This window comes from Cibotium barometz, chromosome 60, assembly GCF_041138505.1.
Source record: "Cibotium barometz isolate CiBa-2024 chromosome 60, ASM4113850v1, whole genome shotgun sequence".
NCBI lineage: Eukaryota > Viridiplantae > Streptophyta > Polypodiopsida > Cyatheales > Cibotiaceae > Cibotium > Cibotium barometz.
The window spans coordinates 26,174,395-26,246,483 of NC_141105.1; the positions used below are offsets into that span (position 1 = coordinate 26,174,395).

General features: G+C 39.6%; 1 protein-coding gene across 1 annotated transcript; it reads left to right on the plus strand.

Annotated features, from left to right (window-relative positions):
- The first annotated feature begins 12,396 nt into the window (after positions 1-12,396).
- On the plus strand, positions 12,397-31,623 carry LOC147605176 (uncharacterized). Its single transcript, XM_086794153.1, has 4 exons — positions 12,397-13,141; positions 30,026-30,312; positions 30,564-30,794; positions 30,903-31,623. Exons 1-4 carry the CDS (start codon positions 12,658-12,660, stop codon positions 31,269-31,271), a joined length of 1,371 nt encoding a protein of 456 aa, XP_086650279.1. The 5' UTR covers positions 12,397-12,657; the 3' UTR covers positions 31,272-31,623.
- The last annotated feature ends 40,466 nt before the right edge of the window (positions 31,624-72,089 follow it).

Consider the following 72,089-nt stretch of genomic DNA (forward strand, 5'->3'; position numbering starts at 1 on the left):
AGACCATACTATAGAGATTATTCCAGGTAGCCAACCACCTCATAGAGCTCCTTATCGTACAAACCCTCTTCAACAAAAAGAAATAGAACGCCAAATTAGAGAATTATTAGACAAGAAACTTATTCGACCAAGTAGTTTTGCTTTTTGGTGCACCTGTTCTTCTTGTAGAAAAGAAAAGTAAGACTTACCGAAAGTGTATTGATTATAGAGCTCTAAATAAGGTCATAGTTAAGAATAGATATCCCATCTCTCGTGTTGATGATTTGCTAGACAAACTTAAAGGTGCATCTGTATTTAGTAAAATTGATTTGAAATCTAGATATCATCAAGTTAGAATGACTAATTCTAACATTTATAAAACTGCTTTTCGTACACAAATTGGTCATTATGAATTTTTGGTTATGCTTTTCGGTCTAACCAATGCAATTGCTACTTTTGCATGTATGATGAATCATATATTTCTTAACCATCAACATTGCATCATTGTTTTCTTTTATGATTTGCTTGTCTTTAGTAAGAATCATGTAGAACATGAAGAGCATCTTGCATTAGTGTTTAATCTTCTTCAAGAAAATCAACTTTATGCTAATCCAGACAAAAGTCTCTTTGTTCGAGATGAAATTGAGTACTTAGGCCACATTGTTTGAGGTGAAGGTATCAAAGTTGATCCAAAAAATATAAAAGTCATTGAGACTTGGCCTACTCCAACATGTGTTAAAGAAGTTAGATCTTTTCTTTGTTTGGCTGGTTTTTATAGGAAGTTTGTTCGTAATTTCTCATTGATAGCACTTTCTTTGACAATGTTGCTTAAGAAAGGCCTAGTTTTTTGATGGGGTTAAAACTAACAAAAGTCATTTGATAAACTAAAATATTTGTTGACTCATGCCCCTATCCTCCAACTTTCAGACTTTACTCGATTGTTCTTCCTCATAGTCACTGATGCTAGTGGCTTAGGAATCGGTATTGTCCTCATGCAAGATGGACATCCTTTAGCTTATGAGAGTAGAAAATTGACACCTTCTGAAATTTTGTATAGTACACATGACAAGGAGTTATTAGCTGTTGTCCATGCCTTACGCATGTGGAAACATTATCTTATGGGTTCTAAGTTTATGATTAAGACCGACCAACAAAGTATTAGATATCTTTTTAATCAACCTCTTATCTTAGACCGCCGCATTAAATGGACATCTTTTATTCAGAGCTTTCATCCTCTTATCCAATATCAACCTAGTAAAGAGAATGTAGTGGCTGATGCATTTAGTCGACGACCTTCTATTTCTAACATTTCAGTGCTTGACATTCATTCTTTGCATGATATGTGTGACTCATATGTTACAAATCCTGATTTTTCTAATTTTTGGCACAAGTTAGAAACTAATAATTGGTTGCCTCTTCATGATTATGCATATAATGATGGTTTCCTTTTCTTTCAAAAGAGTTTATGCATTACACTTCCTTATACATCTTTTATTCTTGGAGAGATGCATCGTCCCCCATATGTTGGTCATCGTGGCGTTCTCACCTTTCTTTGCACCATAGAAGAATATTTTTATTAGCCACAATTAAAACATGATGTTGCTTCTTTTGTATCAGAATGTGTCACATGTCAACAAGTTAAAAGACGCCAAAGAAAACAGTATGGGCAACTCATGCCTTTACCATTCCCGCGGCACCATGGGAAGAAATTTCTATGGACTTTATAACTGGTTTACCTACCACATCTTCTCAAAATGATATGATATGGACAATTGTTGATAGATTTTCATTGCATGTCGTAAAATGTTGAATGTTTCACATGCTACACAATTGTTTATCAAAATTGTCTTCACAAATCATGGTTTACCTAAAATCATTATTTCAAATCGTGATTCTCGTTTTTGGATGGAATTGTTTTCAAACTTAGGCACTAAGATTGATTTTAGTTCTACATGTATCATCCAGAAAGTAATGGACAAAGCGAGGCCACAAACAGCACTATTTTAGATCTTTTAAGGTCTTACACTATCTCATCTCCTACAAATTGAGATCAATATTTACATCTTTTGCAATTTGCATATAATAACACACCTCATATAACCACCCACTGGCAAAGCTCCTTTTGAGATTGTCTATGATAAGAAAATTTCAACTCCAATTACTAGACTCTCTCATGAAGTTCCAGTGGCCGATGATTTTGCCGTGACTCACAACCATATTTTGGCCGAAGCTCGTGAGTCTATTCTTAAGGCTCAACAAGCTTACACTAGATAAACTAACAAGCATAGAAGACCAAAAACTTTTGAAGAAAATGATTTAGTTTGGTTTCGTGTAGAAAACTACAGATTAAAGTCTATTGAGAAACATCCAGCCATTAAATTATCTCCACGATTTTATGGGCCTTTTAGAATTACTGCTAAGATCTGTTGAAATATACAAGTGAATAGGGTGTGTGCGGGAACAAGCCCTTGGTTAGAGGCTGTAAAAGAGGATGAGTAAATGTGAAAGAACCTATGAAAAGGTGAGAAGAATCTACTGGGAGAGAATAAAGGGTAGCATGAGAAGATTCAGGAAGTGTGGAGATATTCTAGGAGATATTCTAGGAGATATTCTGGGAAAAGTGAGAGGTGGAGAGAATCAACAAAAGAGGTGGAGTGAATCAAGGAGAAATCAGTGGGATTAGATGCTTGGATGTAAACTCTATAAATTGAGGCATTACCCTAATGAGAATTTGCTGGTTTTTTATTATCCATGCCTACATTGAGCTATATGCTAATTACTCAATTACGTCTTAATTATTTACTAATCACTTTGTTAATGATGTTGATTCTAGTGTTTGATCCACCATAGCTCATCACATTGCTCTAATTTCAACATGGTATCAGAGCCATGCCTAGAATCCATCATTTTGTGAGCCCATTATCTTGCTAATCATTTTGCTAATTAGGATTAGTAGAAAATTATAAATTTTTCCTCTTTTTTCAACTCTGTACCCCCAATTGGTGGAGGAGCTTTAGCTCCTTGCACACTTCAAATTAGGCCAAACCCTTCTAGCTCAAGGTAGGTAACTCACTAATGCTCTAGCCAGTTGAATCGACGCAGCAAACCGCTGGTGCATCTGGGAGAAATTACGATTTCAGTTAGCGCTGTTTTTTTGAGCAATTTGCAGATATTCACTTCATCAAATCAAATCATTCTAATTCCTCATAGCCCCGGGGGTTTTCAAGCATGCTCTACAAGCTGGTGAAGACAGAATTCAATTTGATCAAGTCTACAGTGAGATCCAAGCTCTTCATCAAATCTGCAGGTGACTTTGGTAAAACAGAGATTAAGCATTCAATATTTGGTCAAATCTTGTGTTTATTGGCTTAATCCTCTACTAGACTCATTGCTATTGATGGCTTTGAAAGCATTTGAGCTCATTTGAAGTCTAAGGCACTAGATCTAGACTCCCCGCATACTCTGTTTTCTGCACACAAAACAATGGATTAATTTGCTAATCAGTGCTAATCACTGTATTTTGGTGCAATTGAGGGTTCAAATTAACCATTAGGGATCTGATACAGATCCCTATAACTTCAGATTTCAATTCGGAGTTGGTTTGGTACTCCAACCATTCTGTACAAATTGGTTACCCTTGATTTAATATAATTTCTGGTAAAATTGTGCTGATAAAATTGTGATAATCATCATTTTGCATTTAACCCTTGGTTAATGCCTGTAAATCTCACTCAAATTCAAGATTATTCACAGCCAGAGTTGCATTTGGGAATGTGCATAAGAATGAATGCTATATGCATTATGTATTGGGCACATTGCATCAGTGTAAATATGGGATCAGACACTGCCCTTGTCCAGAATAAGGCAAGAGGTAAGACCTCCCGCATAAATTTGGGTTTGCATTGCATAATGACACAAGATAAACATCAAAAACCCAAAGGAACTGTCAGCAAAACATTTAAACATGCTGTTCACATGGAGCAAAAAGACCTGACAGACAAGCTCATGGCCCCAGCCATGGAAGAAGAAGATATCTCTTTCCAAGAAGAGGATCCACACCGAGAAGAAGATCTAAAGGAAGAATTGAAGGAAGACACGAGAAGAGAAGCTGCCACAAGAAGAGAAGCTGCCACAAGAAGACTGAAAGAAGAGAAATACATGGACGCGTGGAGAGAAGCTGCCATGACAAGAAGACTGAAGAAAAGAGATGTGAGGCTCCAAAGAGCGAGGAGCCATGTGAAAATCTCTGAGAGAGAGAGAGAGAGAGACCCCACAACCCAATGTAACCTACCCCAAAAAAGTAAAACCACCTCTGAGCCACCGATGATGTAGGCCACGTGGTAGATGTATGTGTGAGCACTTTAGTCAAGGTCGCAGGCAACTATAGTAAGCCTTGGACACATAGAGAGAGAGTGTGTCAAGGACTATGAGTTTAGGGACTTAAGGCACTGGTCGTCGCGGGCTATCAAGTAAGAGAAAAACTTGGTATAGGGTCCAGGTGTGCTAAGTTAACTTGAGGGGAGGTATAGACACTGGTCGCGGACTATCAACAAGTAAGGGGAGGCAAACTTGGTATAGGGTCTAGGTGTTCTAGGAGTATTCACTTGAGGAGAGGTGTTGAAATATACAAGTGAATAGGGTGTGTGTGGGAACAAGCCCTTGGTTAGAGGCTGTAAAAGACGATGAGTAAATGTGAAAGAACCTGTGAAAAGGTGAGAAGAATCTACTAGGAGAGAATAAAGGGTAGCATGAGAAGATTTAGGAAGTGTGGAGATACCCTTCAAAAATACACTACCTTCTACCCCCATTTATGATGACCAGCCTCTCCTAGAGGTTGATACAAAAATTTTAATTCCTGAAGCAATTCTTGATCGTGAGCAAACTACAACTCACAATGGCAATGGTTATGTCACATATTTGGTTAAGTACAAGAATCATCTTGTAGAAGAATCATCTTGTAGAAGAATCTTAGTGGATTCCAAACCATGCCCTTGCTACACACTTTGCCCTGATCGACTCCTTTCACACAATCTGCCCTGAATCTTACACTTGGTATTGAGACCGATGTTGTCATGTGAAGGTCATCGATTTGAGATATCACACGATTGGCAGTTTATTTTCGTATTTGATATTGGTATGTGTGAAGGTCACCGATTTACGGTATCACACGATTGGCAGTTTATTTTGGTATTTGATATTGATATATGTGAAGGTCACTAATTTGAGGTATCACACATGGTTATTTTCCGTGCAAAGGTCATTGAATTGAGGTATTGCACGAGGTTTTGGAATCAGAATTTTTGTGATGGATATTTTGAACTTGATATTTTCTTTCGTGCAAAGGTCACCAAATTGAGGTATTGTACCTAGTTGTTTAAATATGCAAAGGTACCGACTTTGAGGTATTGCATGTTTAGCAACTGAGGACAGTTGCTAAACATGGGAGGAATGTTGGAATCATTCGAATTATTTAGCATTTATGGATTTATTTGATGAATATTTATTTTATGTGCAAGTGAGACTGATCACCTCTAACTTGTCACATATTTTGAGCTTATATTGTGAATGTCAGTGCAGATCAGTGGTGGCAGGGTTGCTTTTCACCTGGGAGGAATGTTGGAATTATTCAAATTATTTGGCATTTATGGATTTATTTGATGGATATTTATTTTATGTGCAAGTGAGACTGATCATCTCTAACTTGTCACATATTTTGAGCTTATATTGTGAATGTCAGTGCAGATCAGTGGGGCAGGGTTAGTGTGCAGGATGTGCATGGATCCATTGGGCTTGCTTCGACGGAAATTTATTGACGCATGGCGCGTGGTGATTATTTATGATCGGCAATGGTTGTGATATTTTATGTGCACATTAGTGTGCAACATTTTGATATACATTAGTTCTATTTCATGAGTGAACCTTAGAGTGTTCACACTTTTGTATTTAGGCTTATGCAAGCCCAAAGTGGAGGTGTATATTTTTGGCAGCATGTATTTTTGGCTCTTGCTTTTTGTACAAGGAAATATATTTAAATACACCATGAAGAGGACATGAGAAACCCTCATGGTGGGGGAGATTTAACCCATTATTGTGTCGCATGCATAAGATTTCATCTATTTTAATTATATTTCTCAAGTTTATTTTTATGGAGGGCCTACCATGAGCTTCTAGCAAACACAAAAACATCTAAACAAGGCCTAAGGTATCCCACTGTGGGGGTGTTGGGATGGTGACCCATTCGTCCCTCTTCCCCCCATAACAAGTGGTTCCATGCTAACTAAAAAACCCAATTATTTCCTTTATAAGTTATACCAACTTTTTCTCCATTAAACCTAGCTACCATGATCAAGCAGGTTTAAGTTATGTTCACCCACCAAGTTGACTATTCATGAGTCAAGCTTCTATTATAATCTATCTTATGTCATAATGTCACTTGAATATCAATGCAACCCACAATAAATTGAGTCCCAAAACTATCTATCTTGTGTCACATGGTCACTTGAATCTCCATGACAAATCAAGTCCCAAAACCGCATGTCCTCTTATCGAAAAAATTATATCAACCATTTCTCACTATTGCTTTCTCAAGGATGTAACAAATCGGGATTGAGATTCTCCTAAATCAAGGCTTGTTATATGAAATTAGAGCCAAGTCCACCCTCACCTCCATTAAGGATCTCAGGAGATAGGTGTGGAGGTTAAACAATTTAACTAGTGAGCTCACTAATCGATCCAGTTAACTAGAAGTAATGTTCTTCCACCATTAGCAGAACATTTCACCCAAACTATAAATCTTGTTGCCTATGTAAAGCTGTCACCTAGATAAGAGCCAGTGCTAAGTTACGATACGGTGACAACACCATGAATCTACTTAATCCTACTCCTACTTGTTCACACTCTTCTTTCCTCTTCCTAATTTAAATGGTGTAACCAAACTTGGAGATTTTGATGTTTGTGCTCACCTTCCACTACAGGGTCTTAGGTGTAATAGTTTCAAGCTTTCTTATCTTTCATGAATAACAATCACGACTTGCACTCACCCTTGCACAGTGGCCTTGAAGTCTAATCCATTTCCATAATTTTCAACTGAGCCTAAGTCACCTCTTCCCATCTTCCTTCTTGTGGTGATGGTGTTGCCTTGCATCTAATTTTGTGGTGTTATGTTGCCTCTTCCCCATCTTCCTTCTTGTGGTGATGGTGTTTCTTGGCATCTAATCCTCTCCAAGTTCCTCAAGATTATCACAATGGGAGGGGTTCTCTCCCATTGCAGCTTCTCTTTTCCTCACACTCCCTTCTCTCACCTCTTTCTAATAACTCAATCCACTCTCATAGTTCAATCTCACAAGCTCTCTCACTCAATTTCCCTTGTTGATTCCATTCCCATTCACACTAGATTACAACTCAAGAAAAGAGGGTTTTTTCTTTCACTCAAGAAGCTCTTATGTATGAATTTTCGTCATGGCCATACATAAAGCTTAAAACTTGAGCTAAAGGCATACCCAGTCACTCAAATCCTACAACCAAGAGCTTAAATGGAATCTAATTCACTCATAGACACACTGGTGTAAGCAAATCATAGAGAAAGAATCACCTTAGAGAGTTGCAAGCATCATTAGTAAAAGGAGAAGCAAGAAACACCACAAAGTTTTAAATAATGCAGTGTGTGGTCCATTACAAAGTAGATAAATTGACTTATATACATGTGGACAAGATGAGTACAGGTGGTTCACACTTGTCAATTTCCACAACTCACTTTTACTATACCCCAACTCTCTATACATTATTGGGGCATACCCTAGTGCGGCGTCACGGGCTTTTATTTTGTTAAAATTGACGACAAACAAAGCCAAAATGACATTCCGTCAAGAAGTCCAATTTCACCACAAATTTTTGTAAAGACCTTCCCATATTCATAGAAAATCATGGCATCCCAAATATTTATTGATAAATTTATGGGATTTGGCTTTAGGTATGGTGTACCTCACTAACGGTAAAATTGATGGTGCTGTGACCAATGGCGATGAGCGCTATGATGCAATAGACTCTATAGAGAAGGAATTGAGAAGGTGGAATTGGGGATAACATCCTCAAGGAATTCTCTCTCTACTAGGTAGCCTCGTCGATCTTAATAAGGATTGTATACTTGTTTATACATAAATAAATCATAATTTAGCTTTAGCAATGACATGCCTCCTAATGGCAAAATTGATGGCATCGACCAATGGGGATGAGCACTCTTGATGATGCAACAGATTGTACAGAAGGAATCAAGTATAGGTGGAGTTGGTGATAGCATCCTCAAGTAATTCTCTCTCTACTAGGTAGCCTCCTCGTTGGCCTTTATCTAGCACTACCATGGGGCTTGGGCTTGGGGTTTCTCCATTGGTTGCACTCCCACTTCTTGGGTTACCCTTAAAACAAAACCAAGAGAAAGGTATTTGTTGTGAATCTTTTAAGCGCTACACCCAACCTTCGCCAAGGGTATCTTAGCACCTACATCCAACATTCGCCAAGGACATCTTAGCACCTAAGCAATCTTCTCCATTTGAATTTCTTGGAAAAAAAAAGATCAACCTTTGCCATTTGAAATTATTGGAAAAAAACCGTTTGACTACTACCAATTTTGTAAAGCTTACATTTGTTACACACTCTTGCCTTCTCACCAAGGCATAATCTCTCAAGAGGATGATAAGAAGACCAAATCTCCATACATGCCAAACCATCGAGGTTCAAAGAACTACAAGAAAAGGCTAGACCTTTGCATGCATTATGCTTCATTTCCAATGATTTTTTTGTATGCAAATAGATGTTGAATTTATTGATGCTCCCATGCTCCATGACAACCACACCCTCACTATCATTTTATTTTAAAAATTTATAAGATGTTCATGCATATTTTGATTGCATTGCCTAATAATTAGATTAACAATGCATATCAAATAAAACAAATATTTTAAAGGATTTATAAATTTGGCTGTGAAGGTAGTTATCACATCAAGTCATAGCACTCTCAAAAATCGATTATGCTCACTAGTACATATTTCATATATGTTTCATAATTCAAAAGTGTACAAGAGACAAAAATAAGACTTTCTACCCTAAAGAATTTGCATTGATAATAACATTTAGGTCCTATAAAGATTTTTTAATATTAGAAAGAAGGGAACTTCAAGAGCTTGTATTCATTGATAAGGAACTCAGATGGAGACACAATAAGAATCAAATTTACACACATATTATTCTTAATAGATAGGAGCAACCTTCTAAGGCACATAAATTATGAATGGAGCATCATCTTATACATGTGCGAAATTAATTGTTTGATATAATAAGAAGAGTTAAACCTTAGCTTTACTATAAAACATGCTTTCAAAAACAATTCCAAGAAATGTTGTTACAGAAACTTCCCTTCTTCATCTTTTCAATGCTTATTTGTCAACTTAGAAAAATTAAGTCAAGAAGCCTTTCTAGTGTAAGAAGTTGAGAGAGAGAGAGAGAGAGAGAAATGAAAGGAAAAGGCAAGTCGGAAGGGACTATGAATAAGTGTATGTGCAAAGGTGAGAGAGAGAAAACTAGGAGTGATTAGAGGAGAGAGAGTTTTGGTGAGAGAATGCATGTATGTATATATCTATACATGCAAGCATAGATATATCATACACATATGTATGCATGTATACATGCATACATATATGAGAGAGGAGAGAGAGTTTTGGAGAGAGAATGCATGTATATATATATCTATGCATGCAAGCATAGATACATCATACACGCATGTATGCATGTATACATCTACGTATGCATGCCATGTACAAATGTATGTATGTATACATCTATGTATGCATCTACGTATGCATGCCATGTAAAAATATATGTATGTATACATCTATGTCTACATACCATATACGTATGTATGTATGCATGCCATGTACAAATGTATGTATATATATATACATCTATATCTGCATGCCATGTACGTACGTATGTATGCATGCATGCATATATGTTGGAGATACTTTTGAAAATTGCTTGCTAGAAATTGCTCGCCTAAAAAATGTGTTCTAATAAGAGCCTCTTTGTTGTCCAAATTAAACCGTAGATGGGAAAAGAAATGGAGTGAAAATTCCAAGCTCAATGAGTCTCTTCTTTGTTCGTTCTACTTTTGTGGCAATTACACTAGCCCATTATCTAGTTGACTTTCCTAGCAGAATTGGGTGCTACTGTGACCCTCTCCTAAAAAAAGGCACACTTTCTTATCCTAGTTTAAGATTTTTTCCATGTACGTATGTGGCATGTGTAACGCATACATACATATATACATACAAACTAATCACATATATAATACAAAGAAAGAAATGGCAATGCCCCATAATGGAGGAAAGAACTTAGAACCCTATGTTCTATGCTCTAGTATTTAAAGAAATTATAGGGAGGAAGTCGAGATAATGCAGGTAATGCTAGGGATTTTGGAATCACATATATAATATAAAGAAGAAATGGCAATGCCCCATAAATGGAGGAAAGAAACTAGCACCCTATGTTCTGTGCTCTAGTATTTAAAGAAACCATAGAGAGAAAGTCGAGATAATGCATGTAATGCTAGGGATTTTGGAATCACATTTATAATATAAAGAAAGAAATGGCAATGCCCCATAATGGAGGAAAGAAGTTAGAACCCTATGTTCTATGCTCTAGTATTTAAAGAAAGCATAGAGTCTAGATAATGCTGGTAATGCTAGGGATTTTGGAATCATCCTTCAACAAGTATAACAATGTCATATATTAAATTTTCTTATGTGGAAATTTTGAAAATATTTTACCACGATATGATATCCAATACCGTACCTATGTAACCTCTTTAAAAGCTTGAATCATTTACACACAAATAGTAAATATATTTAATAGTGAATAAATCTTTATATATCATGTTTTTGGTTGCACATTTTAGCCGTGCATATCATTGTTGAATAGCAAATATATCCAGCAGTGACTAAATCTTTATATATATCATGCTTGTTTTTGGGCATTTTAGTCGTGCACATCATTATGAAAATTACATGTGAAGCCTTTAAAATTGTTGGGGGTTTTACCCCTTCTCGTCTAAAAAATAGTTGCATGCACACATACATACATATGGCTCCCATTTATGATATAAATAAAGAAATTACAAAGCTCCATAATGGAGTAAAGGAAATTGGAACCCTCAGTTCTAGGTTCTAATCTCTATCTCTATAAACAAAGAATAGAGAAAGTCAGCATAATGCACATGTAGTATGCATTGAATAGTACTAGGGATTTTGGAGTCATACTTTAATGAATATGTGTAGTCATGCTTTAATGACTACACATATTCACTAGACTACACATATCATTAATTAGGGCTTGATCAATTATTGGATACCTTAGTTTATTCTAAGGTATTTGATCTGTTCCCTTCTATCGTCACTTCCCTCCGTCGTTCAATCTCTCTCTCTCTCTCTCTCTCTCTCTCTCTCTCTCTTTGTCCATCTCTCTTTCCCTCCCTCCCTCCGTCTCTCCCTCCATCCCTAGCTCTCTCCATTGCCCTCCCTCCCTCTCTCTCTTTCCATCCATCGATCTGTCACCCTACCTCTCTCTCTCTCTCTCTCTCTCTCTCTCTCTCTCTCTCTCTCGGAGTCTCCCATGATATGATATTGTTAGAGCAAATCTATCCATTACAAATATGATTGTCATGATATAATAGACTTATAATATATATTTTCAAGGTCGAATGAATCTTTATATATCCTACTTGCTTTTTGGGCATTCTGGCTGCTGTGAAACATTTTCTAGGAAATGGATGGTTTTTACCGTTTTTGGGCAGTCTTGAAGGGCAAGGGTTCTGCACATGTAGCTCATAACTGTTGTAACTCGTTAACACAGTAAGGCCATGCTCCCAAGGTTTGAAGACCTATATTATTGGTTGAAAGTAGCATAGAGTTTTATTCAAGCCTTTTACACATCTGTGGTGGAACCGGTTTTTAAGGGGAGAAGGGCATGGAATCCCTAAGGGGAGATCTTTACCCAAATGCTTACCCATGTTTGTAGACAAGCAGTCTCCCTTGTCGATCTCCCCATCCACCCACTCATCGCTACACTATTATTCTCACTATTCTTGCCCTTGCCACAACAGTTTGTGGCCATCTCATTTTGCCACGTGGCAAGAGTGTACAAGGGAGACAGACTCGTGTAGTAACGAAAATCTCAAAATTCATGGAACATGACTGTAGTGGAATGGTTAAAGTGGAGGAAGTCCCAACCAGTGGTGCGGGTTCGATCTGTGCTCTCTACGGTGTTGCGCGTCCATGTAACCGGAGTTGGGTGTGTTATATAAAAACCAGTGTTTTCGCCAAAATAAAAATAAAAAAACAAAATTCACGGAACATATGTGAAGTCTTGACCTGTGAACATGCAACCACCTGGCTCCTTGGTGTGCATATCTCTACCTTTACGGTTGGCTATGGCAGGCGAGCTCACATGGGTTTTTGAGCTTCAAGCTGTCGTCTACCGCTGCAGCAGATTGCCTTGTTTCTTAGTCTCTGGGGTCAGCTAGGGCCTCCTTCGCGCTCATAAGATTGCCTGTTTGAGTAAATTAGGGTTTCGGTTCTCTGCCCCTTTAGAGCCAAACCCAAGAAAAGCTTGAATTACTATTATTCCAAGGGGATGTCATCATCATCTTCGCAGTCATCGAGATCTGGAGATGCGCAGGGGAAGACCAGCAGGGCCTCCAATGGCAAAGGTACAAGCAGTCCAGCGGTGGGCATAAAGGGCCCGGGCAGCAGACCAGTAGTAGGCATCAAGGGCCTGAGTAGCAATGCCAAAAGTGACGATTTCGGCGGGGGCAAGCTTCTTGCAGGGGACATTGTGGAGCAGGTGGTGAGCTCCGATGGGCTGGAGCTCAATTCCCCCTTTGCCGGTGGCAAATCTGGTCTCCAGAAAGAGCTCCGCCGCCTCTTCACCACAGGCCAAACCCTCCTCCTCGTCAAAGTGAAGAGAGGTGGAGGCAAGGTTGCCACCATTAGGGCCTCTATTGTGCCAGATGATTCCACCATACTCAAAAAGCAGTATGTGCTCAAAGCACCAAATGACCCATCCCATGTTGTCATGTTCACAGACTCTACAGAGGAGGAGTGCTTGGCCTTGCAAGGTAAAAATATATCATTGTCCTTCAGGTTGCTTGCTTCTAAATGTCATGTAATCTTGAAATTTGGTGTAATTTATAGGCTTACTTAATCTTGAAATTTGGTGTAATTTATAGGCTTACTTTTTATACACTTCTACACTTTTTTTTTTCGAATTTATATTAGGTTTAATGGCATTACTGGCTCACCACACTACCATCATTGTAATGCTTGTGCACCTTTTTGTCTTCCAAAAATTTTCCCGTAAACATGTGCTATATAAAATGTTTTCCTTTGTCAAGCTCAAACAAAACGAACACATAAGGGATTCGGGTTTCTGATCTGTACCCTGTGTGATTAACAACTTCAGCCTGCAAAACTCCAATTCCTATTAGTTCATTATTGAACCTTCTTGGAGGTAGCTCACCAACCATCCATAACTTCCATTTGGAGCAACCCTGGTCCTGAGGCTAGGTCAATAACTCCTCACCCAAGCCTTGGCGTACCATACCACCACCTACCATCCAGGTATTGGGCTTGAGCCACACCAATGCCTGACCTGGTCCTGTTTCCCATGCTGATTGGTGAAGGTCACTTTACACTAATTAGTACAAATTGTCTCCTAATTGAGCCACTAATTAGCATTGCTCCAACTTCATCAGGGTTACTTATCTTGGGGACAACATAAAACAATAAATTCTGGGAGAAGACTGTTATGTTGACGCGCAGAAAGTTGCAAGAGGGCTGAGACCATCAGGCATGATTCATGACATTGATTTGGCATGACCATGAAATGCAGAAAGTTTTTTTAACCCCCCAAGAAAATATTCCTCCATAGAGGAACAAATTTTATACATGCATGAGGGCTGATAGCAACCTTTTGAAGAGGGAATATCTGTACAACAGGCTTGAGACTACATCGTGGGTTGGGGGGAAGCCACAGTTAGGCTCTATAATACCCAGCGATACCTCCCACAACATGGGTAAGAAAGGGTCCCATACTCCAGTGCAGAGGAAGCCTGCATGGCACTCTTACATGACCTGTGCGCTGCCTTGCTTCCGATGGCTGCAAAGAGTGTGTATGAGGTTTGTCCATATGGATCTGATGTACTCTGCCAAGGGAGCGGAAATACATTAAATGGCCTCGCTGCGCCACACTGCTGCAAGGCTGCCAACAAGCTCCTGCCTCTGGTTGGTGGGTGTTAAGGCATTTGTGCTTAGGTAATGAAGTGGATTCCCACTGCAAGACCCCCATGGCTGGTGAGCCACAAGACGAATGAAATCTTGTGGGGACAAAATCTGCTCCATCTGTAACTCTGAGTGGGCAAAAGGGGTTTCACAAAACACTTGACCCTTAATGCAGTTAAACACTTAAATTAGCCACAACCTTAAACAAATACCACTTAATTCTACAAAACTATAAAAGAGCACATAGAGGCCAGAATGGGCCGAACCCCCCCCCCCCCCCTCTCTTCTTTTGGAGTATTTCCTTACCAAGGAGAAAAATATCATGTACAAGCTTTGGGAGCGCACACGCTCGAGATTTATCCACATACAACCATGAATAATTTATATACAGGGGTTGTCATCAAAAAGCCCCATGAAAATGCCAAGAACATGTATACTCCGTGTTGATAGTGGCCAACACAACTTATCCAATAGCCCATAGAGCTGTCCAGAAACCCATATGGCTGAATCATAAGCCCATAAAGCTGTCCATAAGCCACTATGGCTAGGATACAATACCCCATGGCAATAGCAAGTGCCCAATGGCTCAAATACATGCCCAATTGTTGTAGCAAGTGTCGAAAGGCTGTCCATATATAACCACTTAAAAGGACAAATGCCCAATGGCTGAAAATCATAATACAATGATCAAATACCCTTGCCTTCAATATTTCTTCACGATGGAGGCCTTCAAAACAGTTCCTAATAGTCGGTGTACTTCATGGGCCTTCAAGAGAGAGAGAAAGAGAGCAGCCAGCATCAAGGTAGTCTGTAGAGGTGGTAGAGAGCCTTAACCTTGGAGTAGGGACCACCAAGAATAGAGAAGAGTTTCCAACATGGTAGAGGCTAGTTTGTAGCAATAGTGTCAGCCCAATGGAGCGTACAGTGGCATATTCAACCACTTGTCCAAGAGATATAGATAGAGAGAGAAAGGGAAGAAAAAGAGGGGTGTAGGGATTTTACACAGTACACCACACTGAGTGGGGAATAGGCCCCGCCCCCTTTCAGGAATTTATTTCAGGAGCAATCCACGGGCTTTTTCAAGCCAGGACCAATACAACAAATGAATACAATATCAAACAAATATGTTGATGATGAGATCGGGCTGAAGTCGGTGTCGAGGCACAAGATCTCTGATGCCGAGCACACCATGAGGATGACCCACAAGAGTCACACTGGGCTAGTACCAATGTCCAAAGTCTGAATCAAATTCTGAACCAAATCCTAAACCTCACAGATATCCAAGGGAACCTTAATACCCAATCTTGAAACTGTAAACACCGAGGTGGAAGATATGAGGCCTTGAATGGCAGTTTCTCTTGGTGAGATTTTAGAAGGAGCCAACGGCAACTTTCACAAGGCGGCGGTGAAACAAACACTGCACAGGTGGGGCTGCTTTGCCGGCAGTGCTGGCTGAGCAGTCAAGGTTGCTTTGTTGGCGGCGTTGCCTGACCAACAAATGGAGGCGGCACAAGCAGTGCAAGGTAGCTCTTATTGGGCTGCGCAAGCGTAGCAAAGGCGGCGCGCTGCAGGAGCTGTAGGCGGCGGCGTTTCAAAGGTAGCAGGTGGCGTAGTGCTCAGGGGTAGCAAGCGGCGCTTTGCAAGGCAGCGCAAACAAGAAGGGCGACGCAAGCAAGGCGGCGCTACTAGCGGTGAAGGGCGGAGGTGGCGGCGCAGTGGGCGGATAAGGGCGCTGCAGGGTGGTGGAGGAGCTGGCAGAGGTTCACAGTGGCAACAATCTGGTGGAGATGAGGCGGCGAGAGTTTTAATGAATATGATACACAATTTTGGTCTTCAAAGAGTTGATCCACAAAGTTGATCTCACCAAGTTGTTCTATCTCATCAAGAGGATACAAGCTTCTTTTATACTTGAAGGGGGGTCCCTGCTTTTTGCTAAACATGGCTTTTGCTTTGGTTTTGCCTTTTCTCCTTTTATTATTTTAATAATAATCAAATATAGCCCAAAGTTCTTGATTTATGCTTTTCTAGCTTCAGGGCCCTGCTTTTTGGCCTTGGAGTTGCTTTTTGGAAAAGTGGTCAACACAGTTTGACTTTTTGCTTTTTCTTGCTTTTTGACCAAGATTGGTGCTTTTTCCTGTGCCAGCTTTATGAACCTTGTTCCCATTTGTTCATCAACCTGTCCATGTGTCCAAGCATGAGTGAAAAGAGCTCGGAAGGCACATTCCCTCCCTCTTATATCACAGTTATCCTCAACTATGGGATACAAATAGTCTATATGTTCCTGGTATCAGCCCCATCTGGTGTTCTTGTGGATTTGGTCTTTCCTCATATATGTGGTGCCTTCTGCTCATTTGGCAACATCTTTTTGCCTTTTCTTTGACCGATTTGCTTGTTCTTGATGGTACATCTTCAAAGCTTGTCACATGTTGTCATGTGCACAGTGTGTATCTACCGTGTGCTATACGCATGCAAGACTAGTTTCGAGGCTTGGGGAAGCTTGGAACTAGGCAGGCTGATTGACGAGCTGAGTTAGGGAAATACTAACGGGCGGGCACCCAAGTATGGACGGGCGGGCGGCCAAGTGTGGACGCCCGATGACTAGGCAAGAAGGTTAGTTATTGTATTATAGAGAGTCTCGCGAGTTTGTGAGAGCTCTATGGTCTTGGAACCTGGATCTAGTGCAGACGTGCACTTGCTTTATGCAGCCGAGGCCGGCAGCAATCTCGAGGCCCGCGAGGGCAGCTTCGCGGCGGTATGGGACGTCGCGAGGAGGAGATTGGTCGGTACGTCAACCTAGTTAGCTCAGCTCGTGGCTCGGTGGGGACAGCCAAGACAGTGGGCTCGCCCACGGCTGTCATGGTTGGGAGGTGAGTCAAGCCTGCACCCCCTTTGTTGTTTGTTGTTCGTTTGTTTGCAGGATTCGAGTTGCGAACCAAGATCGATCACGAGGGGATCCGTGGGGATTTGACAGTGGTATGTCATGTGCACAGTGTGTATCTACCGTGTGCTATACGCATGCAAGACTAGTTTCGAGGCTTGGGGAAGCTTGGAACTAGGCAGGCTGATTGACGAGCTGAGTTAGGGAAATACTAACGGCCGGGCACCCAAGTATGGACGGGCGGGCGGCCAAGTGTGGATGCCTGATGACCGGCCAAGAGCCTATAAAAGGGTGGCCAAGGTTAGTTATTGTATTATAGAGAGTCTCGCGAGTTTGTGAGAGCTCTATGGTCTTGGAACCTGGATCTAGTGCAGACGTGCACCTGCTTTATGCAACCGAGGCCGACAGCAATCTCGAGGCCCGCGAGGGCAGCTTCGCGGCAGTATGAGACGTCGCGAGGAGGAGATTGGTCGGTACGTCAACCTAGTTAGCTCAGCCCGTGGCTTGGTGGGGACGGCCAAGGCTGTGGGCTCGCCCACGGCTGTCATGGTTGGGAGGTGAGTCAGGCCTGCACCCCCTTTGTTGTTTGTTGTTCGTTTGTTTGCAGGATTCGAGTTTCGAACCAAGATCGATCACGAGGGGATCCGTGGGGATTTGACACATGTGTTAGATATAATAAATGCATACTTGCCTTTTGCAAAAGCTAGACACAAGCTAGTCAACAAACAAGTATGCATCATTCGCGTCTACTGGGTACTCCAGGTATTGGCTTGGTAGTCTGAAGCGCAGTGGACTATCACATGCCATAAATCCAAGCATTGTCCACATATCAAAAACAACACACAAAGTCAAAGAGATTCAAACATACATCAGTATGCAATGCACAAGTAATGATCCTCCTGTTCATGGATTATCCTGTATGGTTTCATTAGAAACCATGTTGATCCATTTGGTTCCTGAGGGAAATCGCTTAGACTGTCGCTTAGGGCCATCTAGTCATTAGGACCGCCCGAGATTTCTTGCATAGTCATCTGGGCCATCTGGTCGCATTGACCGCCCGACTATGAGATCCAATACAGTCATCTGGGCCATCTGGTCACAATGACCGCCCAAATATGAAAACCAATGCAGTCATCTGGGCCAGCTGGTTTCAATGACCGCCAGATTGCGAAGTCCAAAAATATCTGGCATTGTCGTCGTCCAATGGGTCATATGGCATAATTGAGTGTAGAGTTATACTCATCCTGCATAGCATGCATCCAATGATCATTATCCTGTGCTTCCTCAAAGGAAACAGGTTTCTCCTCATTACATAAAGTAGAAATGAGAACATGATCCACATGAGAATAATCTGCATGATGAGAACCTGCACGAGTTCTGCTAGGTAAAGGAGCTGCCAACTTGCTATCCCTCAATGTCTGCACAAGTCATTTTGGCATACGCCTAGATTCTTCTATGGCTGCTCTCTCCTCATCCACTACATCCTCAATAATTACCTCATCAAAAGACTGATTTTGCACCTGCAAAGGTTGAATTTCAGCACTTGGTTGAGCATTCAACTGCTCTACATATGGCTGCCCTCCATTAAACAAAGGTAGAAGCGAATCAAACATGTCTTGTGAGCATACATTCTGCTGTATTTTGCATGAAAGCATGGGCTGAACTAAGTTTTCAACAAAAATAACATCTCTACTTACCAAAATCCGCTTTGAGGCCGGATGGTAGAGTCTATCCCTTGCTTTCTAAACTGTATCCCACAAATATGCATTTAACTACCTTATCATTAAGCTTACTGCGTTGTTGCTCAGGCACAAGAGCATAAGCAAGACAACCAAAAACACGCAAATGAGCCACAGAAGGCTTCTTACCATGCCAAGCTTCATAAAGAGTTTTAGACTGCAAGGCCTTGGTAGGGCATTTGTTCAACACATAGTTGCCTCTAACCAAAAACCATGAGGTAAATCTTGGGCTTTCACCATACATCGTGCCATCTCCATGAGAGACCTGTTCTTCCTCTCAACCACACCATTTTGCTGAGGTGTGTATGGCACTGTACATTGATGCCTTATGCCTTTTTCAGCCATATATGCATGAAATTCCTTGGATATATACTCCCCTCCCTCGATCTGAATAAAGGGTGCCAACTTTACATTCACATGCATTTTCAGCCATGGATACGAAGTGCTTAAAGCACATAAAAACCTCTGACTTCTGCTTTAATGGATACACCCAGCTATATCTGGAGTAATCATCAATAAAAGTGACAAAGTAGAGATATCCCCCAATAGATGGTGTCCTCATAGGACCATATATATCACTATGTATAAGCTGTAATTTCTTAACAGCTCTCACAGATCCATCCTTTGGAAGTGATGTCCAATGCATTTTACCAAGAATACACCCCTCACATACATGTCTAGTAGGGGTCTCAAGAGTTGGCAACTCAGACACCATATCATGCCTTTGAAGGCGTAACAAACTACCATAATTCAGATGGCCAAATCGTGCATGCCATAATTCTGCATCACTCATAGCACTAGTCGTAGAGATTGAGCAAGCATCATGCTGCAACTTCTCAAATACATCCATCTTATATAGGCCATGAAACAAGGTACCTAAGGCAATGATAGAATAACCATCATATCATTTCTAACCTGAACTGTACATCTGTCATCCACAAATTTCACCATCAAGCCTGACAAGGCTAAGGCTGAAACTGACGGTAAGTTCTTCTTAATGCTTGGCACATATAAAACTTTCGAAAGAGTAAATGTGTCCCCATTTGCAGCAGTGAGCACAACTCTACCAACTCTTTTGACAGGATATGAAGAACCATTTGCACATGTGACGGTTCTTGCACTTGGGCCAGATTCCAGAGATGAGAACAAACTTTTTGGTGAAGTAATGTGCTTACTAGCACCACTGTTAAAGTACCAAGCATTCGATTCTGCCACTGACATGCATACATCATGAACAGAAGGGTCATAACTGCAATGTACATTGCAATGTACAGTCCATGCCCAATCATCTTGAGCAAAACTTGCAGATTTCTTCTTCTCTGCACTTGGTGCAGATGCATCAGTCACACAGCCATGCCCGATTCTTTCTTTTTCTCCTTCTCTAGCCTTTTCTTGCACTCATGTATGTAGTGCCCTGGTTTCCTGCAATAGTGACACTTGCCCTTCTTTTTAGGCTTATCACCTTCTTTCTCTGCATCCTTACCTGAGGATTTTGATTTTGGCTCATAGCCACCATGCGAAGAAGCTTTATCTTTGCCTTTTTGATTGGCAACAAAAGCTCAGTCACCAACTCGCATATTAGATCTGTTTGGCCTAGACTGCTCTTCTTGCAAGAGTACTGAAACCAGCTCATCAAATGTAAGGGCATTTGGATTTCCCTTCATCATGAGTCTAAGGGTAGATGCAAAACTCTGATAAGAATCCGGCAATGCATTGAGAACTGCGGGCACCAATGTACTATGAGGATATATCTCATCCACACTAGCAAGATGCTCCTTAAAATCTTTGATCTTGGTCAAGAAGCTGTCCATTGAGTCTCCCTCATTCATGTGCTCAAACTCCAATTGTTTGCGCAGATATGCAACACTGCTTCATTGCGCACTTGGTATAATGCAGCAAGTGCATCCATGCCTGTTTTGAAGTCTTACATGTCATGTGCATGTTTGCCCATGGACATATCCAGATGCTAGTCCAGAAGAGGCCACCAGTAAAAGATAACTAGAACTAGGATTTGGAGCACAAAGTGCAGAAGTGGCAGAGTTGGACTTGGAGCAGGGCATGGAAGAGATGGAAGGGGTTGAATGGGAGATTTAATTAGGGTTAGAGTTTATGTGGGAGACATACACAGAGAGAGAAGAAGGGGGAGAGAGAGAGTTGTGGGGATAAGTCAACTCATAGGGATGAGTGTGTGACTCCCCTATCACACATGTATATTGCACTAGTACACATAGTGCACTTAGTACATTAAAAGTACTAAGTGTACTATGTACTATAACTTATGGGCTTGTACACACTATAAGGGTGGGCATAATGCCTTTACCCCAACAACCTCCCACTTAAAGGCAAAGTGTCCTTAAATGAAAGAAAAGAAAAATCAGCATGTACATGATAATATACAAGGCCATATCAAGGCTGAAACTGGCCTCATCCAATGCCCATCAAGTGTCTGCAATGAGCAAACCGCTCCGGAGGCAAACTCTTTGTCAACAGATCAGCCGGGTTGTCATCCGTATGAATCTTAACAAGCTGAATTTGCTTGTTCTCTATCACCTCTCTGATGAAGTGATACTTCACATCCACATGCTTCGTCTTTGCATGAAAGACAGGGTTCTTTGCCAACTGGATGGCACTCTGACTGTCACAATGCAACAATGGAATATCCCTTGTATAACCCAAATCAACCACTAACCGAGATAGCCATAATGCCTCCTTGCAAGCCTCTGTGGCTGCAATATACTCGGCCTCTGTAGTAAATAAGGCTGTGCACTTCTGCATCCTGGATATCCATGACACAGCACCTCCTGTGAATGTAAACACATAACCGGTAGTAGACTTCCAGTTATCTGGATGACCGGCATAATCCGAATCCGTGTAACCATGCACTAATGCATCCTGTTTGCCAAAACAAATGCACATATCCTGTGTGCCCTTCAGGTATCTCATGACACCTTTCACTGCTTCTCAATGCTTCTTGCCAGGGTTGGCCATGTATCTAGAAACCACTCCCACTGCAAATGCAATGTCCGGCCTAGTAGCAACCATGGCATACATGAGACTGCCACAAGCTGAAGCATACGGAATCTTGGCCATATCAGCCCTGCCACTATCTGACTGTGGGCTGTCCATAGCACTGAGTTTCACATATGGAGGCAAAGGAGTACTAGTCTTCTTCCCCCCGTCCATATTGAACCTTTGCAAAACTTTGCCAATGTATTCCTTCTGGGACAAATACAACACATGCTGATTTCTGTCCCGAAGTATCCGCATACCCAAAATGTGATTTGCATCACCCAAATCCTTCATATCAAAGGTTTGATGCAGCCTCTTCTTCAAGGTATCCATCTCCTTACGAGATTTCCCGGCAATCAACATATCATCAACATACAAGATGAGGATCAATAGACTGCCATCCAAAGCTTTCTTGGTGTATAAGCAGTGATCTATGTCACTTCTCCTGAATTTTTGGGATTTCATAAATGTATCAAATTTATGATACCATTCCCTTGGTGCCTGTTTGAGCCCATAAAGACTCTTTTTCAGCTTGCATACAAGCTTCTCCTTTCCACTCAATGCATAACCCTCTGGCTGTTGCATATATATCTCCTCATGGAGATCACCGTGAAGAAAAGCAGTCTTCACATCCATCTGAATCAAGTCCAGATCATCATGTGCAACCAAAGCTAACACAGCTCTAAGTGTGGTCATTTTGACCACTGGAGAGAAGATCTCATCAAAGTCCACACCATATTCCTGCTTGAAGCCCTTAGCCACTAACCTGGCTTTGTATCTTGGCTTTGCATCAGGTGCAACTTTGAGCCTGTAAACCCACTTGCATGGCAAAACCTTCTTGCCTGCAGGCAAATGCACCAACTTCCATGTTCCATTTTTGTGCAGAGAATCCATCTCTGACTTCATGGCACGCTCCCAAAAAGCTTTGTCTGCCCTCTGTAAAGCCTCCTTATAACATGAGGGCTCCCCACAGTCAGTGAGCATCAAGTAGTTAACCCCTGGAACAAACCTGTCAGGGGCTCTGGAGGGTCTTGTGGACCTCCGTACCCAATGACCATCATTTGCAGGTTGCTGTCCAGCTTGCATATCACCTATTGGTGGCTCCTGTTCCATGCCATAAGGCTGAAAAATCATGCCCGGTATCTCCTCTAACTGTGGTATATCCATAGGGATATCTTCCGCCATCTCTGGCTGTCCATTTGGACCATTTTCAGCACCATTTAAGGGCTGGTTTTGCTACTGTAATGGCTGATTTACAGCCCTTGGTTGTTGTCCATGATGTCCATCATCATCAAAGATGACTCTGCTAGGCTCCTGTTGCCTTGCAGGCTCCTTATACATGCATGTTTCATAAAAAATGACATCATTGCTGCGTATAATCTTTCTATTCACGGGATCCCAAAGTCTATACCCCATTTCACCTCTGTCACCATATCCTAGGAATATGCATTTGTGAGACTTAGGATCAAGTTTGGTGCGCATTTCCCTGCGTATGTGCACGTACGCAACGCAACCAAACACTCTCAAGTGCTTGTATGATGGAGGCTTCCCTGTCCATACTTCCTCTGGCACTTTCCCACCAAGCCTCGTGTTAGGTGACCTGTTTATAAGTTCATAACAGCTTCAGCCCAAAAACCATGAGGTAACGCTGCATGTGACAACATAGAACGGACCTTCTCCTGAATGGTCCTGTTCATCCTCTCTGCTGTCCCGTTTTGTGGAGGATCATAAGGAGTAGAGAGCTCTCTCTTGATGCCTTTAGCATCACAAAAGTCCTGAAACTGTTTGGACATATACTCTCCACCATTGTCGAAACGCAAAGCCTTCAGTATTTTGCCAGTTTGATTCTCAACAAGAGCAACAAACTTCTCAAACACTGAGAATGTATCACTCTTCAAACGAAGAGGATAAACCCACACCTTGCGTGTGACATCATCAATAAAAGACAAAGTATTTTGCCCCTCCCAAAGAAAGCTGAGGCATCTCACATACATCTGTATGCACAAGCTCTAACTGAGCATCTTTCTGTCCAAGAGCTTTCTTGTGGGGGCACTGTAGTTGCCTACCATATATACAATGCTCACAAAACTGAAAACTTGAAAACTTTAGAGAAGGCAAGTAACCAAAACGATATCTACATTAGCATGGTGACAAACACCTGCATGCATGAAGTAAAGAGTGTCCACCTTAGAGCCTCTGGCAACAACCAGTGAGCCCTTACTAATCTTCCACTTTCCACGACCAAATGTGGTAACATAATCAGCATCATCAAGCTGTCCAGTAGAAAGCAGGTTCTTCTTGATCTCAGGCACATGCCTGACATCATGGAGCATAAACTGTGAGCCATCTGAAAACACAAGCCTCACATTACCTCTGCCAAGAATCTTGCATGCATGGTTATCACCCAAATAAACTACTCCTTCATTGCCAGCAGTATACCTGACAAACAAGTCTCTGCAACCTGTGACATGAAAGGAGGCACCTGAATCAATGATCCATGAGTGCATACCATGACCATCTCCTGTAAGAAGTGAATGGGCATCAAGTGAAGATGTGAATAGGATCTCATCCTCACTGTCACCTGCATGTGACACATTGATTTCTTCAATCTTGACTCCACTTTTGCCCTTTGGCTTTACATCTTTGGCTTCGTCTTTGTCTTTGTCTTTGCCTTTTCCCTTTTCTTTTTGATCATTTTTCCATTTGTAGCATTGCTTTTTGATGTGTCCCTTCTTGCCACAATAATGGCATTCCAAGTCCTTTTTGGAGCAAGACTTGCTCCTTCCCCGTACTTGGCTTTTACCCCTTTGCTGGGATCTCCCACGTGCATTCATTGCATTGGACTTTCCAACAGAGTTGTTTTTCCTGTTCATCTCTTCTTGAAGAGGAGCACCCTCAACATCTGCATATGACAGCATAGCATTTGAATTGCTAGTGGTTGTCCTGAATGTGTCCCAACTCTCTGGCAAAGTGCATAAGAGAAAGGTGGCTTTGAACTCATCGTCCATTGCCAACTTTTGATTTATAACTTGGCTGACAATACCATTAAACTCATTTAAATGGGCTGCCATAGACGCCCCTTCCTTCATTTGAAGACCTATGAGTTTCTTCAACCAATACACTTTGCTGGGCATACAAGTCCTGCAATCTCTGCCACATTCCCCAAGCTATCTTCTCTTCACGAATGCTGAAAAGTAAAGAGTCTGACACAGACAACATGATAGTAGATCTTGCCAGCTCATCCATATCTTCCCACTCTTCAGCAGTAAGAGAAGCGGGCTTTACACCCCTTTCTTTGATAGGCTTGTGCTGCTTCTTCTGGAGCAACACATTGTAGCACTGGGTTTGCCAAATATCATAGTTATGTGAGCCTTCAAGCTTCTTGATGTGAAGCAATGAAGAGCTCTCACCTGTGGTTGCCATAGCAATATGCAACCTGTCAATGCCTGACTCCCTGCAAAATGTGCAAACACTGCACCAAAAGCACACAAAGTGCTCACAGTTATTCTCCCAAGCTTTATCTCCCACTGCGGAAGCACAAATGCAACTTTTCTCCCACTGTATGTGATGAAATCACCAAAATCTGGTTGCTGCAGATTTAGGACAGCACCTTAAATGTGCTCTGTTCCCCTTTCAAAGTACTGTACAGCAGTACTAAGTGCTCACCAATGATGTACCAAACCTGTACCGGCAAGTACAGCATCTGAAAATGAACCTTTTTCCCACTCAAATCAAAGCTGTACCAAATCTGTACCAGCAGGTACAGTAGCAATAAATGCTCTCCTGGCTGTCCAAATGAATGAAAATCAGACTTTTACAGTCCCGAACACTGCATACAACAGTCCCGAACAGAAATTGGGCAAAAGCCCTTGACTGCAAGCTAATTTCTGAGGATTCAAGGCATAAAAGTCTTGCCTGCTGCTTTGCCAAGCTCAACTAGCATAAAATCTTGAAAAGCCCCTTGATTTAAGATCAATTGCTGATCATACATGGTACATTGACGCACATGAAGGCATCCAGAGTCTTCACGGTGCTTCCCCCTGGCCACATATACATCCAATACACCTTGATTTACAGGCACATTGAGTGCTTGTCAGGCATCAACACATTGCCCAAAGCATCAAATGCGAGTGCCTGCATGCAAATCAATCCAATCGGCACAAAAGCCCCTTGATTTGCACTGCAATTTGCTGCAATTTTGCCCAAATATGCGATTTCTCACATCATACAGCATGTATGAATGCTTAATTGCACAATTACATCAGAAGCCCCAAATTTTGACATCCAATTTCCTGCAAATTGATCCTGATTGTGACCAATGTCACCCAATTTTGCCAATTTTGCTCAAAATTGACCAATTCGGCACCTGTACCTGCTCAATTGATGATTGTATCTACTCAATTGCAAATCCCAAAAAAAAATTGAAGCATGTACCTCTGAATTTTTGTTTTTTGTTTTTTTTTGGTTGTAGAAAATTATTGCTGTGCATTGGCAAACAACTCTCTCCGTGCTTTCAAATCTTGAAATGCTCCCGAGAAGCTCTAAATGAGTGCAAGCTTGATCGAACACTCTCTGACTCGTGGGTCGAATAGCCACCAGGTCATAAGAACGGAGTATTGGGTTTGCTGCATTAAGGGCTGCCGCTTGAATAGCACTTTCTACCACAACAGTAAGCCGGTCGTACTGCCGGAGAGTGCGACTTCCAGCAGGAACTCCCAGAACGTCTCGGTGGAACTGAGCCAACTGCTGCTGATGATGATGCTGCTGCTGCTCTGGACTCCTGAGGCGATTTCGTACTGGGCGAAGACGGCTAGGAGTTCGCCTTCTGTGAGGTCGAAGGAGAAGCGCCGCGTTTGCCTCCCCTTCGCGCTACGGGTACTCGCTCACGCCGCTTTTGGTTTCCGGGCGCCAAGTATTGCTGCGAGCGCTGATATTACGCCTTGGCCTAGTAGCGCTACACGCTTCCCCACGGAGTCCACCTAAAGGCCTTCGCTCCGTTTCTTGACGCCTTGTGGCTAACGCTCGCCAGCCTGTGCCACGTTCGTGTATTTGCGCTTCGCCTTGTAGGACTCAACTCGTCTAACGCCAGCAACAGTTCTACACACGCAGCACTGCTGCCGTGTGTCTGGATGGCGACCAGCAGAGAAATCAGGGTATGACCAACATAATGGCTTTTAAACCAGTAGAGAAAAATCAGCACCAAGAGGGAGAGGATCAAGACAGCTACCTAAGCTCTGATACCAGTTGAATGGGAGATTTAATTAGGGTTAGAGTTCATGTGGGAGACATACACAGAGAGAGAAGAAGGGAGAGAGAGAGAGTTGTGGGGATAAGTCAACTCATAGGGATGAGTGTGTGACTCCCCTATCACACATGTATATTGCACTAGTACACATAGTGCACTTAGTACATTAAAAGTACTAAGTGTACCATGTACTATAACTTATGGGCTTGTACACACTACAAGGGTGGGCATAATGCCTTTACCCCAACAGGGGTGCTGTAGGCTACACACAGTGGAGTCGGCTGTACCAGATTCAAGCGCCTCAGCGTTTTATGATGGATGCCCTGTCGGCTGCATGGAGAACAGCACCTAGGCATTTAATGCACAGTCGGAACAGCGCTTAGGTATTTAATGCACAGTCGGCTGGCCGACCAGCAGTTGGCCAGCATTCCAAGTGTTCAAGAAGGCCTATAAATAGGCAGTTTTGCTCATTGTGTTGTTCATTCACTCCACTAGGGAGTGGGTCCTTTATGTAGGACTGTTTTGGGTGATTACACCTTTTCATGAAGGCAGCCCATGGCTGTAGATTTAGGGGTACCTTTTTGTACCATATGAATATACTGAATTTCCAGTTATCTCTCTCTCTCTACTCTCCCTTCTGTCTGCGTTTTTGCATCAACATGTTCTAAGTGGTGTTTAGGGCTGAAAGAAGACTCTTAGAGCTTCTGCGTGTTACATTGGTATCAGAGCATCGGGCTCAGCAAGGCTAAACCTTGATTCAGTCCCATATGAAGGTGTACAGGTCCAAGGTACAGGAAAGTGCACAAGTACGAAGCCCAAGGCAAGGAACACAAGAACGGGAAGAGTTCCCAGGAGGTTTGTTGGTGGTGTTCCACAAAGCCAGAGGGGATGGCAGTCCTGGGAGCCAGACAGGTTCTCGGGCAACGATCCCAAGGGAGGATTATCCTCCAAGGGGTGATATGAGAGTGCCAGACTCATTTCTTAGGAATGAAGACCAAGACAGTGTTCAGAGTCAGGGCAGGAACGGATTGGGGACTGGATGAAACAAATGCATAGATATTATTCAGAGTCAGAGTGGTTTTGGAGACCAGGTCGGGTTTTCAGAGAAAGGGTTGCCAGAGACCGATGGATGACAGAGGGACTTCGGGAATAGAACGGGATGATGACAGTTATCCAAGAAAAGGTTGGAATCCCATCATCAAGTTTAGCAGAGGGGGATCTCATGTGCATGTTTGCCCATGGACATATCCAGATGCTAGTCCAGAAGAGGCAACTAGTAAAAGATAACTAGAACTAGGATTTGGAGCACAAAGTGCAGAAGTGGCAGAGTTGGACTTGGAGCAGGGCATGGAAGAGATGGAAGGGGTGCTGTAGGCTACACACAGTGGAGTCGGCTATACGAGATTCAGGCGCCTCAGTGTTTTATGATGGATGCCCTATCGACTGCATGGAGAACAGGGCCTAGGCATTTAATGCACAGTCAGAACAACGCTTAGGTATTTAATGCACAGTCGGCTGGCCGACCAGCAGTCGGCCAGCATTCCAAGTGTTCAAGAAGGCCTATAAATAGGCAGTTTTGCTCATTGTGTTGTTCGTTCACTCCACTAGGGAGTGGGTCCTTTATGTAGGACTGTTTTGGGTGATTACACCTTTTCATGAAGGCAGCCTGTCCGAATCGCGCCGCGGATCCCGAAAACGTTGTATACTTTGTATACAGCACACTATAGTATACACCTTCTTCTCCTAAGAGGGTATCTCAATCGGAGACAGAAAAATAGGGTAGTGAGGAGAGAGGCAAACTACTAGATCAAGTGTCAAGGAAGCTAGCTCTGATACTAATTGTTGGAATTAGGGTTAGGGTTTCAACAATGCACACACACAAGATAGAGAAGCTTGAGAGCACACAAGCTCACTAGAATAGAATGAACAAATGTGTGCCAGATACAAAAGATAAGTACACACCCCAAAATGAGTAGATAAGAGGGTGTACATACGCATGGGGGAAAAAACCTCCTAGTGAGGGAAAAAGTGCCCCGGCGGTCCTAAGTGTGTTCACACACATCACTACCATATAATGCTACATTATGAAGCATATAATCCTTAAATGCATTAGACATGTATTCTCCCCCTCTATCTGAGCAGTGTGTGTGTACTTTACACATCCAGACATATTTTCAGCCATTGCCAGTGTTGAAAGCATGGAAACACATCTGCTTTTGCTTTCAAAGGATATATCCAAGCAAACCTTGAGTAGTCATCAATGAATGTGACAAAGTAAAGATGCCCCCCTATGGATAGTGTCCGCATCATCGGACCACATACGTCGCTATGTATGAGCTGTAATTTATTTTCAGCTCTAACTGCACCATCCTTGGGAAATGGTTTGCGATGGATCTTTCCCAAAATACATTCCTCACATACATGTATAATCGCATAAACTACAAGTACAGGAAAGACAAGGCAAGATAGATCTAATCTGATTGTATATCACTGGACAAAATCATATACAATAAAGACACAGTTCCAAACTCAAATCTGTATTGTATGCCTTATACCCATTTTGTTCAAAGGATCGTAGACAAGGTTACTTTGGACTAATGTTGCTCCATCCTCATTTTGATGTTCTCTTCATTTGTGCTGTAAAGCAAATGGTTGACCTTAGAGCACAGGCTTTTTAGTAGCATTAAAGGCAAGCCAAGCTCATTTAGGTCACTTTCGAGTTGTATCCTTGTTTGGCTTGAGTTTGGTCATTCTACAATCACTTGAATGTTCATGTGTCTCATTGCAACGAGCATCATGTGCATCAAACATACCAAATCCATTAAAGTCGTAAGCTTCTCTTTATTTTCAGAAATGAGATGTGCACGTATGGTGTCGCACCTGGTAAAGACACAACTGACAGATGTCAATGTACCTTACTCATGGGAAGAGAAGATGAAGCAAGTGCAGCCCATGGGGAGCTCTAGCATGTTATTCTCTATGCTGGTGGTTCCACGCACAGGTGAATCTGCTAGCATGCCGCAATATGGCAACCTCGAGGATACAGTTGCCCGAACGATGGCGTGGCTGTCTGCATCACAGGCTTCGGGGGTGCCCATAAATTTCCTCAGCATACAAACGGAGCCACTTCTCACAAAGGTGAATTTGGAGTAGAAAAAACAAGTTATAGCATATGATTTGAAACATTCTGTCCAGAAAAGCAATTTGACTGCTTGCTAATAGTGTGTAAATGATGGTGTAAGCATTTGATTAGATGGTCAAAGGTTGGTTGCCATCATTGTGGTGTTGTAGCATGTATGGGGACGTTTTGTGCAAGGCACTAAAATTGAAGGAACTCAAACTATCACTAGTAGGGCACAATAAGATTGATTGAAAAATTGTGTTACCAGGTTTCAGGACAACAAGCATCAAGTAGCACTGTGAGCTCAGACTCTAGAGGTGATCTCTCCAGCATTGTGAACACAGGCATCTATGGCTTTGAGGACTATCATGGCATTGACATTGGAATTGTGAGGGCTGTGAGGGTATGGTATGTACCCAACTTTGCTGAAGTTGCAGTAGGGCTGAAGGTTGAAGAAGATGAATCCCGGCTTGGAGTGGGCATCAGCAGAACAGAGGAGGTAATAATAATAAAATGTAATTTTTGGTGACAAAACCCAAGGATAGAAGGTTGAGTAAAAGTAAGAAATTAAAAATAAAGATATCCACAATAGCTTTCATGGCCGCAGGGCTTCTGTTATGTGTCAACTGTGGAAGTAGGAACTGCTGCTGACCGAGCTGGGCTTCGGCACCTTCTAACTACAGCTCAAGCTTCAGGGAAGCTGTTAGTGGTAACCAGGGTGGCTGATGAGAAGGTGACCCCGTGGCTCATCTCATCTAATGGCAGCATTCACTGCTTTGACACTGCCTCTATCAGCTGCAAACTCTCAGCGTATCGCCACGCTGGCCAACCAGCTCGCATCCACCTCATGGCACTGGAGGACACCATGCACACGATGGTGTACGAGGAGTCAGAACCCATGGCAACCTTGTCATCTGAATCAGAGCGTGGCTCTAGTACTTCCTTTGACCGAGTGCACTTTCATACGCAAGGATAGAAGAGACACATGCGTACAGATGTACAGTTTTTTCAAAAAGGGTAGTTTAGATTCACCCGCTTTGCTCTCTTAGGTGTAACCTGTTTCCTGGCGTAATCTTTGATAAAGGTCAAGCTCAAGCTTATAGTAAACCCTCCTTGTGGGGGATTAAAGTTGATGTCATTACATAAAGGTCTTTAATTGCATGTGTGTACCACTCTTCTAAAAATTGTGATTTCCTTCCAAGATAAAAGCTCTTAGGTGTAACTTGTTTGAAACTCTCTCTGATGAAGTTTTGGAACCAAAAGTCCATATTATCTGCTTGGTTACTCAAGTTATTGGAATAAAAGGCCCCTATCTCTTGCTTCTTCCATTCTCCTTCCTCCATGCACTAGTTTCTTGGATCAAAAAGCCTCACTGTTGCTTCTGCCATTCTCCTTCACGCATCAGTTTCTTACACTGATAATGTCAGCAACTAACAGAGGCGAAAAATTTTGGGCGTCCTAGGTGCTGGTGCATCAGAAGATTTCTATGATCATTTGTGTAAGTGTGTTGGTATATACATCAATGGAGGCTTTTACTTGGAAAGCCATAGATTTGTTGAGGTGGTTGAGTAACCTGCACAATTCCATGGCTTCTTGATTTCTTCTTTTGTTAAATTCCTTTCTGGGCCCTATTTGTTTCCTGTTCTTGAATAATTCAGGCCATCTCAAATACCTCCATGTCATGACAATGCAATGATAATTTTATAGTTTTGCATGTTTTGTCCACCTCATGCTAAAGCAAGCTATATCCATTACGTCCATAACTTGCAAAGAGATTAATTATTGGTTTAGATTACTATTGGTTAACTTTGATGACTAAAGTATTATTGTGTATATGATTAATAAACTAGACAGTCAATTTTACAAACCTACAATCAAGATCGCCATCCTTGAGATAGGAGGATAAGGTGAATATCCTTGTCAAGTACAAACTTAGAAATGACCATAGCAATGACTTTTGGTCTAGTTAAAATATATATTGAAACATCACCTTTTTCCAAAGTGTTAAAAAGTTAGAGCTTCATTTGCTGTCGAGACCTGAGGCACCCAAACTTTGAAGTGATTAGACAATGATGCACATGTCTCACAGGACTAGGCCACTAATGAGTATATGTAACTTATTGTTCTTTCACATAGAAAGTAACTTCTAGAATATTCAACTTTGTTGTCTTTTTCCTTGATGTCGGATTGGTATGGGATGGTATATACATTAAAGAATTGACAATAACCATCATGATATTCATATGGACCAAGTCGACACTTGTTGACACTTGACCATAGTTCTCATCGCTTCATTTAAAAAAAGACCATTAAGATATTTACCATTTAGAGTTAGTACTATTTAAAAGCTCTCCATCCATACGTTCAATTGCATAATCACTCTAAAAATGATACTTAGTGTGACTTTTACGATCCATCCAATTGAAGATACTAAGTGGATGCCCAGGTGATTTTTCCATCAATATCCCGATCTTATTTGCTATATCAGCAGACACGCAACTAAGGTCATTTGTAATCCAAGTAAGAGAGAATGTTACATGTGACATGTACCCTCACTCATGCAATTGGGATACCTAGTGTGTCATTGTATATAGCTCAATATTGTGGGTGATTCTATTAAATACATGATGTTGAATATATGCTTGTGTGGATTTGGGTTGTATTTGTACTTGGTGTTTATACTTGTACCATACATGTGAGTTGATTTGTTGTGAGAGTCCAAATACTGTCGTATTCACATTATAGTAATTGGTCATGAGTGACTCCAATTTAATTGAGATCTCACATTATAGATTGTATGAGTATAGGCTATGAGTACGAGGATGACGATGAAGGACACTGGGTGTGAACTCATGCCTAGGTGTCTTTGTATGAGTATAGGCTCTATGAGTACAAGGATGACGATGATGGGCAATGGACGTGAACTCTTGCAGAGGTATTTGGACTAATTTGGACTAAGTGCACATATGTGTACTATTTTAATTTATTATGTGAGGCCCATGTACATAGTTGTTGGGCAAAGAATTTATTATTTTTGATATCTTAGACATGGTAAAAGGTTGCTTTTGTAAAAGAAAAGCCCAATTTTGGAAAAGCACTCTATTAATGGCTTTAAGGGCTTTTTTTGTTGATATGATCTAAATACCACATGTGCAAGAAGGAGCCATAGACATGTCGAGAGGGGAGATTACACCCAATATTTTGTCTTTGATTAATATCTTATGTTTTGGTTTTATGCTTAGTGTGAGGTTTTATTTTGTTCTTGGTGTGAGGTTTAATATTCCATTCATAGTATCTTTTTATTTGGTTATTATGGGTAAGACAAATCTCCATGTACAACATCCTTTGACCCTTAATATTCATTTTGGGTTTAAAATATGTGCTTTATGTATACAAAACTTGAATAAAAAACTTATAACTAATTTTAGTATAATAATTTGATACCTAGCTCTATCCTTATTAAAATCCTTAATACATATAACGAACACACCAAAACTTGAATTTTAAAAAATTGGGTTTAAAATATATGCTTTGTGTATAAAACTTGAATTAAAAAAATTTTAGTATAATAATTTGATACCTGGTTCTATTCTTATTAAAATCCTTAAAAATTTTAATGAACATGTCAAAAACATATAGCTAATTTTAGTATAATAATTTGATACCTAGCTCTGTTCTTATTAGAAAATTTAATGGACACACGTCAAAGACTAAACTCCAAGTTTTTTTTAAAGTACTCTATTAATATTGAGAAATCCCCTAATAACAAAGTGCATTATATGGGAATTTTGTTTTACCCAAAAAAGTGAAATTTTAAAACTAAGACTTTACTAAAAATAGTAAAAAGCCATAAAAGTGACTGAAATATTCAACAGCACGCTCTAATTAGAGGGCTAAAAAATGTTGTCAGCTTTGATTCTATCATCATTTTAAGTGAATACATACATTGTGTACATGATACATTTTTAATGGGATTTTTGGCATGTGTAAAAATTATTTGATTGGGTTTTAATAAGATATACACACATTTAGCGCTACTTTGGCAGGTTCCACCTAGTTTATGACTATTGAAAAATAGTATTTTTGATTCATTCTTTGCAACTCTATTTTTTTTCAACTTCGTATATGTGTTAAGAAGAGTTTCCTAAGAGGATTTTGTTTGAAACTCAGTAACTTAAGAGATTTTTAATTTTTATAAAAACCAAAAAGCCACAAAAGTGGTTTTTTCAAACAAGACTAGTGTTAAATTAACTACTCTACAAAAGTGGTTTTTTCAAACAAGACTAGTGTTAAATTAACTACTCTACAAAGTGTATCTCAGTAAATCTTTGCACCAACAAAACAACTTGAGTGTGCACATTGGGCTTCTCATTTTGGGGCTACTTTGTTCCATCTAGAAACTGCCTTTTAACCTTGGCCTTGCATAGGGTTGTTTCCAATTCTCTTAAAAATATTCGCCATATTTTATTGAGTAGGGGTGGGATTATGCATGAGGAAGTATGACACACGTGAGGTAATAATTTGTTGGTGGATTTTCAAAATGACTTCTCAAAGCTACTTGTTACAATGGCCTTCTACATAACTCCGATACACATTTGACACCCTCTTCATAAACTTTTTAAAAACATATTCTAGATACCTTTGATGTACTATCCATGTACCCGTTGTAACACTCAAAACTATACTAAGTCACTCCAGGGATTTAAAGTTAGGCCATTAAACTCACAATAAAAAATCTTCAAGGATTCATGAGCATTTTGTGGAAAAAATCCCATAGATGGACTAGCTATCTTCAACATAGATTAGATTGATGAGAATTATTGTGGGTTTGAGTAAAGTGTTATGAGTGGTGGTAAGTAGAGTTGTAGTATTGTCACCAAGCTTAGCCAAGTATGAATTTTCTAGGTGACAGATAGAGGAGTGAGGAACATGTAGGCCCAATGTACCATCTTAGGCCTCGTCCAAGGTTTGCCACCACAAAGTAACTAAATATACAACTAGTGCACTAAACTGTGAGATAGTACAAGGCTATGGAACATATGTCACAATTTGTTAGTCTTATTCTTCTAATAATTATTTCAAATTTGAATTTATTGGTGGATATTTTTCGTCTAGCAATAAGTGCTTGAGCTTTGTAGCCATGTAGTGATATGTGGACATAGGCTAATAATGGGCCAGGACACTTTTTCCCTCTTTAGGAGTCTTTTTCTCTTGCGTATACCCATTGTACACTCCTCTATAGTGAGTACACTCTCGAGGTGATGAGTCAACATGCTCTAGTGATGTTTGCCTCTCTCCTCTCCCCAATGATCCTCCTTGCTACATCATATGGACAAGCTTCTCAAAAACCTAGTGGAATCTAGGGAACATCAATACCCAAATCATATGCAATATCCTCCATGTCTTCATGTGTAGTGTGAGAGACTGGCATTAGATCTCTCATGTCGAGGTAGAGGTATTTGTGCCCGAAGACCTTGTATGTGGCTATATCTACAACATATCTATAAACTGGGCAACTCGCACGTCAGACCAGTGCATGCATCCTAGTTCATAGAAGCCTATCGCATCAAGGAAACCTGTACAAACTGAACACGTGCCCTCACCCATCATCTCCTCCACATCTTCCCTCAACCGTTGAAGCTTCGTTCTTGCCTGATGAAGCTCTCTACATTGTAGAAGTGTAGCTAGATCTGCACTCCCAAATGCTAGTGCCTACATATTTAGCCAAAACACAAAGACCATTATGAAGAAGTTATTGAAGCAATAAAATAGATATTTACCTTGGTCTTAGGAGCCTTGGATCATGAGAAGAGTTGCACCACATGTTGGATGATCCTTGTGGCTACACTCATGTGACCACCCCCTACCTAGTGGTGGCTACACACACGACCACCCCTACCTAGTGCCTAAACATAAGAGAGCGATGCACCACATGTTGGATTCTCTTTGTGGCTACACACATGACCACCCCTACCTAGTGCCCTCAACACAAGAGAACATAAAAGAGCAATGCACACATGTCCACCCCTACCTAAAAACCTAGTCCCTTAACACTAGAGAGGGGGCAAATGTCTCATCCACCGGAGCTCCACGAAGGGCTAGTGGAGGTTGTCTAGATTGGTCCTACATGTGACCCCTCTGCCCCAGCACCACCACCAAGTCCGTAATAACTAGTGTAATCCACCTCATTTCCTAATAAAAACTATGCACATAATACCTACTTTGTAAAGTACAATAGAATTTAATGATGGTTATACATCCCCCCATATGCAATGATGTATTGGCTATTGATATGCGCTAGGGTGGGAATACCTAGAGATAAAAGGGGCTTCTTCTCCATATAGGCTCCATGGTTATTGAAAAAAAGATCAAGCACGACATTTCGAATGCCAATTTCTTGGGCTATCTTGATTTCTTGCTTAATCAAGATAATCAAAAGGGTGAAAACATTATCTTATCCAATCTTCTCCTGATGTCACTATTGCAAAACACCTAACTTGCACTTGCTAAGAATTTCAAATTAGAGCAGTTGGGGGACATGTATTCATAGCATGAAAGCACCTATATATTCGAATATTTGGCCTTGATGCCAACAATAATATGTTCATACACTAGCCCTAGAGATAAAAAAGGAAGACCTTGTAAGGATATTGTCTAGCTGTAGGTTAACAATGTTTATGTTTGCTAAGTTTTTTAGATGTCCATTGTAACTCTTTGGTAGCGTACAAATGTATAATTTATCTATTAATGCTTATATTTTATTGACATGTTTGAATTGTAATGAAATTGTGAGAATACCCATTTACATCAAATTATTTGGATCAGAGAGAGAGAGAAGTATGAATCGATTTTGCATCTTGTGGGATACTAACAAACCCACCCTCCCATGCATTGTCATTGACTCAAGGGACTCTGTGATAGAAGAAAGGCCTTTCAAATTGAAATGGGGAAAATTTACAGGTGCATGTTTCCAATGTGGGAAATTTGGAAATATCCAGTCAGAATGTTTTGAACCGCAATTGCAACCGCCTCCCTCGGCTATCCCTAAAGAGCCAAATCTTGTCACACTGCAAGGCATAATATCCAACAGAAGGCCAAATTTCCAGATGTTACATAGACTCAAAACAATGTAAATGAAAAAGACAAAGGAAAGCAAGTCTTAGAATCTCAGCCAGTAACTCTGGTGTCTACCTCGAAGCAAAAGGGAAAAATGCAGGTCTCAGAGGCTTCAAAGGGTTGGACTTTGCCAAAAAATCCTCTTAAATCAAAGAGACCAATAATTGAAAGAAACTATATCGTTCCTATGTCTAATGGTGGTAAGCAACCAAATTTTTATGCGAACAAGGGAGATGATGGTACAACCATTGCTGATGCTTGGGCAAAAATTACAAAAGGCACATATAAGGATGTCCTCACAGTTTCAAGACAATAGCCCTATCTTGGGGAGCATTCTGATGCTTACTTTGAAGATGATCTCGGTAATGATGTTTTGGATTTGGGCGATGTTCCCATGAACACCACATGATGTCCTATAATTATAGTTTCATGGCCTTGTACATTTTGTCCATGGTATATACATGACTACACCGATCAAATGCATGACATATAATGCCCGTGGGTTGTGCAAATCCAAAAAATGGTGACTTTTATGGTCTTATGTTGCTAGCATGAAGCAAGATGTGATATCTTTGTAAGAGCACATTCAACATGAATTTATTGGTCAATTGGGTTACTTAGTATGATATAACATTTTTATGTAGGCATAGGGGACTACTCCGGTGTGCTTATGATTGTCCGCAATGAACTACAACCAACTCTTGCATTCAATGATCCAGTAGGACACTCATTGGTTATACAATGTTTGTTGCACGAGGAAATTTTTGAGTTTGTTGCATTCTATACGCACGTAGTGTTAGCCAAGCAGGGGCTGAAATTAGAGCTTATCCATGGTGCAAAATGCCTTTATCTATGTCGATTTTAATAATGTGCCCTTGTTGGGAGATACTTCCTCGGGGCACTCACATAGGCTGGCTTTGGAAAAGGTTGCTTGGGTAAACATGGTTGACAAAATACGTGCACTAGATTTACGGCCACGTGTCAAACAAGGGATGCCTAGTTACACTTTCTCCAACTCGACCATATTTTCTTACCATGCTAGGTTGGACAGATGGTACTTGCTAAATGCAAATAAATATAATGAACTTGTTTGCAAAATGTGGATTGATTGTACATTGCAACTATTAGATCATGCTCTATTATGGATAGGTTTCTATTCTAGACTACAAATAGATGGTATGCCCTTGTATAACAAATGCCTATTGCAAATAAACAATAGCTATTTGTTACATGACCGCTTCCACAATAAATGGTGAAAGATGTTATCCCTCCACTAGCGACCCAGACGTTTCAAGATCCAGATGTTGCGTGGTATAGATTTGTGACCCGTATGCAAGTTGTTATTCAAGATTATGGCAAAGTAGCATGCTAGGTGATTTTAGGTCGAATGTAGCATGTTAGGTGATGTATCCTCATCACATTGAGGGGGAGTGTTGAAATAACAATGTGTGAGAGTGTAACAAGTGTAGAGCAAGGGGGAGAGCATGCACATTAGAAAGGAAGAAGAAAGGCTAAGAGTCCTAACTCAAAGGTTAATTTGTATGGTCACTTGTAAAAGGTGAAGTTAATGGTCAAAAAAGTAGTACATGGAAAGCACAAGGTGACACATGAACTGTGAACATTTATTAACACATGGAAGGCACAAGGGTGCATGTATCTTATGGATGAGGGATCCTTGAGAGCTATAAAACCATGTAATCATTAGCTCATTTTAGGAGATTAATTAATACAATCATCATGTGATTAGTGTCTTCATTATGCTTTAGTTGATCTTTACTTGAGTGGTTTTCTTATTATTTAATCATGAAGATTATTGCGCTTACTATGAGCCTCCCTACTAGTAATACTAAATTTCAGCTGTATAAGCATTGGTATGATCAGGTATAAGCGTGAATAATAACAAGAGTCAGTATAGGCATCGGTAAGTGAATATACTGATGCTTGTATCGACAATCTTATTAATGCTTCCTCTCACATATCCTGATGCTTATACCATCGGTGCTATACCGATGCTTATATCAATGATGGAACAAGGAAAAGATAAAAAATTGAAAGTCTAAGATGTTGGTATGGGGTCATTCCCTTGTAATGTTTGTTATAGGGCAGAGTAGATGGACCTCTTCTCCCTTGTGTTAATGGTTGAATGTTGGTCCCAACTGTACACCTGCTGGACAACACTTATGACTTGCACTTCCATCTATAGGCTATTAGATGATATGTTATCTTCTATTGATGTAAATAGTTTCCCAGAGAATTCCCTTTTAGCCTTAGGATTGGATATATTGTAGTAGGTGTGACCTGGCCTCTCTTTGATGATGTGTTTCCTACTCTATAGGCTACCCTATGTGGACAACATGCATATCATGAAGAGGTACACTTTTCAATGCTTAGCTTCATAAAAAAATACACAACATAAGATGAGAAAAACACACAAGTTCATACAAGGAAAAAACACACCATAGCATGATGATGGTGGGCAGTAGCTCTAGTGAAAAAAGCATAGAGGAGATGTGGCTAAGGTGGCTCTGATACCATGTTAGCATTCATGGTTCTAATATGGAGCATGTTCAAAGAGAGGGATGAAGATTGAGAACAAGAGAAATGTTGAATAACTCAAATGATAATCTTGTTGTGGGGTGGTTATACAATAAGAGTCCTCACTTTGGGTCACCTTCCAAGTTCTTTTGTAGCAAAAATAGTCATTTTTCCACTAAAATTGGTTAATCTCACCTGCTTGGTAAAGGAATTTGACATTGAGGTCTTCTAATGAAGAAACATCACACTATTAGTCGTGTACTTAAACATATGGCCCGAGAGAAAATCAAAAATTCCAACGCTAAATTTCATGTATCACAAATATAGTGCACGTTTTTATATAAAAAATTATGTATTTTTACTTGATTAAATGATGCAAGGTTAGATAATTATGAGGACAATGTGACCATATGGTCAAATTTTCCTCATGAAATTTGACCATATGGTCAAATTTCATTCTTAACGATTAGATTTTCCGAGATCTCCATTGGAAATTTACTTCAAAGTCTTAGAGCAATTAAACATAATTAGTAAATTGATTATAGAGATTCATTTTTATGTGATTATACAATAATTTTATGTTAGAAATTAGTGCTAATCATGGTAAATCTATGGACAAAATTTGAGTAAGAAAAGGTTTATTTTTATCCATTTTATAAGAAAATAGCTCTACTTAAGTACTTTTTTCCCTTCCAAGCCTAAACCCAAGTCTAACTAGGCTTGGTAAAGTAGGTTAGGTAATGTACCAAACCTACGTGGAGACGCCTAAGGTGGCCATGCATGTTATGTGCTCGACCTCTGCAAAACAATCAACAGTCTTTGGACTACCTTTGACAATGTTGGCTCTATAGTAGAATGTGCAGGTGTCTACACGAAAGAGATGTTGAAATATACAAGTGAATAGGGTGTGTGCGGGAACAAGCCCTTGGTTAGAGGCTGTAAAAGAGAATCTGTAAATGTGAGAGAACCTATGAAAAGGTGAGAAGAATCTACTGGGAGAGAATAAAGGGTAGCATGAGAAGATTTAGGAAGTGTGGAGATATTCTGGGAGATATTCTGGGAAAAGTGAAGAGGTGGAGAGAATCAAGCAAAAGAGGTAGAGATATTCCGGGAGAGGTGGAGTGAATCAAGGAGAAATCAGTGGGATTTGATGCTTGGATGTAAACACTGTAAATTGAGGCATTGGCCTAATGATGAGAATTTGCTGGTTATTGATTATCCATGCCTATATTAAGCTATTTGTTAATTGCTCACTAATTACTTTGTTAATGATATTGATTCTAGTATTTGATCCACCATAGCTCATCACATTGCTGTAATTTCAACATGGTATCAAAGCCATGCCTAGAATCCATCAAGTTTATGAGCCCATTAGCTAGTTAATTAGGATTAGTAGATAATTAGAAATTAATCAAATTTTTAGTGATTTTTCAACTCACCTCTGTACCCCAACCAGTGGAGGAGCTCCCTCTCCTTGCACACTCAACCATTGCCCAAACCCTTCTAGCCCAAGATAGCTAACCCATAGGAGCTCCAGCCAAGCCAATCACAAGCGCAAACCGCCAGCGCATCTAGGAGGATTTACGTTTTCTTCTAGTGCAGGTTTTTCTGAGAAAATTGAGATCTTCACTTCATCAAATCAAATCACCCTAATTCCTCTTAGCCCTGGGGGTTTTCAAGCATGCTCTACAAGTTGGTGAAGTCAGAATTCAATTTGATCAAGTCTACGGTGAGATCCAAGCTCTTCATCAAATCTGCAAAGTGACTTTGGTAAAACAGAGATTAAGCATTCAATATTTGGTCAAATCTTGTGTTTATTGGCTTAATCCTCTACTAGACTCATTGCTATTGATGGCCTTGAAAGCATTTGAGCTCATTTGAATTCTAAGGCATCAGATCTGGACTCCCTACATACTCTGTTTTTTGCACACAAATTCTGCACACAAAATAATGGATTAATTTGCTAATCAGTGATTAATCAATGCTAATCACTATATTTTGGTATAATTGAGGGTTCAAATTAACCATTAGGTATCTGATACAGATCCCTATAACTTCAGATTTCAATTCAGAGTTGGTTTGATACTCCAACCATTCCGTACAAATTGGTTACCCTTGATTTAATGTAATTTCTAGTAAAATTGTGCTGATAAAATTGTGATAATCATCATTTTGCATTTAACCCTTGGTTAATGCCTGTAAATATAGTGAAGGTCGCGGGCACTTGTAGTAAGCCTTGGACACATAGAGAGAGAGAGTGTCAAGGACTATGAGTTTAGGGACTTGAGACACTAGTCGCGGACTATCAAGTAAGAGAGAAACTTGGTATAGGGTCCAGGTGTTCTAGGAGTATTCACTTGAGGGGAGGTGTTGAAATATACAAGTGAATAGGGTGTGTGCGGGAACAAGCCCTTGGTTAGAGGCTGTAAAAGAGAATCTGTAAATGTGAGAGAACCTATGAAAAGGTGAGAAGAATCTACTAGGAGAGAATAAAGGGTAGCATGAGAAGATTTAGGAAGTGTGGAGATATTCTGGGAAAAGTGAAGAGGGGGAGAGAATCAAGCAAAAGAGGTGGAGATATTCTGGGAGAGGTGGAGTGAATAAAGGAGAAATCAGTGGGATTTGATGCTTGGATGTAAACACTATAAATTGAGGCATTGGCCTAATGAGAATTTGCTGGTTATTGATTATCCATGCCTACATTAAGCTATTTGTTAATTGCTCACATCTTAATTACGTTGGAATTAGGGTTGCAGGAAAGCACACAAAGCTTGGAGATGAAGAAGCAAGAATGCACACAACACAAAGTGTGTTAGATTGTGTCAATGTACAAAGATAAGTTAGCCCTAGTATGATGGGCGTATATACAAGCCGGGGGAAAAAACCTCCTAAAGAGGGAAAAAGTGCCTCGGCGGTCCTAAGTGTGTTCACACACATCACTACCTATATATATGGTAACAAATCCCCCTTGGGAGTGATGGTGTGAACGAGAGCTGGCACTCATGTATAGGGGAGTGCCATGCCCGAAGTAGATCAATCCACAAAGGCGAGCAAGCCCAAAGCTTTGCGGAAAGCTTCGAACTTCTCACGAGGAAGCGCCTTTGTGAAAAGATCGGCGAGGTTGTCCTGTGTTGGCACATAGGCCAAGCTGATCTCTCCTGCTGAGAGTCTCTCCCTGACATAGTGATAATGCACCTCAATGTGCTTTGTGCGAGCATGAAAAACTGGGTTTCGCAACTGCCAATGCGCTATGACTGTCAGTGAAGATAGAGGTGGCAGACTCCTGTCCAACACCCAAGTCAGCCATAAGCCGTCTGAGCCACACACACTCAACCGTAGCTGTGAAAGCTGCCCTGTACTCAGCTTCACAACTAGAAGTGGCCACAGTAGGTTGCTTCTTGCTCAACCAAGATATGCATGAGCTACCGAGCATGAAACAAAAACCAATTGTGGACACTCTTGTGTCATAGCAACCAGCCCAATCTGAGTCCGAAAAAGCATGCAAATCTGGCGGCAACGATCCCCCCTTGGGATAAAACAACCCAAGATGTATGGTGCCACTCAAGTAGCGAAAGATGCATTTAACTGCCTTCCAATGCTGAGACCCTGGGCTATGCATAAACCTACTCACCTGTGAGACTGCAAACTGAATGTCCGGCCTCGTAATGCATACATAAATGAGGCAACCAACAGCTGTCTGATAGAGTGTGACATCAAAGTGATCTCCAGCATCATGAAGACTCAACTTCAAACCTATCTCCATTGGGAGTAGCAATAGGCTTGCAGTCTTCAAGGCCAAATCTCCGCAACAATGTCTCAATATACTTTGTTTGACACAAAGCAATACCTCCATCACACTGCTTAAACTGTATCCCCAAATAATGATGCAAATGCCCCAAATCTGACATCTCAAAAGAGGCATTCAAAGCAGCCTTAAAATCAGCAATATGACTCTCATTTGGTCCTGTGAGCAGCATGTCATCAACATAGAGAGCAATGATTAGATGTACATTATCCACACGTTTAACATACAAAGTGCTTTCTGTTGGACTATTCTGAAACCCATGTGCAGTCAAATATGCATGTATCTTTTCATACCAAGCTCGTGGAGCTTGCTTTAAACCATATAAAGCCTTTTTCAACCTGCTCACTTTGTTTTCCTACCCTCTTTGAACAAAACCACGAGGCTGCGATACATACACCTCCTCATGCAAATCTCCATTCAAGAACGCAGTCTTTATGTCCAGCTGATGTACTTTCCAACCATTATGAGCTGCCAATGCACAAATGCTACGAATGGTAGTCATACGACAAGTGGGAGCAAAGGTTTCATCAAAATCAATGCCCTTTTCTTGAGCATAACCCTTTGCAACAAGTCTAGCCTTATAGCGATCAACACTGCCATCTGGCTTTCGTTTCAATTTAAAAACCCACTTACATCCAATGGCCTTTTTACCAATAGGCAAATCACATAACAAAGACCATGTACCATTCTTCATTATAGCATCATATTCACTTTGCATTGCAGCCAACCAATTTTCTAAATTTTGTGCCTCATCAAATGAAAGAGGTTCTTCCTCTTCACATATACTAGACACAGCCAAAGCATAACAATCTGATGCATACGAGGCATGCTGAAAACCTGAACGAGTACGACTAGTCATAGGTGCATCAATCTTACTATCACGCAAGGTTTGCACCAGCCATTTAGGCATACCTCTAGCCTGCTCATTTTCAGCCCTATCCTCATGAATTACATCTTGTAAATCTGCATCAGAAATAGGCTGATCTATGATGTCGTTTGAAATCTGCATAGGCTGAATATTTGCCTCATTAGGACTTACATTTGAATTCCCACATGTAAAGAGAGGCAACAACGTATCAAATACATCCCGTGAACTCACACCTGTCTCTTTGGTACATGATAACAAAGGCTGCACAGCATCTTCCACAAAAACAACATCTCGACTAATCAAGATACGCTTTGACTATGGATGATACAATCTGTAACCCTTGCTCTCAGCACTGTAACCAACAAAAATGCACTTGACAGCCTTATCATCCAATTTTCTGCGTTGTTGCACAGGCACTAAAGCATAGGCCAAGCAACCAAAGACGCGCAAGTGACCAATAGAAGGATTCCTGCCATGCCAAGCTTCATATGGAGTAATAGACTGCAAGGCCTTAGTGGGACACCTGTTGAGTACATATGCAGCACACATGACAGCCTCAAGCCAAAACGCAGACAATGGAAGAGGCTGCCTTACCAGTTGCGCTTCTTGCAAGAGCTTGTTGACTAAAGTATCATACTTGACAGCATCAGGTCTATCCTCATTAAGAAGTCTCCACGTGGAAGCAAAAGTCTGATATGTCTCAGGTAAAGCATCAAGAACAGTCTGCACAAGAGAATGATCAGGAATAATCTCACCTGCAGAAATCAACTGTTCTTTAAGATCTTTAATCTCAGCAAGAAAAACATTCATGTCATCATCTTCTTACATAATCTTCAATTCTAGCTCTTTACATAGGTAAGCGATTTTTGCCTCGTTGTTACGACCTGCATACAAACCAGCTAGAATATCCCAAGTCTGTTTTGATGTTTTAGCTAAACGAATATGTGGGGTGATGTTACGTTTGACAGAAAGTGCAATCAAGGCATGAGCCTGCGCATCTTTACCATCCCAACGAGCTTGTTCAGCAGTGGGTAAAACAGCAGCAACAGTAGAGCTGCTAGAACCTGCAACATCCTCAACAGATCCTACATCCATAGAACCTGGACGTACATCCGTACCCTGCACAATGTTCCACACTCCTTTTGCAACCAAAACATGCTGCATCATGTATGCCCAAAGTGGGTAGTTGCTGTCTCCATCCAGTTTGCAGCAGACAACATGCGAAATACATCATTGCTGTTATCAGTCATGGCCACTGACTGAAACTGATGCAAAAGCTTCCTGTAATGAAGCAAAGATTGAACAGAAAACAACTCGTGCTATGTAGCACGGTCCACAATAGAATACGTATGCTTGTTTTGTAGAAAACTGCACTGTCGAAATTTCTGCAGAAAATGACGAAAACACCTGTGCAGAACTTGAAATGCAAAAACGGAGCCCAAAATGACCTCAGATGCAAATTCTGAGAACGCTTGTGAAAGCTCACCTCAATCGGAGAACGTGAGTCGGAGGGTGCTGGCGGCATAGCCCTGGGAGCCGCCGATGCCTGCTCTGATACCAATTGTTGGAATTAGGGTTGCAGGAAAGCACACAAAGCTTGGAGATGAAGAAGCAAGAATGCACACAACACAAAGTGTGTTAGATTGTGTCAATGTACAAAGATAAGTTAGCCCTAGTATGATGGGTGTATATACAAGCCCTAGTATGATGGGTGTATATACAAGCCAGGGGAAAAAACCTCCTAAAGAGGGAAAAAGTGCCCCGGCGGTCCTAAGTGTGTTCACACACATCACTGCCTATATATATGGCAACAAATTATTTGCTAATCATTTTGTTAATGATGTTGATTCTAGTATTTGATCCACCATAGCTCATCACATTGCTGTAATTTCAACAAGAGAAAACATGAATAAGATACATAGAAAAACTACACGAGAAATTAACATACATGTAAGTAAAAAAAATCCAAAATAGGTATCAACCTCGGTCACTAAAGGCGTTGTGTGTGAAAATAACTGCACCACATGCTGGATGCTCTTAGTAGCAAGCCATCAACTTCAATCTACGATCCAAGAGACTCAACGGTCGAAAGTGGCACAAAGGTCGGGTCTACCTCAACAACTCGGAGGGCCGGGGGGTCGCCAGCCTACCCTATAGGGTCGCCCAAGCAACCCTTGCCATAGTTAACCTCCAGTCCCAATACAAACTCTGTTGCTTCGCAAAGTACAAGGAAATCTAGTGATGGTGTGGCATCCTCTCATAAGTGGCTATATATTAGCTATAGATATGTGCCGCCATGGCTGGGAGCACCTGGAAATGAGAAGTGGTTTCCTAACCACAGGATGGGCTCCCTAGCCATCTCTGAAAAGATCTAAAATAGAATCCCTAATGCCAGCCACATGAAATTCCCGTGGTACGCTGTGTATGTAGCCACTCATCTACAGACACGATGCTACCTTGCTACGTAAGGAGGGAAACATCGCCTCAAGTCTTGCCATGATGTTCAAGGTGGATGGTGTGTCACCCACACTCACACAGACGATCGATAGCTCGGGTGAATTGCCAGCTATGAGGCCCTCAATGGACTCGCGAGTCCATGCTAAAGAGGATGATGAGGCTGCCCCAATGAAAACACTAACCTAAGTGTGGAAGGAATCAAAATGTATAATTAATATTAGGAAAGTCCTAATGGAGATTAGGTGAATAATTAGTGAAAGCTAATATAGATTAGGGATCTCTAAGAGTAAACAGTGAGAATGAGGGGGGGGGGATTAGGGTTTTTATATCTTGATCGAGTTAGAGTTAAGATTTGGAGCCAAGGAACAAATGTCACTCTCCGATTGGTTCCTTATAACACACGTGTCATGCATGCATTGGTACCCAGTTAACTCGCTCGAGTTACATGGAAAATTTAAAAAAGTATTTTTTTATTTTTAATTTTATTTGTGACATCGACAAGCTGGACACTTGACCATACTCGATTGGGTTTCCATGTATCTCGGTCGAGTTATATGAAAATTAAAAAATTAATATTTTCCCTACATCATCGAGCTTTACAAGTATTAATCACTCGTTGGGTATTCGCGTAACTCGTTTGAGTTACGTGAAATTTTATTTTTGAATAATTGTTTTTTTTCGATGCAACGTCCATAATTGGTTGGGTATCTACGACTTCATCGAGTTACGTGGAAAATTTTTAAAAAAATTCTCATCATCGCGCTTTACACGTGTTTATCATCGGTTGGTTGTCGATGTAACTCGGTCGAGTTATGTGCAAATTTAAAAATTTTGATTTTATCCTTCAGAATGTGATTGAACTACACACGCGCTCAAATACAGTTGGGTATTCCCATACCTCTCCTCCTGACTGCCACTTGGGATGCTGCAATTGAATGTCTAACTCAATCAAGGTACTTTAAGGGTGTCCCATCCACACAACACAATCCTCCCAAAGTGAGGACCCTTATCTCATACAACCACCCTATGAATGATCCAAGAATAAGGCATCAAGCTTTATCTTTTGACCTAAGTTGTTCACATCCATAGGGCTTCACACCAACTAACTCTAGAATACCCAATAGGTCACACATCAGCCATCCTCCCTCATCATCAATGTCATAATTTAAATTGGAATAAGAAGAAGAGGGACAACAAATGGAAAGGAATCTACCAAAGCCTTTCACTTCTTGCAACGATTTAAGACGATATGCACAATGGTAATGGACGGTTTTACTACACTCTGTAGCAACAACTAGTGGAGGCAATCCATATGACATGTTAAACCATGTGATCTCACATTTTTGTGACCTGTAATTGATGTAATGTTGGAACCTAAGGTGATGGTTCAAAGATACAAACGGTGTGTGAAACCTAAGAGTTAAAAGTAACCAGAACATTTACTTGGTTAAAGTTGTGTGAGTAGTCGATATGATTAAGAAAGTTAGATGATTTAGAGAGATTTTAGGACCTAATTATAAGTAGAAATTTGAAGATATTATTTTTAAAGTTAGATGAATTAGAGAGATTTTAGGACCTTATTATAAGTAGAAATTTAAAGAGATTATTTTGAATCTAGCTACCTTCTCTAAGGCTATAAATATGTAGTTCTTTTTTATGAAGAAATTAAGCAAATACATTTTTGAGTTTCACGTACTATCTAACTTGTTTCACTCTTTCATCTGAAGTGTTTTAATTGCTTCTTCTTTTTTTCTTAATAAGCTCTCATGCTACCACTTACCATGAAAATTATCATGCTATGAAAGCTTTATCATCTTCTCTTTCCTTCTGCATTGTGTGTAGTAGTTTAAGCTATACCGTAAGAAATAGAGAGAGTATTGGTTCTCTCAATTTATACAAATGGATATTATTTTCAATATTCTCAAAAATTCAAAAATTTTGCATCCAAAGAAGTACTTTATGTTCTCAAATGATGCAAATTTTGACTCTAATTTATCCTTACAAATTTAAAGAGGAAATTAAGACCTATAGCTCATAAATTTTAGGCTTGATTAGAGCTTAGAAGTGAGAGAAATTCAACTTACAAAGAAGCAAGATTGGTGAGCAATCAATCAATAATATTTTAATTTATCAACAAATTTAAATGATTTTTGAAGAATAAATGTACATCATCTTGCCTTTTTTCATGGATTCATTAATCCTTGCTTCTGTAAGAATATTGATAAAATTTGAGTCATGTTGGAAGCACTTGCACTTCATTGGGAAATATATATTCATTCATGAGAGAGTTGTTATATACGAACCATTCTTGTACCTTGGGTGGGCTACTTTAGGCTAGTACTAGTGTATTAAAGTTTATGAATGTCCAACCCATGTTTAAGTGCAAATCCATAGCAGAGCTAATGACATGGCATACTGGAAAAATCGATCCAGAGATGGTATCTTAAGGATTCTCATTAATAATGTTGCATGGAGAACCATCGAGGAGACATGGCCTGAATTTGAGGAGCTTCAATACATACATCTTGGTCTAGTAATAGATGGAGCTAATCCATTTGGTCTACATAACACATCATGAAGTACATAGCCACCAGTGGTATTGGTAAACTACAACATCCCAACATGGTTAACCATTAAGAAGGGACATCTCTTGCTTGGTCTACTAGTACTTGGAAAGTACAAAATGAGCAACATGGATGTGTATTTAGCACCATTAATAGATGAGTAAATAGTATTCGCAGGCATTCTTGTACATGATATGCCTAAATCTTATAGGGGTTAGCCAATATAAAGGGAATATTGATATGGACCATGCATGATTTTTCGAGCGCTCTAATAAATTTTACCAAACAAATATTGATGTGGACCAAGCCTGACTTTCCACGTGCTCAAATATATTTTACCATACAAATATTGATATGGACCATACATAACTTTCCAAGCTATGGTGGTGGGGGCGAGTGCTCAGATAAATTTTACCATGCATCTCTCTCTCTCTCTCTCTCTCTCTCTCTCTCTCTCACAAAGGTGATGCTTCACCTACCACTAATTATCCTAACTACATTGGACATGTATCGTTTTGAAAGCAGGCCTTGCTACAAGTTGGTATCATGCATATCCTATTCATGGACCTTACTTAGATGCACATCATTCTAAAGCTCTAAAGAAGATGATATATCAATACCACATAAGATACCTTCCAAATTATCATTTATAATGAGAAAGAAAATCTTGGTCGACCACATCCAAGAATGAAGGCTAGTGACTGGTTGGAATCATGCAAAGGGAACGAAAATGTACTGACTCCTAGGATAAAGAGAGAGACTATCTTTCATCAACTCCCTTATTGGAATGATTTTCAAATTAGGCCCATGCATATATTCCAATAATGTGGGAAGCTCTCTTTGGGAGCACTTAATTAGTGGTGTGCAAGACGGTAAAGGCATGTAAACTTTGATAGTTTAATGCTTTTGCAAAGCATAATATGATTCAAAGAATGCCTCCCTTGGAGCCATAAGTTGCTCATGTATGTGAGGAATGCATAATAGGAAAAATGCACATGAAACCATTCCAAAAACATGATTCAATTAGACTTGATAACTCATATACATAGTGATGTAGTGGTCCCATGAGGAATGTATCTTTGGAGGGTTGCCTATATTTTGCCTTATTTATTGAGATAACTACTCCAAGCTCACTTGGATTTACCCTATGAAGGACAAACATGAGGTGTTCATGCATTATCAGTATTATGTTGCAATGGTTAATAATTAAATAGGGTGTGCAATGTCAAGACTCTCTACACAGATAAGGGGCCGAATACATGTTCAATGCTTTCAAACATTTCTTGCAGAGTAAGGCGATTAAGAATCAATGTAAGATGCAATACACCACACCTCAACAAATGGTGTGCAATAAAGGAAGAATAGAACTTTGATGAAGATGGCCAAATGTATGATCAAAGTCTAAGGGTTTCCACACAAGTTTTGGGCTTTGAGGTAGTGTTGACTTTAGCACGTGTAACTAACATAGATGTCCTACAAAAAGCTTTAAAGAGAATCACTCCATTTGAAGCTTGTTATGATAGGAAGCCAAAGGTTGTGACTATATGGCATCTTTGGTTACACCAAATATGCACTTATTCCTTCATAGATGATGACCAAGATTGATATGATAGGAAGCCAAAGGTTAACTATATGGCATCTTTGGTTGCACCACATGTGCACTTATGCCTTCGTAGCTAATGACCAAGCTTGATAACAAGACTATCAAATGATGTTTGTTTGATATAACAGTGAGAGAATTTGAGTGGGTTCAACGAGATGTAGTAAACTCTCAAAAACAAGCCTAAGGAGATCAAGGTGGTCCTTCCACTATGAGTGCACACAAAGATATATTGGAGGCTATACACATCAACTGTTGGAAGGTGATAGGCACATTAGTCAGGCTGAATGGCATGACACAATAAGTGTAAGTTCCCCACTCCATGGTCTTATACTACTAGGTTTATTTTCCACTCGGTTGTAGCCTCGAAATCCATCTAAGAAGTTATAAGTCTCTACTCTAGTGACTCACTCTGTGTTCTATGTACAGTAGGGGATTATTATCACAATTTGTGGTGGTATTAACCTTTTTTTAAGATTAATGCCATTATTTTTGGGAATGATCACTATCAATCATAACCACTTAAGTATGCTCAATCTCATACACAAATCCCACATTGATGAGCTTGTCTAGCTCTTCTTTAACCATTTTTCTATACTAACACACACTTTAATCTTTTCCTTCTTTTTGGGAATGATCACGATCGATGACAAGCACTCAGTGTGCTCAATCTCATACATAAACCCCACATTGATGAGCTTGTCTAGATCTTCTTTAACCATTTTTTTGTTACTTATTACGGGTGAGGTCTTTGGCAATAAATACTTTGTAGGTTCATGAGAGCCAGCAAGATTAATTTCCTTGACCTTGGTGGGGCCGTCATAAGAGGCATGAGACTCTCTGCCTAGGATTCTTTGAGGCTTCTCCATATGTACCACTCTATCCCCAATGTGGTAGGACTTAAAAGTATTCGTCCAATTGCCTCAGATCGCACTCCTACTGGTGAGGCTTGGTGAGCTATTTGAATTCAGGTTACACAACTTCTCTACTCACAAAATCTTCACCACCACCACCAGTAGAGATTTTTTGAATTGAAAAACAACTTCCATCTCTCCCTTCTTGCATTGTTTGCTCACATGGAGGACATGTTAAGTGGTGGTTTTGCCCCTACCATCATACGCTGAAAATTTGGATAAGATATCTAATTTCTAGTGGAGTACCAAGCTAGTAACCTCCTCACCTATCAACCCTATCATCTAATTGTGCTTGGCCCAAATTCCACTAGCCAAATCTAGGGGTTTATGTATGCAACTTCTCCCCCCACTAATGTTACTTATGGGGATCAGCCCACCTCAGAGAGAATCACCGATCGAGGGTGTCCCTTAGCCAAACCCACTAGGCCTATCATTTGCCTTCAGATGTGGTAGGAGTGGACATTACTACCCCCAATGATGTGATTGGATGAGAATAGGAATACATATGAAATGTATGTGGAATTAAATAATGTGGATTGATGTGAAACAATGTGGAAAAATGAGAGTTCATTATAGAAACTATATTTATGACCTGCTTTTAAATTACTGTTTTATGTCAAGAATGCTGGGGAAGCATTTTGACCATCTTGTAAATGAGGTCGTGGAAACCTAACTAATAAAGTTGCAACAGCTGACACAGAGTCAACGGAGGACGTCTCGCGTAGCAAAGTCGACTGAGGTCTTGACCAGCCTCGGTTTGATTTAAATGGTGAGCTTCCAGTATGATGGATGAGGGACCAAGGAAGAGGCCTATGAGTGAAGCGCTAGGTGACGTGCGAAGGATCCTAGAGAGTGCTGACCATACGATGCTCGGGCTCTGGGTCGCCTAAGATACCTACACGTGCATCATGGAAGATATTGGAACAAGGAGTATGAGTTGTTTTCTGAATTCGAGCATGGATCTGGTTGATTGACCTTACTGGTCCTCAACGGATGAGTCCACGGCTTTTTTTTATGGATTCGTTAGTTGATCTTGCTGCTCTTTAATGGAGATTCCATTTTGATATGTGAATATATTGTCGCGTACTATGAGCTAGGAACCATCGAAAAGGCCCCTTAGTGGACAGGTGGTGAGCGTTCTGGTTGCCAATGATGCCATAGGTACACCGATGAAGGAATGATTGAAAATTAGGATTCAACCGGAGATTTTAAGGATTATGATCAGTGACACTATGATTTCATTAAATGATTATTTTAAAGACAGCTGAATCTGTGAAAAAGGCAATTTCATATTGGGTGTGGAAGTGGTGTGACTAGTTTTAAGTTTGCATGAATATCTGGCTAGGGGGCTTGGGAACTCTTTTCCCTGGTACCCGAGATAAAACCTAACCAAATTCCTATCTGGATCCCATCACTATAGTGGTTGGGCGGTTGGGGGCGGTTGGCTAACCCACGGGACTGGCTGGACTGATGGATCCCTAAATTGAGACTCAATTCTGTTATGGTACGATAGATGAAGTAAATCTTGGATAAAAATTATCATATGGAAAAGAATCAACAGTTGTGCCTCTCAATGAGGAAAAAAGCGTTGGTCTCTATGATCCAAGTGCAATCTTTTCCTTGATCTGACTATGGGACTTACGGGTTTGGTATATCAGTTCAGTTAGTTAAGGCTTTTGACTACATTAGAGTAAAATTATCCTTGAGGAATTGCCCGTTGCTTTCCACGCAAGGAAAGTTTTTCTGGGTTCAGTTTTGGAAGAACCGATGGATTAGTCTTGTCCGGATATCCGTGGGCGAGGCCCCGAGTGAGGGACCCTGCCCCGTGCAAGAAGTGCTACTTCTGCTGCTAGCACCCTTGAATTCGTTGCGTGGTGGGGACTTGGATCTTTCAGCTCGTATCAGAGCAAATTGGCTAAAGTGGATCAATCGTGAAGCCAAAAACATCATAAATTTATGAAGTAACAGTAAAAGGTTGGAATTGTGTGATAAAATTCATACAAATTTTTATTCACAGTGAAATTCATAAATTGGTATTTGGGTCTTCAGATAGAAGTATCGCAATTATATGGAATCCCTGACTTGCTTGAGGCCTAGACATGATGGTATTTACCTTATAGTTCCAAAGGACCGTGACTACCCGTATATACCGAGGGTATAACTGCAGCTCTTTACTGGCAGTATATATGGAATCCCTGACTTGCTTGAGGCCTATACATGATGGTATTTACCTTATAGTTCCAAGGACCGTGACTACCGGTATATACCGAGGGTATAACTGCAGCTCTTTACTGACAGTATATATGAGTAAATCTAAGATCTTAAAATTATAAGCAAAAATGCTATCCAAATGATGAATTCGAATGTGGTTGATCTGATTTTAAAATTCTAGTTGAGAACTGATGAGTTGATTTGGATTCTGATTGAAAATGAAGATTCCTGAATTTTGGTTGAAAAGCGATAAGCTGAGCAAAACCACAATGAGGATGAATGGGATGAGTCCTATGATGATATTCGTAATAACTGAAATGACGATAATGACTTCACCAAATCACTATGATATTAGTGGATTGTGCTGACAAATTGCTACTGTTAACACTTGACCTAGTGGATCAAGTTAAGGGATGTCAAATTAAAAATCTGTATAATTGAAAATTCCCATGTCAGATGGAAATTTTGGTCTCATGTACCATTATTGTGATAAGGACTTGAATGATATGATCTGAGTGAAGTGTTATCTGATGATGAGTTCTATACAAAGGATCTTTTTCCCAGGATTCTGTTGGGTTCACTAGACTATAAGGAATCCCAGAATCAGTTGGATCTTAAGGAAAAGAGTTGTCCTCTAATTTTGCGAGATGAGGACATCTCGCATTTTTTAAGTGGGGTAGGATGTAAGATTCCTCCCTCCAGCTTTTGAGGTGTGCAGGTGTAAGAACCTCCCCTTCTGATCCTCCCTGAAATAAAAGAAAGATCCTGCTTTACCCTATTTTGGCATGGAGAGAGAAAATGTCTAGAGGGAGGTAATTCAAAATTGAGATATTTTTAGATATAAAAGCCTCCTAGTGTCTAAAATGGTTTCCCCTGAAACAGAAATTCAAAAAGAACTTTCCAATGTGCAATTGGAATTAATTGAAAATAGGTAAAAAGGACCTTAGCCTAAGGGTCCAGATTTTTAAAAAAAATTAGATTATGGTCCAATTAAGGTTCCTATGGACCAGAAAGATTAATCCAAATGTAGGGGGAAGATAAATTGAAGAATAAAAGAAAACCCCCAAAAATGAGTAAATGCTCACATAAGATGAAGAGTTGACTGAGTACAAGGTTTATTAGTTAAAAATTAAGAGATATTTAGAGAAAATGATGCATTTTTAACACCTCAGTGTGGGGATCTCCCCTCATAAAGGAGGTCCCTATTTCACATGTGTGGAGGAGTTTTAAACTCAAAAAATGAGATATTTTCATCTCTCCTCTCTCTTGTTTCAACTAGATCCAAAAAGTAAACTAAACTGACCCAAAAATGGTCAAAAATTGATCAAACTGATCTGGAAAATTCTAGAATCAGTTTTCTTAGTTAGAGGCTCAACTTTTTCTATAAATAGAAGCCTCCCCCTTTTGTAAAAGCTTAATGGTGGTAACGCACTGTTACTCTACTCCTACCGAGAGCCATTTACATTGAATTTTCTTTATAATTCAATTGTCTTTGGCTTAATCCTCTCCAAAGTAACTCGTGGCCACTCTTGCTTCAAACAAAAGTAGAACCCTCAATCCCTCAAGCCAAAGGAAAGCTTACAACTCCATGTAAGCTAAATTTTCTTACTAGTCGCTCAAGAAAGGGCATGGTAAGAATAAATGGACATTGAACCAAGCTATACTCAGGGTGAAGAACTCATTTGTCCCAATCTCCTCTTTGATCTCAATAAGAAAAGGTTAGAGATCATAGTTATTACTAACAAGGAAATCTTTTGACTAAGAGCATTAGCAACTACATTCTCCTTACCAGACCTAAACTTTATCTCAAAGTCAAACTCTTGCAAAGTTTGCATCCATCTTCTTTGACACGTTGAGATCCTTTTGGGTAAATATCCATTTCAGACTTTTATGGTCTATCACCTATAGTGATTAAAGTAAATTCTAATGCTATGCCTTGATGAAAAGGCCACCCCCTTCTCTTCTTTACAATTCAGCCCTTCTTTATCCTAGAATGATTAACAGAAAGATTAATTAAACTTTTCTTATTGTTTACTCTCTTGGAAATTGAAAATTGTGTAGATTAGAGTCCTTTACATCTAATTGGGGTTAATTTAGGTTGAAAATAGAATGATAAAAATGAGAAATGGTAAGCTCTACTATACAAAGAAGGTTATGGTAAAATTTTCTAGAATTTCGTGGAAAAGAAAGTTTATTTTTAATGTTATTCCAAAAGAGTAATTCCCACCATTTTTTGTGCATTCTAAAAGAAATATTCTAATTACTCCATGTACATATTCGCTTATGAATATGCATGGATATCACTGATCTTAAATTTTAAAATTGATTTTATGCATAGAAAGATGCATAAAGGATTTATTTTTATTTCAAAAGTGTTATTCTCATTAAAATTGATTTCATGCATAGAAAGATGCATAAAGGATTTATTTTTATTTCAAAAGTGTTATTCTCATTAAAATTGATTTTCTGCATAGAAAGATGCATAAAGGATTTATTTTTATCTCAAAAGTGTTATTCTCATTACAATTGATTTTGTAAGATTCCTCCCCAACCTTCGAGGTATATAGGAGTAAGAATCTCCCTTTTGATCTTATAATTATTCCCTCTCTAAAATAAAAGAAAGATTCTGAAAAAAAAAAGAAAAAAAAAGAAGATCCTTTTCCTAGAATACTTCTCAGGAGTCCTACCTGTTTTAAGGATTCAGAACAATGAGTTCAGAAGTGAAAATCGATGTTTTGGATACCACGGTTTTGGTTTTCATTCGAGTACGGCCCAAAAAGAAGTTCTTTATCTCTTGGGGAGTATAAGAAGTTATCCCCCAGATATTGTGAACCTTATCTGAATTCAATGAAAGTAGGTGACTTAGCTTACGAGCTTCTTTTATCTCCTCATCTCAAAGTTCTTAATGTATTTCATAGAAATATGTGCCAAACCCAAATCATGGAAAGATGGTAAAACTTCAGTGGCAAGATACCGTTGGCTTCTAGGTTACGCTAGCTCCTTCCTTTATATAAGTCGTAACTTTACTTATCACTCACAGTAATCTTACTCCCATCAATCTCCTTCTTTCTTAATCTCCTTCATGGCTTGGCAACAAGAATTAGTTTTATCCATGATGATTTCTCACCTTCAAGACGCAAGCGAGTCTGTGAAGAAGGATTTTATAGAACAGTATGAGCGCTCACTTTTCCCTCACTTGGGAACTTCTGTAGCTCAGACCAAATGGCGGACCTATCAAAACATAACTAGGGTAACACCCTGGGGTCAGCAGCACTTTCGTAACAATGTCCGCTTGGCCATGGTTATTGAAGCTTTGGGTTTGGGTCCCCGATACTACTGCGTCATGAGATCAAGACATCTTGGGTTTTCTGAGCGGGTCTTCTTACTGGCGTGTTTTCTTCCTCATGAGAAGATATGCCTTTACCCCGTTTTTGGCTTACCTCTCAGAGGTCCTTTTGTTAGATCACCTCATACCACTGAGATAGGTGCGGCAATAACCAGCAGAATCATTCCCATAGATGAGTACCCTATACTTGCGCAGCTTGTGAGTGCTGCTTTTGTGATCATATGATGGACGGGCTTATGGAAGTGTAAAGAGTTCTTCTATCCTTACTGTATAAGTTCCGAGAATGAATAAAGTTTAAATCTTCTTCTTATTTTGAATCTTGCTCTCTTTAAGACTTTTCTTGGTGGTTAACCTTGATTAAAATTTTTCTCTAAGTCTCATATTCGTGCATCTTGCGAAATTATCCCAGTTTGCGAGATGAGGACATCTCGCATTTTTTAAGTGGGGTAGAATGTAAGATTCCTCCCCCAACCCTCTTTTGATGTCCAGTATCTTCCCCTGTAATCAATCCCTCTTCAGAAATATAAAGACCTTGTTTCTAACTGTTTTAACCTAGAGAGAGAAAATATTCTAGAGAGAGAATATTCAGATTATGAATATTTTTGGATAGAAAAATAACTCATCTTATTAAAATAAGTTCCCCTGAAACAGAAATTCAAAAAGAACTTTCCAATGTTTTATATACTGTGAGATCCCTGTCCCCACCATGCGACGGATTCGGGGTACTAGCAACGGAAGTAGCACTTCATGCGCGGGGCAGGGATCCACACTCGGGGCCTCGCCCACGGATATCCGGACAAGAGACTAATCCGTCGGTTTGTCCAAAACCGAAACCGGAAAAACTTCCTTTACCCGGAAAGCATGGGCGATTCCACCAGGATAACTCTTTACTCTATCGTAGTCAAGATCATTACGGATCAACTGATCTGACTGCACCTTTAACGGTACTTGGTCAATTCAAGGAAGAAACTTGCACTTGGATCATTGGGATCAACGCTTTTTTCCCCATCAAGAGGCACAGCCGTTGATTCCTATCCATAGAACAATTTCTATCCGGGATTTACTTCATCTATCGTAATAATAGAAATTAAATCTCGATTTACGGATCCATCAGTCCAGCCTAACCCCATCCGATCCCACGGGTTAGCCAACCGCCCAACCACTGTAGTGATGGGATCCAATTTGGAATTTGGTTAGGTTTTGTCCCGGGTACCAAGGAAAAGAGTTCCGAGGCCCCCTAGCCGGAAGTTCATGCAAACATAAAACTAGCCACACCACTTACACACCCAATATGAAATTGCCTTTTTCTTAGCATCAGCTAACTTTAAAACAATCCTTTAATGAAACCATAGTACCACTGATCACAATCTTCCAATTTATCCGGTTGATTCATAATTTCCCATCAATCCTTCATCAGAGTATCTATGGCATCATTGGCAACTAGAACGCTCACCACCTGTCCACACAGGGGCCTTTTCAATAGTTCCTAGCCCATAATACTCGGTAAGATAATCACTTATAAAAATCAAGATGGACTCTCGTTGAAGATCAGCAAGATCAACCAACAGATCCATATAAAGAGCCATGGACTCATCCATTGAAGACCAGCAAGGTCAGCAACCAGATCCATGCTCGGTTTCACAAAACAACTCTTACTTCTTGTTCCAATATCTTCCTCGACGCACGTGTGGGTATCCTAGGCGACCTAGAGCCCGAGCACCGTATGGTCAGCACCCTCTAGGATCCTTCGCAGGTGACCTAGCGCTTCACTCATAGGCCGCTTCCTTGGTCCCTCATCCACCGTACCGGAAGCTCACCATTTTAATCGAACCGAGGCTGGTCAAGACCTCGGTCGACCTTGCTACGCGAGACGTCCTCCATTGACTCTCCATTAGCAGTTGCAACTTTATCAGTTAGGTCTCCACGACCTTAATCACAAGACGGTCAAAATGCTTTCCCAGCATTCTTGACATAAAACAGCCATTTACAAACAGCATTTACAAACAGTTTACAAATACAATTTCTATATTAACTCTCATTTTTCCACATTTCCCTCATTAATCCACATTACTTATTCCACATTCCATTTATATGTGTACTCATCCAATCACATCATTTTCCATCTCTTCACTTCAGATTCCTTCACATCACATATCATATATTCACATCCATATCCACATATCATATATTCACATCCATATCCACATCCATACATCCACATCCACATCCACATTCACATCCATACATCCACATCCACATCCACATCCACATTCACATCCATACATCCATATCCACATCCATACATCCACATCCACATCCACATCTACATTCATACATCCATACCTCCTTATCCACATCCATACATCCACATCCACATCCACATCCACATTCACATCCATACATCCACATCCACATCCACATTCACATCCATACATCCACATCTACATGCTTACCTCCATTTTCACATCCTCATTTATACATCCACATCCCATATCCACATTCATACATACACATCCACATCCACATTCACATCCATACATCCACATCTACATGCTTACCTCCATTTTCACATCCTCATTTATACATCCACATTCATACATACACATCCATACATCCACATCCACATGCATACATCTACTATCACGTCCTCATTCATACATCCACATCCACATACATACATACATCCACATCCACATTCCCATTCACATCTATACATCCACATCTACATCCACATACATACATACATCCACATCCACATTCCACATTCACATCTATACAGCCACATCTACATCCACATTCACATCTATACATCCACATCTACATCCACATTCACATACATCCACATCCACATCCACATTCACATACATCCACATCCACATTCCCATTCACATCTATACATCCACATCTACATCCACATACATACATACATCCACATCCACATTCCACATTCACATCTATACAGCCACATCTACATCCACATTCACATTCATACATATACATCTACATGTATACATCCACATCACATTCATACAACCATATTACATCCATTCTCGTCCTAACACATCCCATATACATCTTAACACATCCTAACTCATCTTAACACATTCTATCACATCTCATACACATCTTATCACATCTTTTTACATCTCATACACCTCTTATCACATCCTATCACTTTCCATACGTATCTTATCAAATCTTATCACATCTCATACACATCTTATCACATCTTTTTACATCTCATACACCTCTTATCACATCCTATCACTTTCCATACGCATCTTATCAAATCTTATCACATTTCATACACCTCTTATCACATCTTATCACATTTCATATCTTTTTTTTAGAAAGAGAATTCTTATATTTGATATAAGATTTCTCTACACATTTATTTATGTATAAATTCCATTTAAGGAGACTAACACTTTCGAAATTAAAATCAATCTTTTATGCATCTTCTTATGCATAAATTCAATTTGGTAGGAAATTACACTTTTAGAATAAAAGAATTTCTCTTATGCATCTAAGTTATGCATAAAATCCATTTATGAGGAAAATCACACTTTTAGTATAAAAAGAATATCTTTTATGCATACCTATATGCATGAAATCCAATATGATAAAAGTAACACTCTTACAATAAAATAATCAACTTTTATGCATACCTCTATGCATGAAATTCAATTATGATAAAAGTCACACTTTTATAATAAAATAATCAACTTTTATGCATACCTCTATGCATGAAATCCAATATGATAAAAGTAACACTTTTGATATAAAAAATTTTCCTTTATGCATACTTCTATGCATGAAAATTAAAAATGATAAAAGTAACACTTTTGATATAAAAATTTTCCTTTATGCATACTTCTATGCATGAAAATTAAAAATGATAAAAGTAACACTTTTGATATAAAAAATTTTCCTTTATGCATACTTCTATGCATGAAAATTAAAAATGATAAAAGTAACACTTTTAATATAAAAAAAATTATCCTTTATGAATACTTCTATGCATGAAAATTAAAATTTGATAAAAGTAACACTTTTATGTTAAAATAATAATCTTTTATGCATACCTCTATGCATGAAATCCAAATATGATAAAAGTAACACTTTTATGTTAAAATAATAATATTTTATGCATAGCTCTATGCATGAAAATCAATAATGCATAATATAAAACAATTAATCTAGGATGATAATTCCTAGAATATGGTAGGAAGTCCTCTTTTTATGCTTTGGATGAAATTATTTTATGCATAATTTTTATAAAAATTTTGCCATAGCTCCGCTGCTATGACTGATAAATCTCAATTTTTCTAAGGGATAAAGCTTATCATTAAGAAAATAAATAAAATGATCTCTAATTGGATCATTAATCCATAATGGATTGAATCATCAATATACATAAACTAAAAGCATAGAAAAAAGCCATCAATTTGGTCTCAAGCATAGCTTAATCTTGGGTTAAGGAAAAGCTTTATGAAAAGCTTGATTTGGATTGAGAATGGGTCATGAGTATGACCATTTCTTGAGTGAGAGAGAGAAATTACATAAAAACCATTAGAATTTAAACATAAATGAAAATTAACTTCAATAGCATTTATTAAATTATGTAACTCTTCACTACTATTCACCAATTAACTTCAATAGCATTTAAAAAACCATACCAATTAAGCTTCTCAAGCTTGAGAGGGGTTGAGAAGAGAGAAACATTGAGAAATTATAGAAAAGATCAATATTCACTAATTACCTTACAAATTGCTTGATTCTTTGTTCACGGTAGAGGCCCCCAACCAATCAATTGGTTAAGTATGTTGATGGAGCCACTAATGGGGATTGAAGAAAGAGGGAAGCTCCAAAAACTAGTGAATTATTAAATGAATTCACAGTTCTTGGCTTAGGTGGAGTAGAGTAACGATGCATAAACACTATCTATTTTCCAACAAGGGGGAGGCTTCTATTTATAGGAAAAATTGAGCTCCTAACCAAACAAACTGATTCTAGAATTTTCTAAATCAGTTTGGTCAATATTTGACCATTTTTAGGTCAGTTAAGCTAACTTTTTGGAACTAGACTTGAATGAGGAGAGAGGAGAGATGAAATATCTCAATTTTTATGAGTTTAAAACTCATTCAAGCATGTGAAATATGCACCTCCTTTAAAGAACTCCCCTTCCTTACATATGTGTCATAATGGAATCATTTTAATATTGCTCATAGTTTTTTTACTAATAAACCTTGTACATTTTCAACTCTTCATCTTATGTGAAATATGCACCTCCTTTAAAGAACTCCCCTTCCTTACATATGTGTCATAATGGAATCATTTTAATATTGCTCATAGTTTTTTACTAATAAACCTTGTACATTTTCAACTCTTCATCTTATGTGAAATATGCACCTCCTTTAAAGAACTCCCCTTCCTTACATATGTGTCATAATGGAATCATTTTAATATTGCTCATAGTTTTTTACTAATAAACCTTGTACATTTTCAACTCTTCATCTTATGTGAGCATTTACTCATTTTTGGATACCCAAAATATCTCATATTTTTAATATTGCTCATAGTTTTTTACTAATAAACCTTGTACATTTTCAACTCTTCATCTTATGTGAGCATTTACTCATTTTTGGGTATCTTCTTTTACAAAATGGATTTATCTCCTCACTACACATGGATTGATGCTATTGGCCCATAGGAACCTTAATTGGACCATAATCCAAAAATTTCTAAAAATCTAGACCCTTAGGCTAAGGTCCTTTATACCCATTTCCAATTAATTCCAATTGCACATTGGAAAGTTCTTTTTGAATTTCTGTTTCAGGGGAACTTATTTTAATAAGATGAGTTATTTTTCTATCCAAAAATATTCATAATCTGAATATTATCTCTCTAGAATATTTTCTCTCTCTAGGTTAAAACAGTTAGAAACAAGGTCTTTATATTTCTGAAGAGGGATTGATTACAGGGGAAGATACTGGACATCAAAAGAGGGTTGGGGGAGGAATCTTACAGATTTCATGCATAGAAAGATGCATAAAGGATTTATTTTTATCTCAAAAGTGTTATTCTCATTAAAGTTGATTTTTATGCATAAAAGGATTTTTTATAAAAGTGTTATTCCCAGTGAAGTTGATTTTTATGCATAAATAGATACGTAAAGAATCTTTATATCAAAATTAGAATTCTCTTAATTCTATGTTTAAATTCTATGAATATATGTAATGAGATGCGATGAGAATCAGCAGATAGGTGTGAATGGATGGATGGATGTGATGTGAATAGAGGTGATGAGATGTGAGGTGAATAGATGTGATGAGATGTGATGTGAGTCAGATAGATGTGAATGAATGGATGGATGGATGTGATGTGAATAGAGGTGATGAGATGTGAGGTGAAGAGATGTGATGTGAATCAGGTAGATGTGAATGAATGGATGGATGGATGGATGTGATGTGAATATAGGTGATGAGATGTGAGGTGAAGAGATGTGATGTGAATCCGATAGATGTGAATAAATGGATGGATGGATGTGATGTGAATAGAGGTGATGAGATGTGAGGTGAAGAGATGTGATGTGAATTAGGTAGATGTGAATGAATGGATGGATGGATGTGATGTGAATAGAGGTGATGAGATGTGAGGTGAATAGATGTGATGTGAATCAGAGGGATGTAAATGAATGGATGTGATGTGAATAGAGGTGATGAGATGTGAGGTGAATGGATGTGATGTGAATAGAGGTGATGAGATGTGAGGTGAATCAGAGGGATGTGAATGAATGGATGTGATGTGAATAGAGGTGATGAGATGTGAGGTGAATAGATGTGATATGAATCAGATGGATGTGAATGAATGGATGGATGGATGTGATGTGAATAGAGATGATGAGATGTGAGGTGAATAGATATGATGTGAATGAATGGATGGATAGATGTGATGTGAATAGAGGTGATGAGATGTGAGGTGATAGATGTGATGTGAATCAGATAGATGTGAATGAATGGATGAGATGTGATGTCATGTGAATCACGATGTAAATGAATGATATGGGATGTATGTAAAAGAATGGATGTGAATGTATATATGAAGAATGGATGTGGATGTATGTGAAAGAATGGATATAGATGTGTATGTGAAAGAATGTTATGTGATGTGACATGAATATATGTGGATGTGAAGTGATAGATATGAATGTATGGGGATAGATATGAATGTATGGGGATAGATGTGAGAAGTCGTACATGTGATTAATTGGATGGATGTGGATGAATGAGATGAGATGTGTATGAATGAGATATGATGTGGATAGAAGTGATGTGATATAATGTGGATAAAAGTGATGTGATATAATGTGGATAGAATCTATGCGATGGGATGGTTATGAGAATGTATGTGGTGGATATGAACGAATGAATGTGATGGATATGAATGATTGTGATGTATATGAATGATTGTGATGTAATGTAAATGGATATGTATGTGGTGGATATGAACGAATGAATGTGATGGATATGAATGATTGTGATGTAATGTAAATGGAGATAGATGTGATGTGTGATGTGAAAGATTATGATGTGATGAGATGTGGATATGGGTAGATCCGAGTGGATGAGATCTGGTGAGGATAAATTGAGGAAAGATGTGATGAGATGAAAATGATGTGATTGGATGAGAATAGGAATACATATGAAATGTATGTGGAATTAAATAATGTGGATTGATGTGGAACAATGTGGAAAGACAAGAGTTCGTTAATAGAAACTGTATTTATGACCTGTTTTTAAATGACTGTTTTATGTCAAGAATGCTGGGGAAGCATTTTGACCATCTTGTGAATGAAGTTGTGGAGACCTAACTGATAAAGTTGCAATAGCTGACGGAGAGTCAATGGAGGATGCCTCGCGTAGCAAAGTCGGCTGAGGTCTTGACCAACCTCGGTTCGATTTAAATGGTGAGCTTCCAATATGGTGGATGAGGGACCAAGGAAGCGGCCTATGAGTGAAGCACTAGGTGACATGCGAAGGATCCTAGAGGGTGCTGACCACACGGTACTCGGGTTCTAGGTCGCCGAAGATACCCACACGTGTGTCGTGGAAGATATTGGAACAAGGAGTATGAGTTGTTTTCTGAATTCAGGCATGGATCTGGTTGATTGACTTTGCTGGTCCCCTCAACGGATGAGTCCATGGCTCTTTTATATGGATTCGTTGGTTGATCTTGCTGATCTTCAACGGAAATTCCATTTTGATATGTGAATATATTGCCCAGAACTATGAGCTAGGAACCATCGACAAGGCCCCTGAGTGGACTTGTGGTGAGCGTTCTGGTTGCCAATGATGCCATAGGTACACCGATGAAGGAATGATTGAAAATTAGGATTTAACCGGAGATTTTGAGGATTATGATCAGTGACACTATGATTTCATTAAATGATTGTTTTAAAGACAGCTGAATCTGTGAAAAAAACAATTTCATATTGGGTGTGTAGGTTATCTATCCATTATCACTTACATAGCTTTTGGGGCTGGTAATGGTGTATGGAAGGCCACTATCCTAGAGTTTGGAGGCCATGGCCTTGGAGCTTTTGTCCTCAACCCCTCATCCTTATTTTGAATTTTCTTGGATCATGGGATGGATTGGTTATTTCCTTGGTCTTCTTGTAAGCAAGGGGAAACTAGTTTTTGCATTGGCATCCTCTCCAATGGTTAGGACCACTAGAGGTTTAGCCCCATTTGTGTAAGGCTCCCCCCTTCCAAAAATAGGGAAAACACTTAAGAGAGTCCACTAAGTCTTATCTTGGAGAAAATTTCCTACTCACATCGACACCTTGACCATACAGAGATTCAAGGATACGATTCATGGGTAAGACCTAGTTCTATCCCGCAGAGGGAGCATGGTCTTCTAAAAATCAAATCAACTACTAGACTTGATTTCTAGAGGCAACGCTTTTTTCCTCATCCATGCAAGGCACAGCCGCTGACCTAGTCTTCTAGAGTAGAGTTGCCCAAGAACCTAATTATCAACCAAGCGTAAGGCTTTTACTTAATTTGTTGAAAAGCTACCCGACTAATCGGGTCTACCCGTCCGTAGGATGGTGCCATCGAGGCATTCCATCCTCCCACTTTCCACCCTACTCATGCGTCAATTTGTTTTCTAATTAATCCTACCACACTGTTTGACATAAATAAACATGTTCCTTAATTAAGGTCCTTTTCACAAGATTTGTTAAAACAATCTTTTTCTACAATACAATAATGCCAAAGACAAGATTTATAAAAACAAAGTTTAACCATGAATCAATTTCATACAAGCCAAACTGGCTCTCTTATTCTTTTCCTTTATACCGCCGATGTTCTAGAATTCGGCCTTCCAGCCTCTACATGCTGGGCAAAACCCTACGGGACCATACACCTCATCGTCGGGCCGCTGGCGAGGACTCAAGCCAGCCTGTCGCCCTCTCAGGCTCCATCGCTCGATCCTCCCGCCCCTCAGAGGGATGTCTATGCACTAGGGTGGGCTAATTCACCGCACTAGCCTGGGCCCTCAGAACTAGGCAGCATCACAATCACTCGCCTCAATCGGCAAACCTCATTCTCCCAATGGTATGAGGGATACCATAGGCCAACTCCGGGCCTTACTGACATCTCTACCGTCCGACTACACAAGCACAAGAACGGGGCAACGTCAAGGCAGGGAGAAGTTGTACCTGTACCTTAATTTAACCAAGATAACAATCTATTTACTCAACTGAACCATAGGACTATGCTATTGTTTAAAAGAATACAAACTTTAACTAGTAAATCAATCAAATAGATTACTATTAACAATTAATAGAGAAGCCGGGCCTATACCTCAACCCCTAAGAATGATATATAATTGAAAAACAAAATATGTATATACCTTATAGGAATTTGTCGTTTATCGTTGCCTTTGCTCGTTAACAAGAGCTTTAGAACTTGACATATGAGAATAGAGTCTTCTAATACCTTGTCTTTTGATTGAAATCATCCAATAATCCCTAAGCTTTATCTCCTCTTACTCGTACTGTGACTCTTCTCTTTTTCTAAGGTCTATGGCAAAATAGCCTTCTTCTTTTACAGGGCTACGGCATACTATTCTTTCTCTAAAAGAAAAGCTATGGAGTTTTGGTCTCTTCCTTCGAAAGACCATAGCAATCTAACCTTCTCTTCCTTCGAAAGACCATAGCAATCTAACCTTCTCTTCTAAGATATTAGATAAGAATGAAGGGATATGTACATCTCAAACTCTAGGATTACCTTGAGGCTAGTTGTTGTACCTTCTTATAGTTTTCCCTATGTAGAGACCCTGACAGAATCAGCAAATTATCTCAGCCATAACTCTCTGATAAAAACTAAGAATATAGTCATATAATCAGTCAAAAGAACGGGGACGTATCTGGTCTACAAGCCAACCAAGGGTAGAATAGGCAAAAACGTCTGTATATAGCCACAAACGCACCATCTTTAGAAACGCGTTACTTTTCCACATTTTTAGTATGCATGGACTCTAAATATGTAAAAGTACTCTAAATATGACCTCTTATCACCTAAATTCGAATTTCTATTTTGGAGATACTTATCTCTTAATAGAACTATTCTTGTTTTCTTGATTCTTTTAGGATTTTTAGAGCTAATATTTTTATTCTAACACTTTCCTAATGTTTCTAGCCTTATTGTCTCACACTCTTCTCTAAGTACACTCTCTTTCTTTATTGAAATCTATATTAAAAGAGACACATACATACATGGCTTGGGAGGGACTTTACAATCTCCCCCACGTAAAAGATTCGAGATGTCCTCATCTCGCGAGCTAGGGTAGTATCTAAGTAAATCCTCCTGTTTCATCCAAAGTGGTGTCCCCACTAGGTAGAAATCTTCTTTTATCTAAACATTGTTCTTAAAGAGTCCCCTATTTCATGTGTTTGGCTTGTTTTGTTGCGCCTCCAAAATGTCTATTATTCTAAAGTTAATTGGCCTTATTATCCTAAGTTCATGCATCCATATACCTCTCATATGATATCAACCTTCGAATTCCTTATTCTATACTCCCATGTAATATGGTACTTAACAAATTATCATGGAAAAACATAAGGGAATCAATTCTTTAGGCAATCTAACCTATGATAGCAATTTCATAATCTTAGTATCGTCTTGTAGAATACCTCTATTCATCATGCACATTACTTCACATGAATCTTGCACCAATCCTCTTCTATTTACTCATAGAAATACTAGTTGAATTTGGTTATCTTTAACCCTGCTATCCCTATTTCTTGACCTAATTTTTACTCTAGCTCATGATTCCTTGTAGCCAGGGGTGGTGGGCTTGATGTTTCTCTTGAATTAGCAGACCTCTTCTTAATTAAAATGGAAGGACTCATGTCCTTCTCAACACTTTCTATATAAAAAAACTTTATCACAGTCTCTGGCTATAATTATGGCTTCTGAAATAGAGGATGGTTTTACATTCTTGATGAGGTTATTCAAAGGTAGATTAAGCTTCCAAATGAATTGATGGAGAAGAGTTACCTCATCCATCTCTGGAGCAAATCGGAGAAGTTTAACAAAAGTTTGGTGGTATTCTTTTAGGGTCTTCCTTTCTTGGGTTAGCTCCAAAAATTCATTCATTTTATCCTCTCAAAATCCTAGAGGACAAAACCTTTTACGAAGGTGTACTTTCATGGCATCTCATAACTTATTCTATCTCCAGTGGTTAGATTGACAATAGTGCTTCCAACTAATTCGACATTTCTTATGATTTTTAGACAAGCAAGGGTGAACTTGCTTCTTTCATTGTATCATCATAGCGCCACATCTAAAGGCACTCTGGATTAATATATGTGAGATCTTAATTTTTTGAGAATTACACATTTGGTGCCTTGCGATTGACACATCCAAAAATTATCAGGATTGACACATCTAAGATGATTACTTTTCTGAAAATTACACATCTAGTATCTTGGGATTAACACATCTAAGAGCATGATCCTCTAGGAATTACACATCCGAGACCCATGTTTAACTGAGATGGGTTTAAAATCTTGGATGATTGTCCTAGTGTAAAGCATCCAATGGATGGCATTCACACGTCAACTATTCAAACCTTAATGGAGTTATAATCTTAATAATTTATAATATGCGAACTAATGAGATATATCCTGAAAATTTCTCTAAACAAAGGTTTGGTCTATCCTTCTATTCAGTCTCTCACTAGTTTCTTAATTTGATCACCCTATGTTTTTCCTCACAAAAGGTTTTCTCCCCAATCTAGATTCTCAAATTTATTGTATAAATATCTTGCGTGTGCACCCCCAAGATATAAGCACAATTTCATAGGATGATTGTCTCAACATGTGAGGATATTCAAATCACTTCTATGGCCAGTAGAGATGATTGATTCGTCCTCATATGGTAAACAATCACTTGTTTAACCTTTGAAAAACAAATCCTAGGAACTAAGATCGACTCTGAGACCACTTGTAAGGTTCCCCCCTTTCAAAAATAGGGGAAAGACTTAAGATAGTCCACTAAGTCTTATCTTGGAGAAAATTTCCTACTCATCGACACCTTGACCATGCAGAGATTCAAGGAGACGATTCATGGGTAAGACCTAGTTCTATCCCGCAGGGGGAGCATGGTCTTCTAAAAATCAAATCACCCATAGGATAATTGATCATAATTTGGGCAACTACTAGACTTGATTTCTAGAGGCAACGCTTTTTTCCTCATCCATGCAAGGCACAGCCGTTGACCTAGTCTTCTAGAGTAGAGTTGCCCAAGAACCTAATTATTACTTAATTTTTTGAAAAGCTACCCAACTAATCGGGTCCACCCGTCCGTAGGATGGTGCCATCGAGGCATTCCATCCTCCCACTTTCCACCCTACTCACGCGTCAATTTGTTTTCTAATTAATCCTACCACACTGTTTGACATAAATAAACATGTTCCTTAATTAAGGTCCTTTTTACAAGGTTTGTTAAAACAATCTTTTTCTACAATACAATAATGCAAAAGACAAGATTTATAAAAACAAAGTTTAAACATGAATCAATTTCATACAAGCCAAATCGGCTCTCTTATTCTTTTCCTTTATACCGCTGATGATCTAGAATTCGGCCTTCCAGCCTCTACATGCTGGGCAAAAACCCTACGGGACCATACACCTCATCGTCGGCCGCCGCTGGCAAGGACTCAAGCCAGCCTGTCGCCCTCTCAGGCTCCATCGCTCGATCCTCCCGCCCCTCAGAGGGATGTCTGCGCACTAGGGTGGGCTAATTCACCGCACTAGCCTAGGCCCTCAGAACTAGGCAGCATCACAATCACTCGCCTCAATCGGCAAACCTCATTCTCCCAATGGTATGAAGGATACCATGGGCCAATTCCGGGCCTTACTAACATCTCCGCCGTCCGGCTACACAAGCACAAGAATGGGGCAGTGTCAAGGCAAGGAGAAGTTGTACCTTAATTTAACCAAGATAACAATCCATTTACTCAACTAAACCATAGGACTAGAATCCATGTTACCTTCTTAAGAAAATAATCCTTTTCACAAAGATTTTTGTATTTCAACTTGAGATTGTCGATAAGACATTCTTTATTTAAGGCATATGCTATTGTTTAAAAGAATACAAACTTTAAATAGTAAATCAATCAAATAGATCACTATTAACAATTAATAGAGAAGCCGGGCCTATACCTCAACCCCTAAGAATGATATATAATTGAAAAACAAAATATGTATATACCTTATAGGAATTTGTCGTTTATCGTTGCCTTTACTCGTTAACAAGAGCTTTAGAACTTGACATATGAGAATAGAGTCTTCTAATACCTTGTCTTTTGATTGAAATCATCCAATAATCCCCAAGCTTTATCTCCTCTTACTCGTACTGTGACTCTTCTCTCTTTCTAAGGTCTATGGCAAAATAGCCTTCTTCTTTTACAGGGCTACGGCATACTATTCTTTCTCTAAAAGAAAAGCTATGGAGTTTTGGTCTCTTCCTTTGAAAGACCATAGCAATCTAACCTTCTCTTCTAAGATATTAGATAAGAATGAAGGGATATGTACATCTCAAACTCTAGGATTACCTTGAGGCTAGTTGCTGTACCTTCTTACAGTTTTCCCTGTGTAGAGACCCTGATAGAATCAGCAAATTACCTCGGCTAAAAACTCAGAATATAGTCATATAATCAGTCAAAAGAACGGGGATGTATCTGGTCTACAAGCCAACGGGGATAGAATAGGCAAAAACGTCTGTATATAGCCACAAACGCACCATCTTTAGAAACGCGTTACTGTTCCACATTTTTAGTATGCATGGACTCTAAATATGTAAAAG

Excerpts from the sequence above, each read along its gene's own strand:
- LOC147605176 (XM_086794153.1), top strand. The coding sequence starts at position 12,658 with ATGTCATCATCATCTTCGCAGTCATCGAGATCTGGAGATGCGCAGGGG. Across the intron at positions 30,313-30,563 it reads CGGAGCCACTTCTCACAAAG|GTTTCAGGACAACAAGCATC; the intron begins GTGAATTTGGAG and ends TTGTGTTACCAG. Across the intron at positions 30,795-30,902 it reads GCATCAGCAGAACAGAGGAG|GGCTTCTGTTATGTGTCAAC; the intron begins GTAATAATAATA and ends TCATGGCCGCAG.